Source organism: Erinaceus europaeus, chromosome 5 (genome assembly GCF_950295315.1).
Source record: "Erinaceus europaeus chromosome 5, mEriEur2.1, whole genome shotgun sequence".
Taxonomy (NCBI): Eukaryota; Metazoa; Chordata; class Mammalia; order Eulipotyphla; family Erinaceidae; genus Erinaceus; species Erinaceus europaeus.
In genome coordinates this window covers 20229840-20301928 of record NC_080166.1, presented here as the reverse complement: position 1 = coordinate 20301928, position 72089 = coordinate 20229840, and the positions used below count along the sequence as shown (strand labels likewise).

The 72089-nt window shown below is 39.0% G+C and overlaps 1 long non-coding RNA gene across 1 annotated transcript; it reads left to right on the top strand.

Moving 5' to 3' along the window:
• The first annotated feature begins 34730 nt into the window (after positions 1-34730).
• Positions 34731-64568, top strand: LOC132538683 (uncharacterized). The gene is made up of 3 exons (XR_009550040.1): positions 34731-34986; positions 61569-61750; positions 64367-64568. It is a non-coding gene; the product is annotated as an uncharacterized LOC132538683 (long non-coding RNA).
• Positions 64569-72089: the final 7521 nt, after the last annotated feature.

Below are 72089 nucleotides of genomic sequence, written 5' to 3'. Positions count from 1 at the left end.
ACAGAAGCAGAAAACAGAATTAGTCAGACAGAGGATGAGTTAGAGAAAACTAAGAAAGAGGTGAAAGAGCTTAAAAAGAGATTGAGAGACACTGAAAACAACAACAGAGACATATGGTATGATCTCAAAAGAAGTAACATTCGTGTAATTGGCCTGCCAGAGGAAGAAAGACAGGAAGGGGAAGCAAATATTTAGAGGAAATAATAGAAGAAAACTTCCCAGACCTGAATAACAGAAAGGACATCAAGATTCAAGAGGCCCAGAGAGTACCAAACAGAATCAACTCAGACCTGAAGACACCAAGACACATCATAGTCACAATGAGAAGAAGTAAGGATAAAGAAAGGATCCTAAAGGCTGCAAGAGAGAAACAAAAAGTCACATACAAGGGAAAACCCATAAGATAATCTGCAGACTTCTCCACTCAAACTCTAAAAGCCAGAAGAGAATGGCAAGATATCTATCGAGCCCTGAATGAAAAATGGTTTCAACTAAGGATAATATATCCTGCTAGACTTTCATTCAAGCTAGATGGAGGGATCAAAACCTTCTTAGACAAACAACAGTTAAAGGATGCAACCATCACCAAACTGGCCCTGAAATAGGTTCTAAAAGACCTCTTATACACAAGAACATCACTACAATACTGGCAATATATCAGAGCAAACAAACAAAAATTTTTTTTTGAACAATGTCACTACAATACATTAAATCCATAATATCAATAAATGTCAATGGCTTAAACTCACCCATCAAAAGGCACAGAGTTGGGGGATGGATCAGAAAACATAATCCGACCATATGCTGCTTGCAAGAATCCCATCTGTCACAACAAGATAAACACAGACTTAAAGTGAAAGGATGGAAAACTATCATACAGGCTAACGGACCACAAAAAAGGGCAGGAACAGCCATTCTCATCTCAGAAACGATAGATTTTAAATTAAATAAAGTAATAAAAGATAGGCAAGGACATTACATAATGATTAGAGGATCAATCAGCCAAGAAGACTTAACAATCATTAACATCTATGCACCCAATGAGGGACCATCTAAATACGTCAAGCACTAACTGAAAGAATTTCAAAAATACATCAATAGTAATACAATAATAGTGGGAGACTTCAATACCCCACTCTCACACTTAGACAGAACAACAAAGCAGAGAACCAACTAAGATACAAGAGAATTGAATGAAAAGATTGACAGACTAAACCTCTTGTACATTTTCAGAGTCCTTCACCTCAGAAAACTGGAATACACCTTCTTTACAAATCCACATGACACATACTCAAGGATAGACCACATATTAGGCCACAAAGACAGCATCAATAAATTCAAGAGCATTGAAATCATCCCTAGTATCTTCTCAGACCACAGTGGAGTAAAACTAACATTTAACAACAGACAGACAATTATTAAAAGTCACAGAATTTGGAAACTAAACAACATACTCCTTAAGAACCACTGGGTCAGAGATTCACTCAAGCAGGAAATTCAAATGTTCCTGGAAACAAATGAAAATGAAGTAATAAGAGGGAAACTTATAGCCATACAATCACATATTAAACACCAAGAAGAAACTCAAATGAACGACCTTACCGCACACCTCAAGGACTTAGAGGAAGAGGAGCAAAGAAACCCTAAAGCATCCAGAAGGACTGAAATCACTAGTTAGAGCAGAAATCAACAAAATCGAAAATAAAAGAACCATACAAAAGATCAATGAAGCCAAATGTTGGTTCTTTGAAAGATTAAACAGAATTGACAACCCACTAGCCAGACTCAACAAACAAAAAAGAGAGAAGACTCAAATTAATAGAATTGTAAATGATGGAGGAGATATCACAACTGACACCACAGAAATCCAGAGAATCCTGCGAAACTTCTATAAAGAACTATACGCCACCAAGCGAGAGAATCTGGAAGAAATGGAACAATTCCTAAAAGCATATGCCCTTCCAAAACTGAACCAAGAAGAACTACAAAATCTAAATGCACCAATCACAGACAAAGAAATTAAAACCGTTATTAAGAATCTTCCCAACAACAAAAGTCCTGGACCAGATGGCTTCACAAACTAATTCTACAAAACTTTCAGGAAACAGTTAGTATCCATACTTCTTAAGCTTTTCCATAAGATTGAAGAAACAGGAATACTCCCTTCCACCTTCTATGAAGCCAACATCACCCTGATACCAAAAGCTGATAGGGACAGAACAAAAAAGGAAAACTACAGTCCAATATCTCTGATGAACATAGATGCCAAAATATTAAACAAGATCTTGGCCAACCAATACAGCAACATATCAAAAAGATTGTTCATCATGACCAAGTGGGATTCATCCCAGGAATGCAAGGCTGGTTCAACATCCGTAAGTCAATCAATGTCATTCACCACGTCAATAAAAGCAAAGCCAAAAACCACATGATTATCTCAATAGATGCAGAGAAAGCCTTTGACAAAATCCAACACCCATTCATGCTCAAAACTCTACAAAACATGGGAATAGATGGGAAATTCCTCAAGATAGTGGAGTCTATATATAGCAAACCTACAGCCAACATCATACTCAATGGACAGAAGCTGAAAGCATTCCCCCTCAGATCGGGGACTAGACAGGGCTGTCCACTGTCACCATTACTCTTCATCATAGTATTGGAAGTTCTTGCCATAGCAATCAGGCAAGAGAAAGAAATCAAAGGAATACAGATTGGAAGGGAAGAAGTCAAGCTCTCACTATTTGCAGATGATATGATACTATACATAGAAAAACCTAAAGAATCCAGCAGAAAACTACTGGAAGTTATTAGGCAATATAGCAAGGTATCAGGCTTCAAAATCAATGTACAAAAATCAGTGGCATTTCTTTATGCAAACACTAAATCTGAAGAAGAAGACATCCAGAAATCACTCCCATTTACTGTTTCAGCAAAATCAATCAAATACCTAGGAAGAAAGTTGACCAAAGAAGTGAAAGACTTATATACTGAAAACTATGAGTCGCTACTCAAGGAAATAGAAACTGATACCAAGAAATGGAAAGATATCCCATGCTCATGGATTGGAAGAATAAATATCATCAAAATGAATATTCTCCCCAGAGCCATATACAAATTCAATGCAATACCCATCAAAGTTCCACCAAGCTTCTTTAAGAGAATAGAACAAACACTACAATCATTTACCTGGAACCTGAAAACACCCAGAATTGCCAAAACCATCTTAAGGAAAAGAAACAGAAATGGAGGCATCACACGCCCAGACCTTAAACTATATTATAAAGCCATCATCATCAAAACAGCATGGTACTGGAACAAAAATAGGCATACATACCAGTGGAACAGAATTGAAAGCCCAGAAGTAAATGCCAACACCTATGGGCATCTAATCTTTGATAAGGGGGCCCAAAGGATTAAATGCTAAAAGGAGGCTCTCTTTAATAAATGGTGCTGGGAAAACTGGGTTGTAACATGCAGAAGAATGAAATTGAACCACTTTATCTCACCAGAAACAAAAATCAACTCCAAATGGATCAAAGACCTAGATGTCAGATCAGAAACAATCAAATACTTAGAGGAAAACATTGGTAAAACACTTTCCCACCTACACCTCAAGGACATTTTTGATGAATCAAACCCAATTGCAAGGAAGACTAAAGCTGAAACAAACCAATGGGACTACATCAAATTGAAAAGCTTCTGCACATCCAAAGAGACGATTAAACAAAGAGACCCCTCACAGAATGGGAGAAGATCTTCACATGCCATACATCAGACAAGAAACTAATCACCAAAATATAGAAAGAGCTCAGCAAACTTAGCACCAAAAAAGCAAATGACCCCATCCAAAAATGGGCAGAGGATATGAACAAAACATTCACTACAGAGGAGATCCAAAAGGCTAACGGACATATGAAAAACTGCTCTAGGTCACTGATTGTCAGAGAAATGCAAATTAAGACAACACTAAGATACCACCTCACTCCTGTAAGAATGGCATACATCAAAAAGGACAGCAGCAACAAATGCTGGAGAGGTTGTGGGGACAGAGAAACCCTTTTACATTGCTGGTGGGAATGTAAATTGGTCCAGCCTCTGTGGAGAGCAGTCTGGAAAACTCTCAGAAGGCTAGACATGGACCTTCCATATGATCCAGTAATTCCTCTCCTGGGATTATACCCCAAGGACTCCATAACACCCAACCAAAAAGAGGTATGTACTCCTATGTTCATAGCAGCACAATTCATAATAGCTAAAACCTGGAAGCAACCCAGGTGCCCAACAACAGATGAGTGGCTGAGAAATCTGTGGTAAATATACACAATGGAATACTATGCAGCTATCAAGAACAATGAACCCACCTTATCTGACCCATCTTGGATGGAGCTAGCAGGTATTATGTTAAGTGAGCTAAGTCAGAAAGTTAAAGATGAGTATGGGATGATCCCACTCATCAACAGAAGTTGAGTAAGAAGATCTGAAAGGGAAACTAAAAGAAGGACCTGACCAAATTGTAAGTAGGGCACCAAAGTAAAAGCCCTGTGGTGAGGGGTGGGACATACAGCTTCCTGGGCCAGTGGGGGGTGGGAGTGTGGGGGAGGGATGGGTCATAGTCTTTTGGTGGTAGGAATGGTGTTTATACGCTCCTAGTAAAATATAGTCATATACATCACTAGTTAATTAATATGAGAGGGGGAAATCAATTGTATGTCTCGAAGTTTTTCAAAACACAAACTGAATCTTTTTAATATATAGGCTGTGTATTTGATATGCAGACTCTCAAAAGCCTAGACCAAGTAGATCAGAAGCATCCAGTAGCACAGCTATATACAAGATACTGGGTACTGTACAGCAAACCCTAACAAAGGGACTTTTCAAAGTTAACCCAATTACCAAAGAATGTGATGATAACATTAACTATCGATGGTCTTTTTGAACACTAAGAGGGCAGGAACCTCACATCTCCACTATAGAGCCTCTACTTCCCCCAGTCCTGGAACCATTGGATAGGGCCCACTTTCCCGTATGCATCTCCCAATCCATATCAAATAATATTGCATCTGCCGATCACAACCTAACCAACACAACGATTGCCACATCAACATGCTTCACTTCAGACTGTGTCCAGAGACTACATGTGTGGAATGACAACCCTTCAGCTTCATTACTCGGGTGAGACCTTTCCTTTCATAGTAGACTCTAATTCCATTTCAGGTGGTTCACTTTCTAACAAAGTCCCAAAACCTAGATATACACCAGTTTCTGTGAGAGAGAGCATATGTTCACACGTATCCGTAAACTACTGCAAAATATATACCTGAAAGCAGAAGTACACTAGGGTTTGCAGTGAGTACCTCCCTAACACTTCCTCTCCACTATTCCAAGCTTTGGGTCCATGATTGCCCAACAACTTGTTTGGATTCGTATGTTAACTCTCTTTTCAGTCACCAGGTTCCAAATGTCATCAGTATGCCGGCCAGGCTTCCTTGGATTGAAGACCCCACCAATGTGTCCTGGAGCTCCGCTTCCCCGGAGACACACCCTGCTGGGGAGAGAGGGGCACAGACTGGGAGTATGGACTGACCAGTCAACGCCCATGTTCAGCGGGGAAGCAATTACAGAAGCCAGACCTTCTACCTTCTGCAACCCCCAATGACCCTGGGTCCATGCTCCCAGAGGGATAGAGAATGGGAGGGCTATCGGGAGAGGGGGTGGGATATGGAGAGTGGGTGGTGGGAATTGTATGGAATTGTGCCCCTCCTACCCTATGGTTTTGTTGATTGATACTTTCTTAAATAAAAAAAAATATGACTATAGTTAAGTATTTATTATCAATACTCCAGCAGTAACATACATGTCTGACATCTAGCACACGAAAATATACTATAATATTATGGTAAATATCTCAAAAGAAGCAACCAGCTCAGAAGTGGGTTTTACTTTTTTGATTCAATAATGATCGATAAGACCCTAGGATAAGAGGGGTACAATTCCACATAACTTAACAGTACTCCATCCAACAACATTAGAAAATGCCTTCTTCTCAGGTTCTTATGAAATTTACTGCAACACAAACTATACATTAAACTATAATATAGTATTCAAGGAATTTGGGAATATCAAATTTATATAAAGAATGTTACTGAAACACAATGCAATTAAATTAGAATTTAAAGACAATAGACTTGGAATATTTACAAATATTTAGAAATTGAACAGGCATACTCCTAAATAGCGTATCAAACAAGAAATCTAGAAGGAAATTAGAAACACTTGCTATAAAAGAAAATGAAACACATGTTGCCAATATTTAAGGAAATCAGAGTTTAAAATGAAAATTGTTAGTAAATGTTTGTACAAAGAAATGAGTCTCTAATCAATAACCTCACTTTTTACCAAATTGTTCTTGAGAAAAGACAGAATTTAAGTGAGCAAAATGAAAGAAACTCATAGGTTATAATAGAAATAGTTGGAACAGATAATTAAAACCGACAGAGAAGATAAAAAGGATGGTTTGTGATACAAATGGTTGATCACATAGATTATAGTGTGTAAGGACCAGGGTTCAAGCTTCTAGTCCCCACCTGCAGGTGGAAACTTTGTGAGTGGTGAAGCAGTGCTTCAGCTCTTTCTCTCTCTCTCTCTCTCTCTCTCTCTGTGTGTGTCTTTTCATCTTTACCCGTTTTTCTGTATCCTATCTGTGTGTGTGTGTGTGTGTCTTTTCATCTTTACCCGTTTTTCTGTATCCTAAAAATAAATAATTATATTTTAAACAATATCAAAAAGAGAATCTTCGAAAAATTCAGCAATTTTATAACTTCTGTTCTATAGACTTTATTATTTTTTTTTTATTTAGGGGGATTAGTGGTTGACAGTAAATACAGTAGTTGGTGCTTATGTCATATTTCTCAGTTTTCTGCGTAACACTTTGAACTCTTGCTCAGGTCCTTCTCTACCACCATGCCCCAGAACTTGAATGTCCCTGCCCCCAGAGTCCTTTGCTTTGGTGCAATACACCAAACCCTATCCAAGCTCTGCTTTGTGTTTCCATTTCTGTTATTTCTCAACTGCTCTCTATGAGTGAGATTATCCCATATTCATTTAAGATGATTCCTTCAAGCTCCATCCAAGATGAGGTGAAGAAGGTAAATTCTAATAGCTGAGTAGAACATACACACACACATGCACGCACGCACACACACACACACACACACAATCTGTTATTGAACACTTAGGTTGCGTCTAGGTTTTGACTACTACAAAGTGCATTGCTATGAACATGGGTATACAAAGGTCTTTCTGGATAGTTGTATATGCTTTTTAGGATACATCCCCAAGAGAGGAACTGCTGGTTCATAGGGTCAATCCATTTCTAGAGTTCTGAGAAGTCTCTAAACTGCTCTCTACAGAAGTTGGACCACTCTGCAGTCCCACCAGCAATGCAGGTAAATTGCTTTGTCCCCACATCTCCAGTATTTCTTGTTATTGTTTCTGATGTATGACATTCTCACAGGGTGAAATAGTATCTCATTGTCGTCATTATTTGCATTTCTACAACAATGACTTGGAACATATTTTTATGTGTCTGTTGGATTTTTGCATCTCCTTTTTGATAAATTTTCTATTCATATTCTTTCCTCAATTTTGGATGGGCTCCTTTTTGTTTGTTTTTAGTTGCTGAGTTCAGTGAGCTCTTTATATATTTTGCATAGTAGCCTTTGGTAAACAGAATAAACAGAAGCAGAAGGTGTGGGTAGAGCTGAGCGGGAACTTTTAAATTTAAACTGTCACACAAACATTCTTTTGCATTATTAAAATCACTATCACTCTTGCAGGCTTAAACTAGTTACCTCTAGCTGCCCAGATGGCCCGGGCATTGCTGGGGAGAGGACAGCTTGTTTCTTAATTTTTACTGTCTTTTAACTGAAAAACAAGTCTCTAAAATGGAGGAACTCTCCAAATGGGGAGCTCTTGTTCTCAATTAGTATGGTTGAAGATTTCTGTTTCCTTTTTGGTATCCTGCCTAGTTGTTCTCTTCATTAAGAGAGTGAGGTATTATTATTTTTAAATATTATTTTGAGTTTCTTTATTCTATCCATAGGCTATGCTATAAGTCTACTAGTAATAAATAGTTATCAACATTTAAAATATGTTCATTGCATTACTTGAGTAAAAAACACAGTATAGGTAGCCAAATATTTTCATTATAATTTTTTCTGGCTTTTTTTGGCCATTTTTCCTGGGGGTTTTTTTGCCATTTTTTCCCTTTTGCTGCCCTTGTTGTTTATTGTTGTTTTATTATTGTTGTTGTTGGATAGGACAGAGAGAAATCGAGAGAAGAAAGGAAAGCAGAGTGGGGGAAAGACAGACACCTGCAGACCTGCTTCACTGCTTGTGAGGTGACCCCCCTGCAGGTGGGTAACTGGGGACTCAAACCGGGATCCTTACACTGGTCCTTGTGTTTTGCGCCACGTGCACTTAACTCACTGTGCTACCACCCAGGCCCTGGTAGTCAATTATTTTTTATCTTATATGCTCAAAAAATATAAAAGTGTCTTAGCATATGAAATTTGTCTCAGTGAATATTGCTTAAATTAATTGATGATATATAATGGCAACTCAGTCTACTTGTCATAGTGAATATGAATTCAAATATTTATCTACTAAATAAAATAATTATAACATTTCAATGAGATGCAATACCCAACACTACCCTAGCATTTTAAACATGGCATGCTTTTGTCTGAATTGTTTTGCTGTTTTTTATTTATTATCTTGTGCTACATGCAAGGATATCACCATAAGAATAGTGATCTCAAACATCACATCTATTATCTCAAAGTTTATGTGAGTTACAACTTCTGCATAGCTTACCTCTGACCTCAGGCTGAGACTTGGCAGAAAGAGGGTATATCATCTGGGATTAGCTTCTCTACCTGGATGTTCCACAGGGTTGAATATTTTTTCTTCATCACATGGTTGTCGGAAATCTTTCATTTATTGATACAGGACTGAGATCTTCTTTGCTAGTTGTTGCTGTACTCTGAGATCATAGAGAGCATCTGTCATTCTTTGATATGTGTGGCTTCCCAGTAGGATTGCTTGTTTATATAGAGATTATAGCAGCAGAGCACTGAGATCTTACAAAATACAATCACATTAGCATAAGTAACATATGCTGTCACTATATTCTACTGACTGCAAAAGTGTCATGAGTGTTATTCATGAAAAATGTGAAGGAATAATACAAAAACCATAAGAGGAGGCAAAAGCAGAGTTAGTGGCTGTATTACATCCTTTTTCAACACTTGAATGTAGGGGGAAATTTCAGAGATATTTACAAAGACAAAGCTGTTATACTTTGAGTTAGAAGAAGATGAATAGGAAATCATATCCATTTAGGCACTGTAGTTTATTCTAATACTTATATGAAAAAAAAAGAGAAAAGAATGATGTAATTGATGCACTAGATGTTAAAGAACTTAGAAGTTTTGAAAAGTCTAAAATCTTAAAATGTAATTAGCCAAGAAAGTTCACAATTGAATTGTAAATAACTTCTAACTCCAGTTGACCTATTGCCCAATGCTGATTGTTTTCTTTAAAAGTGGGATTGAGGATGAAAGAAATTATATAAAGCTACAGAGTCAAGATGCTAATCAAAGCTTAATTTAAAATGACAGAGTGATATTGCTGGGTCATAAGATACTTCCATTTGTATTTGTTTAAGTACTCTCCATACCGTTTTCCATATGGTTTGCATAGTTTGCATTCCCACTAACCACATGCATCAGGTTTCTTTTTTTTTTGTAAGGCAAGAATGCAGATTTTAATTTAAAAAATTGTATTTGATAGGACAGAAAGAAATTGAGAGGACCCTGGGCTTCAGGCACGAAATTTTTTCTGTAATAACCATTATGCATCTCCTCAGTGCTCTGTTTTTTTTTTTCCCCACTCTCTCTGCCTCTCTAGTAAAAAACCAAACTTGTATTTTATTTTTTAAAAAGATGCAGGAAAGAAAAAAAAATGTAGTTTTTCCGATGATCCTGTTGGATGTTTCCTGTGTAGCCCTTCTCCTTGCAGGCAATAAATGGCATCTGCTATGAGTAAAATGTCAGTCAAATACCACTGGATCTGATTTTATTGATTCATTGACTGTTAGCATACACTCATCTAGGTCAGCAAACAAGCACACTTCTTCCTAAGCACAAATGGCATATAAAGGGGGTCGGGCGGTGGCGCAGTGGGTTGAGCGCATGTGGCGCAAAGTGCAGGGACCAGCGTTAAGGATCCCGGTTCAAGTCCGGGCTCCCCACCTGCAGGGGAGTCGCTTCACGGACGGTGAAGCAAGTCAGCAGGTGTCTATCTTTCTCTCCCCCTCTCTGTCTTCCCCTCCTCTCTCAATTTCTCTCTGTCCTATCCAACAACGAACAACATCAACAATGGCAATAATGATAACCGCAACGAGGCTATAACAACAAGGGCAACAAAAGGGGGGGAAATGGCCTCCAGGAGCGGTGGATTCATGGTGTAGGCACCGAGCCCAGCAATAACAATGGAGGGGGGAAAAAAGGGCATATGAAGTAATAGATGCTATGGCAGAGGGGAAAGAAGAGCTTCTACCTTAGTTTGAGGAATCCCTTCTTCCAAGGGATTATGATTTCCATCTTACTGAATTTCAGCCACCGGGCGGCAGATGCTACTATGATTCCATCTTATTTCTCAGGGCAGATGACTTCACCTGTGTGTCCCAGAACCTCACCTTTCCAGAGCCCTACCTCACTAGGGAAAGCTAGAAACAAGCTGCCAACATTTATTTCCAATGGAGAAGCAATTACAGAAGCCAGAACTCTCACGTTCTGCATCCCAAGAAGAATTTCGGTCCATACTACTAGACGGATAAAGATAGGAAAGTCTCCTGTGGTAAAGATGGGGCAGAACTCTGGTTGTGGGAACCATGTGGAATTTTATTCCTGTTATCCTGTTAAATAATATTACATCAATAAAATAAATAAGGAAGTATGAGAGTGAGAACTCTTCCTAGAGTATATGAACAAAACAGTGCTCTCCTTCTGTAAGAATCTATTCAGATATGTAGGCCCTGTGTACTGTCCTTAGATCTGGGATGGGAACTCTAGCTTTGGGGTAAGCACCACTGTTGACTGGATTTTAAAGTTCAAAGAGTGCTGGCCAGGGAAGTTATGATAGGTCTGAAGGAGACTGTTTTTTCAAACTTTCTTCTGATTCATGTTCAATGAGTTAAGCCAGAAAGAATGGGTTGAATATCATAGATAGTTGAGTAATAAGAACAAAAGGGAGTCGGGCTGTAGAGCAGCGGGTTAAGTGCACATGGCGCAAAGCACAAGGACCAGCACGAGGGTCCCGGTTTGAACGCCTGGCTCCCCACCTGCGGGGGAGTCCCTTCACAGGTGGTGAAGCAGTTCTGCAGGTGTCTATCTTTCTCTCCTTCTCTCTGTCTTACTCTCCTCTCTCCATTCCCCTGTGTCCTATCCAACAACAATAATAACTACAAAAATAAAACAACAAAGACAACAAAAGAGAATAAATAATTTTTTTTTAAAAGAAAAAGAACAGAAGGGAAAACTTGAAGCAGAACTTGGACTGGGTTTGGTGTATTGCACCAAAGAGAAGGACTCTGGAGAGGAGGGAGAAAGTGTTCAGGTCCTGGTGTCTGATGGCGGAGGAGGACATAGACTAGGGGTGAGAGTGTATTGCAGGAAACTGAGAAAGTTGTACACATGTATCACCAACTGTATTTACTGTAAACCAGCAATTACCCCCATTAAAAAAAATAAGTAGAGCTTTTAATCTCTCATCAAGGCTTTAAAAAAAAGTAAAGAAAAGAAACTGAGAGGGTTAGGTGATAGAGAAAGGGAGAGATAAAGAGAGACACCTGTAGCACTGTTTCAGCAATAGTCCTGCAGGCAGGGACTGGTATGGGACTATGTGAAAACTTGATAGAGCTTAGGGGAGCTCTTCCATCCTTGGATGGAGGTCTGGAAAGACACCCCACTTGTTAGCCTCTCTCCTTATAGAGATGAACCAAGAAGGAAAAGTCTCCCAGATTCAGTTTCTCCTTGTTAGACTCTCAAGCTCACAGAAAGCCTACAAGCCTCTCACACTTGCAGATCTGCTTCACCGCCTGTGAAGCGACCTCCCTGCAGGTGGGGCCCAGGATCCGGGATCCTTATGCTGGTCCTTGTGCTTTGCACTACATGCGCTTAACCCACTGCGCTACCGCCTGGCTCAAGATACATTTCTTAGTTTGTTCTGTTATTACATAATTCATCATTTTTTGTTACTCTTGTATATTTTCTTTTTTTAATTCTTTTTTTATTTTTTATTTTTTATATTTAGTTATTTATTTTCCCTTTGGTTGCTCTTGTTGTTTAACACTGTTGTGGTTATTTATGTCGTTGTTGGATAGGGCAGAGAGAAATGGAGAGAGGAGGGAAAGAAAGAGAGGGGGAGAGAAAGACAGACACCTGCAGACCTGCTTCACTGCCTGTGAAGTGACTCCCCTGCAGGTGGAGAGCTGAGGGCTCGAACTGGGATCCTTATGCTGGTCCTTGTGCTTTGCACCACATGCGCTTAACCTGCAGCACCATGGCCCGACTCCCAACTCTTCTATATTTTCTATACTGACCTTCCAAATAGAAGATAAGTAAACTGTGCCTGAGTTTTTATTTATTTATTTTCAACACCTCAACTGCCTAGAACGCTTGCTAACATGAGTAGGTACACAATGTTTGCTAAAATACATTGCATAAGAGACTGTGACAATTTGTTTATGTCTATTACAGAAACATAAATCCAACCAACAAGACATCTTTGAAATTTATGGGCAAACAGTTCTGAAATTTGTGTGAAAAATGATGTAAAGATGGATTGGTAATGGTCCCCAATCATGGACAGAGCCAGTATCCTTTAGCAAGAGATTTTATTTTTTGTTTTTTGTTAGAGTGAATTTTCATTTATATTTCCAGAATTTCAAATATACCATTATTGAATATTTTTTAAAACATTAATTAATTTATTCATTCCCTTTTGTTGCCCTTGTTTTATTGTGGTAGTTATTGATGTCGTCGTTGTTGGATAGGACAGAGAGAAATGGAGAAAGGAGGGAAGACAGAGAGAGGGAGAGAAAGAAACACCTACAGATGTGCTTCACCACTTGTGAAATGACTCCCCTGCAGGTGGGGAGCCTGGGCTCGAACCAGAATCCTTATGCTGGTCCTTGCACTTTGCACCACCTGCACTTAACTTACTGCACTACCACCTGACTACCTAGTGAATATTTTTAATTGGGGAAGAGGGCTAATCGTTTGCAGTCTAGTTGTAGACTATGGGTACCACTGTTTATCTCCCCATGCATCACGCTTCATAGTTCCCTTGGCCCATTCTTTCCACTCTTTTCCCGGAGTCCTTAACTTCCATATGCCACACCTACTCCAAATTTTGCTTTGTGTTTTTCCTTTTCTGTCCTTATTTCTTAAGTTCCATGTATAAAGTAGATCATTATGTATTTTCCTTCTCTTTTTGGCTTATCACATAACATGATGTCTCAAGTTCCATCCAAGATGAGGCCAAAGAGATGACTATCATTTCAACAGCTGAGTATTATTTCATTGTTTTTTATTCACTCAGCTGCCCTTGGGCATCTGGGTTATTTCCAGGTTTTAGCTATTACAAATTGTGCTGTTATCAGTATAAATGTCCATAGGCCTCTTCCACTTGACATTTTTGTTTCCTTTGGGTAAATCCCCAGGAGGGTGATTTCTGTGTCATAGGGTAGTTCCATTTCTAGTGTTCTGAGAAATTTCCAGATAGTTTCCCACAAGGGCTGGACAAATATACATTGCCACCAGCAGTGTAGAAGTGTCCCATCTTCCCCATATTTGCTCAATATTTATTGTTTCTGTCCTCTCTGAAGGACATATGTCTGTCTGACATATGAGATAATATTTTTTTATTTTTTTTGTTTTTTATTGATTTTTTAAAAAAATGTTTACTGGGGAGTTGGGCTGTAGCGCAGCGGGTTAAGCGCAGGTGGCGCAAAGCACAAGGACCGGCATAAAGATCCTGCAGGGGAGTCGCTTCACAGGCGGTGAAGTAGGTCTGCAGGTGTCTATCTTTCTCTCCTCCTCTCTGTATTCCCCTCCTCTCTCCATTTCTCTCTGTCCTATCCAACAACAACAACAACAATAATAACGAAAACAATAAAACAACAAGGGCAACAAAAGGGAATAAATAAAATAGAATAAATATTTTTTAAAAATGTTTACTGATTTAATTATAATCAACAAGACTATAGGATAAGAGGGGTAATATTCCACACCATTCCCAAAACATATCCCATCATCTCCACTGGAAACTTTCCTATTCTTTATCGCTCTAGAAGCATGGACCCAGGATCATTATGGGGTGCAGAAGGTAGAAAGTCTGGCTTCTGTAATTGCTTCTCTGCTGGACATGGCAGGTCAATCCATACTCCCAGCCTGTTTCTATCCTTCCCTCTTGGGGCATGGCTCTGGAGAGGTGGAGTTTCAGGACACACTGTTAAGGTCATTTGCCCAGGGAAGTCAGGCAGGCATCATGGTAGCATCTGCAAATTGGTGGCTGAAAAAACATTAAGATATAAAGCAAAACGAATTATTTAATAATCAAGAATCTAAAGGTAAGACTATTGCAGATGAGATTGGGGGGTCTCCATTTTGGAAAAGGCTAGTAGGTCTATTTGGAGTATATATGAGATAATATCTTAAAAACATTTAATTCATGTGAAATACAGTATGCATTGAATTTCTCTGGAGGAGGTAGGTTTATATGTTTCTATGGCTAGTGAGGGTGCTCCCAGTGTCTTTAGGGATTAGAAGAATAAAGATTCACAGATTTCGAGTGAAAGTTTTATATTAATTTTTTTTATTTATGAGAGAGAGAGAGAGAGAGAGCATTACTCAGATCTTGCTTACGGTGGTGCTAGGGATGGTACCAGAAACCTCAGACCCTCAGGCATGAAAAGTCTTGCAAAACTATTAGGCACTCTTTCATCCATTTTTTTTATCGTCCTTCATTTTTACATCTGTATGGGACTTTGAGAGGAATTTCTTTCCCAGATTCCGCAACAATAAATGATCCCAATGACATCTAAAGTGGTATTGAAATATTGAGGGTTCAAGTATTGTCTGCTATGCTTTCTCACGTGGTTACTTATTTATTTTTTCCTTGCTCTTTGGTTATTAAAGCCTAAATTATTGAGGGAGCCAGAAGGTCTTGCACCAGGTTAAGCACACATAGCAGGAAATTCAGGGACCGGTTCAAGGATCTTGGTTTGAGCCTTGGGTTCCCCACTTACGGGGGGGGGGGTCACTTAACAAGTGGTGAAGCAAGTCTGCAGGTATCTGTCTTTCTCTAGCCCTCTCTATCTTTCCCTCCCCTCTTGATTTCTTTCTGTTCTATCCCCCCAAAAAAAAAAAAATCAAACAAATGGCCACAGGAGTGGTGGAATCATACTATAGGCACCAAGCACCAGCAGTAACTCTGGAGGAAAAAAAAAAAAAAAAAACCTAAATGATTGACAACTACACATTACATGCTTTAGACTTCATGTTTGTATAAGGAAAACAAAAACAAAAAAAAAATGATCACTTGCAAGTCACTATCATTTAATATGGTTTCTAACCTGAAGATTTGTGTCTCTTTTCTGCACTGTTGGTGCTCAGTCCACCTTCTTAATTGAGCTTAGTGTATCTTCTTTTTTTTTTAATATTTATTTTATTTATTTATTTATTCCCTTTAGTTGCCCTTGTTGTTTTATTGTTGTCGTTATTATTGTTGTTGTTGTTGGATAAGACAGAAAGAAATGGAGAGAGAAGGGGAAGACAGAGAGGAGGAGAGAAAGATAGACACCTGCAGACCTGCTTCACAGCCTGTGAAGCAACTCCCCTGCAGGTGGGGAGCTGGGGTTCGAACCGGGATCCTTATGCCGGTCCTTGTGCTTTGCGCCACCTGAGCTTAACCCGCAGGGCTACAGCCCGACTCCCAGTGTATCTTCTTAATTCATGCAGTGGGTTCCTGTAGCTGTAGCTCTGTGGCAATCAACAGGGCAAATCTATTGCGTTTTTCTAGGCTCTGGACCTCCAGCCACACTGAAGTAAATTTGCTCCATTTGATAAGAAATACATTGCATTCCACTAGTGGCATTTACATCTTTATTTATGGTTTATTTACATCTTTCTTTATTTACTGATTTATTATCTGCCTAGGGACCACATAGTAAATAGCTCTGCATGCTTCCTTGGCCTTTCCTTTGTGATATAAAGAGAGGTGTTGTAGATAGATCTATAGGCGAAGGAAAAGGATGGAAGAGGAACTGTATTGGGCTTGTTGGCAAAGTCAGGTTGTGTTTTTGCATAGAAAAGCATCAAAAAATACATCATGACTTTTATGACAAATATAAAAGCATAGAAAAATATGTCCTGATTTTCTTGTGTAGGAATATGACTTCTGTTGACAAAGAATAGAAAAGCTTTCCCAGAAGTCTCCTGGTGTGCTATGTGATAACTTCTTAGTTAAGCTCATGTCAACTACATTACATAATGGCAGGGGACTCTATGATAGTGCCCCGTGTTTGTGACCCAGGTTCCAGTCCATCCCCCACTGCATTGAAGGAAGTTTCCATATTATTCTCTTTCACTCTCCATCTCTGCCTTTTTGCCTTTTAGAGAGAGAGAGAGAAAAAATGTCTATAAGGTTGCTTATTGGTCAAGCTTAGTTCATTTTCCATTTCTAAGTCTATCACTGACTCAGAGGAAAGAGGTATACTGATAAAGATGTTTGTTAAGTCACCCCCTGAGGGTTTGCAAGTGGCCCATCTCATAGTACACCACATATATTCTCAGCTTTAAGGTTCCAGGTCTGAGTCCTGGTCCATCACACGGGAATGAGGAAGCTTCACAAGCAGTGAAGGAGTGCTATGGCTTCTCTCCTTTCTTTATGTCTTTCTCTTTCTCTCACCTTTTATCTAGAGGAAAGAAAAATACATACATACATAATACTGCTGGAGCAATGAAGCCATGTAAGCATGAGTCCTAGCAGTCACTTCAGTGATAAAATATATTTAAAAAAAAAATCAAATCAGTTTCTTCAGAATCATGGTTTCCATCTGGAAATATGTGATGTTATTATCTAACATGAGATCAATGCACAGAGTATTAGCTTCTGCTATTACGTAGCAAGTTGTCTAAGACTAACAGATAAACGTAATTGTTTATCAGTTTACAATACCTGGTCTGGCAGCCCAGTACAATTTAGTTCAACTCTCATTGCTGGGGCTTCTCCCCTCCAAGTCAAGTTATTCAGATAGAAAAAGAAACAGAAGCATTATTTTACATATATATATATATATATATATATATATATATATATATATAGAGAGAGAGAGAGAGAGAGAGAGAGAAATACAAAGAACTGAAACTGCTTCTAGTACAATGGAGGCCAGGCTTGCATTGAAGTCACATGCATGGCAAGGCACGCACATTATCCATGAGATAAGGTTCAGTTTAATACTCTTCAAAAGTTTTGAACGGTGGCAAGCAATGTATCTGAAGTTGTGTTCCATGCTTCTCCTATGCTCAGGGAATGATAGACTCTACTCACTCCAAGACCGTAAAATGATACTTCATGCCAGGAGAGGAAAGCAGCCTTGATCCTAGGCCCAGGATAAAGTCTCCTTGGGTTCACTTTACAACCTGCTACTTATTAACCTTTATTGCTTCTTTGAAAATATGTTCCACTTTTGTTGTGTTGTATTGTGCATATGGGAATAATTTATATTTGTCCACATTTAGATGGAGGGGAATGGCTTATGTAGAACATGCATATCTTGTGAGGGAAACCTTAGGGACCTTCTTCCAATCCCACCCATTACAGAGGATTATCCTGTGGAATTAAGGCATAACTAGAGAAATAAGTATGAAAAAAGTGATGTTGTATACTCATCAGTTCCTATAAGGTTTACAGAATACTGAGAAGTCAAGGTTGTATGACAGTCTGCTTCACCTTATCAGACTTAAATGGTATAGAAATACTGCTGTCTAAGGCCATACCACCCTGAACACGCCCAATCTCCTCTGATCTTGGAAGCTAAGCAGGGTCGGGCCTGGTTAGTACTTGGATGGGAGAAATACTGCTCATTTCTTCTCAGAACTAAGTTTTCCAGAATGATGCATTTATTTACTGTAAGCCTAAGTATAAAAGTTAGCTGATTTTTCGCTTGGTTGATTTATGCATAACTGGTATTTCTAATGTTGATGAGACAGATTTTATATCTTAATTAGTAACAGTTTATTTGTGCCTAAAGGAAAGTGAAGTTGTCATTTGTGGTATTAATTTCAATGTGAATATAAGCAATGACTAATGAAAAAATGGCTGCATTTTCTTTGATCAGGAGGGAACTGGCATTATATGGTGGAAAATATTAAAATCTACAAGGGAAGAGAGATTTAAATGTAACGCTCTGAACACAAAGTATTTGCAAATTTATTTGTAATAGATCACTGTTGAAATGAGGTAGAAATCTAAAACAGAGTTATAAATGTTTATAAATTAAAATGTTTATTCAGCACTTATTTTTATAACATTGTACTCTACCACATAATACTAAAAATTATGTATATTATAGATAGAGGCTGAATAATTTTTCCCTTATTGGGGGATTCATGTTTACAGTTGACAGTAAATACAATAGTATGTACATGGATAGCATTTCTCAGTTTTCCACCAAATAATGTAACCACCACTAGGTCCTCTGTCATGCTTTTCCAGGACCTGTACTCCCCACCGCCACCCCAGAGTCTTTTATTTTGGTGCAATACACCAACTCCAGTCCAGGTTCTGCTTAGTGTTTTCTCTTCTGATCTTGTTTTTCTTTTTTTAATTTTAGTTTATTTATAAAAAGGAAACACTGACAAAAACCATAGGATAACAGGGGTACAACTCCACACAATTACCACCATCATAACTCTGCATCCCATCCCCCACTCCTTGATAGCTTTCCTATTATTTAACCCTCTGGGAGTGTGGACCCAAGGTCATTGTGGGATGCAGAAGGTGTGTTAGAGAATGGGCTCACGGTTCCGGAAATTCCAGGCCATTGTTTCCAACTCTCCCTTCAGGTCGAAAGGAGGGCTGGTTCCCCAGGTCTCTGGAATTTATGACAGCTGGACCACCCCCACCCCACATGGGCACCTTTCTATACATGCTACCTCCCCCGCTTTCCTTATTTGATTAAAAGCCATGGATTACTGTGTTAACTTTAAAACCCCAGCAAACATTGCTCAGCTTTTCCTCTCTCCTGCTGTCCTATATTACCTCTGGAAAAATGTACAATGTAAAGCTTATGATCAATCAATCTGTTAGTAAAAATGTAACTATGCATTGTCTTGCTGTATGTTTGGGTTAATGGATACCCCAAATCTTCCCCCAAGTTATGGCCTATATCTACCTGCTTTTTCTTTCAATAAACAAATTGTCCTCCGAGGCTTTTCCCAGAGCTGACTGTCCTGTCTCTCTGCACACTTCGCCCTCGACATGCTAAGCTACACCAGGACCCCCAGAGGGCTGATTCTGACCTCTGGGCCTGGGAAACTGGCAGACCCAGAGCGAGACAGCAAAGGTAGAAGGTCTGGCTTCTGTAACTGCTTCCCCATTGAACATGGACGTTGGCAGGTCGATCCATACGCCCAGTTGCCTCTCTCTTTCCCTAGTGGGGTGGGGTTCTGGGGAATCGGAGCTCCCAGACACATTGATGGGGTTGTCTGTCCAGGAATGTCTGGTTGGCATCATGTTAGCATCTGGACCCTGGTGGCTAAAAAGAGAGTTAATATATAAAGCCAAACAAGTTGTTGACTGATCTTGTTTTTCAACATCTGCCTGTGAGTGAGATAATCCCATATTTATCCTCCTGTTTCGGACTTATTTCACTTAACATGATTTCTTTAAGCTTCATTAAAGATGGGCTGAAAATGGTGAAATCACCATTTTTAATAGCTAAGTAGTATTCCATTGTGTAAATGTACCAGAATAATTAATAGAGAATAATTAATAATAAATAGAGGCAGAATAATTTAAGTTCAGTTGTATGTTCACTGGATTTGGTGAGGGAAATCAAACCATAAATTTTCTCAGAAATCAAAGTTTGCATCCACTGAGAGTTCAAAATATTCCAGCAGAAACATGTAATTCTTTTGCAATGTAAATCAGTTTTTTAAAAGTCATGATAGTCCTCCTCCCAAAATTATGTCAGATCCTCTTTGTTCTGCATTATATCTTACTGCTTTTCAGCCACTAAGTTGCAGATGCTATCACGATACCATCCTGACTTCCTTGGACAGAGGTCCTCACCAATGAACCTGGAACCCCACCTCCCCAGAGCCCTGCCCCATTAGGAAAAGATAGAAACAGGCTGGGGGTATGGATCAACCTGCCAAAGCCTATGTTCAGCGGAGAAGCAACTACAGAAGCCAGACTTCCCTAAAGAGTCGGGTGGTAGGTAGCACAGAGGGTTAAGTGCAGGTGGCGCAAAGCACAAGGACCGGTGTAAGGATCCTGGTTCAAGTCCCCCAGCAGGGGAGTCGCTTTACAAGTGGTGAAGCAGGTGTGCAGGCATCTATCTTTCTCTCTCCCTCTCTGTCTTCCCCTTCTCTCTCCATTTCTCTCTGTGCTATCCAACAACGATGACAACAATAATAACTACAACAATAAAACAAGGGCAACAAAAAAGAATAAGTAAATATATATATATATATATATATATATATATATATATGCCAGACCTCCCACCTTCTGATTCCATAATGATTCTGGATCCACACTCCCAGAGGCATAAAGAAGAGGAAATCTTCCAGTGGAGGGGATGGGATGTGGAATTTTGGTTGTCAGTGTTGTTTGGAATTGTACCCCTCTTATCCAATGGACTTGCTGATCATAATTCAATCAATTTAAAAAAAAAAAAAACCTTAACTGAAATTCCCTGATAAAGGTTGGAAGTCATCTCTGACACTCCCATAGCAATTTACATATTATTAGAAACAACAGTTTTGTACTTAATACAAAAATGTACTTGTAATTTTTCAAACTTTGTTCTAACAGGGTGGCCCTACATACTACTGAGAGTGTAGCTCTTAGTCCATTAGCCCAGATCTGACCAGTTAACCCTAAAGCACAGGTCACAAAGGAATTCTTGAAAGCATGGGACAAATATGTAAAAGATGGAAAGTTATGTGATGGTGAGGAATGATGAATATTTAGTTAATAACATTTATGTAAACCAAAGGATTTGAAGCTACTCCTATCCATTGAAAATGGAAAAATAGATTTCTTCCCTTCTCAAGTTAGCCGACTTCATAATGAGAGCCTAATCCTTTTGGCTGTGTTAGAACACTTATTTGCTTTCATTTCAAGTCTTATTTCTTTAATGGATGCAGAATTTACATATGTCTCCTCATTCAAATGTGACATTAAGATGCAGGCTACATTACAGCATTTGGAAATGATCCTCAGACATCTGTCTCTGGAACACTTAAGTAGTTAGCTGCTCCAAAAAGACCCTGGGCACTTCTCATCAGAATATGTCCCTGAAGCTTATTATTAGCATAAGGAGTGACTTAAAAGCAGAGTGTTATGGTTATGTGGTGAAGGTTAACTCTGTCAGGTTTCATGAAGCAATAACACACATCCTGCAACTTTAAGTAGCCACGTTCTTATTTTTGTACATTGTGCAAAGGACAGAGATAAAATCTAGATCTGAAAAACTAATATCTTGTTACAAGAAACTTTCACTGGGGTTCAAATGTTATCTATCCGAACTCATTAGGAATGGGGTTCAAGGGATGGGGGAGAGGCTAGAAGCAGAATTTGATATTTAAAGGAATTTCCTATTATAATAATTAGTTGGATGAGATGGAATGGTAGGCCTCTCAGCTGAACGCATACATTACTATGTGGAAGGACCTGGGTTCCAACTCCTGCTCTGCACCTGCAGGGGGAAAGTTTCACAAGTACTGAAGCAGATATGCAGGTGACTGTCTTTCTCCCCCTTCCTCTCTATCTCTTCCCTCCCCTCTCAGTTTCTCTCTATCATATCAAACACACACACACACACACACACACACACACACACACATATATGTAGAGAGAGAGAGAGAGAGAACACAAAATGGCCACCAGGAGAGGTGAATTTAGTGCTCTTACTGAGTCCCAACAATAACCCTAGTTTCTATAACTCCTGTTAAGTTTCTGTTGAGAAATAATCTGAAATTCCTTTAAATATGGGCACCAGATCAAATCAATGGGGTTCACAGTTAACACAATTTATATAATTTTCCCATATTTAGGAGCTACATTCTTCCCTGATCCAACTTTCATGGATCGACCATCTATGACGCCACCTCCCCAGGCAATACCTTGTGTCCACCTGCAAGATAGCTTTAAGATCTAGGCAAAAACTAATAAAGTTATGGGCCCCTTAGAATATACCTAAAATAGACTCACTAGCTTTTTCCAAAATGGAGACACCAAATCTTCATCTACAATATTCTTGCCTTTAGGTTCATGATTAGTCAACAATTTGTTCTGCTCTATATGTCAACGCTTTTTCAACCACCATGTTCCTGATGCTATCATGATGCCAACCTGACTTTCCTGAGCAGAAGACCCCACCAATATGTCCTAGAGCCTCTGCCTTCCCAGAGCCATGCCCTACTAGGGAAAGAGAGAGACAGGTTGGGAGTATAGATCAACCTGTCAAGGCCCATGTTCAGTGGGGAAGCAATTATAGAAACCTGCCCTTTGACCTTCTGCACCCCATAGTGATCCTGGGTCCATACTCCCACAGGGATAAAGAATAGGAAAGCTTCCAATGGAGGGGATGGGATATGGATTTATGGTGGTGGGAATTGTGTGGAATTATACCCCTTTTATCCTTATGGTCTTATCAAAATTTCTGTTTCATCAATTAAAAATATATATGTTGTACATATTGCATGTGAGGTAGAGTGAGCTTCATATGAGAGAAAGAAGGGAAAACCAGCTTGTCAACTTAGTACATAAAACGTCGGGAATCAAACCAGAGACTTCAGGCATGCACATCCCATTCTCTACTAGTTGAACTAGTCTCATTGTCCCTCAGTTTGGTTGACAGTCTTCTAAAAACACTAAGACTGGCAGAGCATATTCAAATTCTTAAAGGTAGACTCATGCCAAGAATATATTACTCTTCTAGGTTATTAGGCTTGAAGGAGTGATGAAGAGCTTTTCAGACTAGCAACAGTTAAGCAAATTTACTAATATTAAACAAGTCTTACAAGGACTACTGAAAGAATTTATATAAAATAAAAATATTGGAAGCTTTTTTTTTTGCCTCCAGGGTTATATCTGGGGCTTGGTGCGGGCACTATGAATCCACTGCTCCTGGTGGCCATTTTTCATTTTAGTTGGATAAGACAGAGAAAAATTGAGAGGGGAGATTGAGATGGAGAAGGGAGAGAGACAGAGACACTTGAAGACCTTCATTCGCTGCAGGTGGTGAGCCAAGGGCTTGAACTTGGATACTTGTGCTGGTCCTTGTTCTATGTACTATGTACACTTAACTGGACCACCTGACCGCCTTGAATTTTTTTTATTATTATTAAGAAAGAAGTAAAGACAAAAATCAAGGGAGCTAGTAAAATCAAATGAAGACAGAACTTTGGTAAAGTTGTAAGAAGGCCCACAGACTTGCTTGAAAGAATATTTAGGCTTTTATGTTATGGCATCACACTTTAAAATAGGTGAGAAATTGCATCTCTAAAACATGGATAGTCTTATAAAGCAGGGTTTCTTCAATGAATAAATCGATTATTGAAAAAAAATCTGTGCTATTATATCAAGAAATTAAATAATGAGAAAAAGACACAAAAGCATCTGTGCATTTGTAGGAGTGAATCAGGGATTATCAAACTAATGGGGAAGAAGGATATGCCCGACTAGCATAAAGTGATGATTGAACCCCCTGCTCCTATTACATATTCTAGCTCTCAGTCATTGCTGACACAAAGCACCATGAGTTTTGCATCATAACACAATGTCCAAACTAGGAAGATAACGTAGTAGTTATGCAGAAAGTTTTTTTTGTTTTTATTTATTTATTTTTGTCTCCAGGGTTATTGCTGGGGCTCAGTGCCAGCACAACAAATCCAATGTGACTGGAGGCTATTTTTTTCCCATTTTTGTTGCCCTTGTGGTTGTTATAGCTGTTGTTGTTGGATAGGACAGAGAGAAATCGAGAGAAGAGAGGAAGACAGAGAGGAAGAGAGAAAGATAGACACTAGCAGACCTGCTTCACCACATGTGAGGCAATCCCCCCTGCAGAGGTGGGGAGCTGGGGGCTCGAATCAGGATCTTTATGCCGGTCCTTGCACTTGTCGTCCTGTGTGCTTAACCCACTGCACTACCGCCCAGCCCCCTATGCAGAAAGTTTTTAATGCCTATGGCACCAAAGGCTCCAGGTTCAAACTCCACAGTAGCACTGTACACCTGATTTCTTGATGATACTGACTGGGCTATCAATCTAGAGCCTCACAGTGCCACAAAAAAATCTCCTTGTTGAACTAGGCTCAGACTTGGATGCTAAATGAGAAAAACCTAGTCATCCAGATCAATGACAGCCAGAAATAGCTACTGTATTACATAATCCTTAAATTTTTACATTGTTGTCTCTTAGTTTTTCAGTACCAGAGATAATGCATCTCATTTTACCAGTAACTCTTCCCAACTGTCTATTGGTAAAATTTACTATGAATGGCAACACACTTATCCGAAGCCTGTCAGCCATCAGTGATGAGATCCAGGGTTGATTGGGTTGTTTCCATGATAAAATACCATTTTATGGTGGGCTTCTGAGAACCATTCTTGACATCTACGGTCTCAGAAGGAAATCAGTGAAAGCAAATACTGAGGAAATAAACAGTGAATGTAGAGGCTTTGTTTCTCTAAAGAAACAAACTTTCAGGAAGTAAGAAACATGGAGTCTAGCTGAGGGAATCTGGTTCTCAATGTAATGATACATGAGGGTTCCCTTTATCTTACAGTGATTTCTGAGGTAGGATGGCCTTGCAAGTCATGAATTTTTTGTATACCCAGATCAGCTAACCTCAGAAGGCAACTCCCTGTGTCAGAATATAATTTCCAGAGGAAGACATCAGTGGCTTATAAAACTGGATACTTCTTGGGGTGGAGAAATAGCTCAGCTGATAAGGTGTCAGCCTTGCCATACAGTGATCTACGTTTGAGTCCCAGAACCATATGGGAGTACCACACCACCACTAGGGGGAAGCTCTGGGGCTATGGTGTCTCTCCTTCTCTGTCTCTATCTAAATGAAGACGTTTACCTGAAAGTGATGAAATCATGTATATGCAAAACCATAGCTCTATGCACACAGAGACACAAGACAAAATACTGCTTTATTTACCAACAGTATACTATTTATATTGTGAAAAGAAGGAATAGTTTCCTTCACTCATTGAGAATATTCCTAAATTCTGTTCTAAACTGAGCAAATGACTCACTTTAAATTTTGTTCTTATCTTTATTTATTTGTTGGATATAGTTAGAAATTGAGAGGGAAGGGGGTGATAGAGAGGGAGAGAGACTGAGAGACACCTGCAGCACTGCTTCACCACTCACAAACGTTCCCCCTTTAGGTGGAGAGTAGGGGATCAAACTTGGATCCTTGTTCATTGTAACATGTGTGCTCAACCAGGAGAGCCACCACCCTGTCTCTAGGCATCACTTTCTAAAAGTTGTTTCCTATTCACAAGTGGATTCAGAAAGTCTCTCAGTGCTGAAAACCTAACCTCTCTAGCATGACCTGAAAGAGGTCACTTAGCCTGACCCTTCTTTCTCATTCTTAAAGGTAAAGCACTGCCACCCTTCAGCTTTTATGTCCCTTCCAAGCTGGAAACTATCCACTGGATAACTGACTTCGTTCTCCTTGTGAAAAATCCTGATCCCCTGAGCTCGCCTTCTCAATCTGTTTTCACCATTTGTCATCTTCACCACTTGAGCCGCATCAACTCAAAATATAAGGCCGCCCCCAGACAAGCTGTTCTACTCTGTCAAGCTCTCCACTCACTACCCTGCCAGTGTGTGTGTGTGTGTGTGTGTGTGTGCTTGTGTGTGTGCTTGTGTGTGTACTTGTGTGTGTGTTTGTGTGTGTGTTTGTGTGTGTGTGTGAGAGAGAGAGAGAGAGACTTACACATCCCGTCCACAGAAAAGCACAACACACTCTCATCAAAACATTCAAGTATGTGGGTGTGTATCGAAGTAGTCATGGGAGAAGTTAGGTGCTTCTGAAGCAGAAAGTGCTAGAAAATGCAAAATGAATATATTTATTAACAAAGGAATGTTTGGAGTTCTTTGTTTATTATTGAGGGGGTCAGTGGCGTATAGTGTATCCATCCACACATGGGCACAGCAGCATCACGTGTACATCTGTCCCTCCTTCCCCAGAGCCCTTTACTTTAATGCAGCACACCATGCCTGTTGGGGTTCCTCAGGGGGAACGAGGCAGGAGTGAGCTCCCTAAAGGGGTCTACCAGTGCACCGTGGCAGCAGACGATACACAAACCTCCTTAGGGCACCGTTGCGGGGAACAGAACAACTTCATTGGTGCAGTTACAAATTTATAAAGGGGTAGCTGTGCAGGGGAAGTAGCCAGGTGGCCAATGAGGTAAATATATCCTTATAAGGGAAAAGAGAGCAAGGCAATGAGAGGGTATGGGTGATGATGCAGGAACAGGGAAATAGGAATTTAAGGAAGGTGAAGCCCACCAGAAAGGAGGGAAGGGTAGGTGATGCCGCAAGACTGATAGGAAGGTTGGAATTCTCCTGCATACTCTGGCCACATCTCGCTCAACCACAATGCTGGCGTGCCAAGGGGAAACTGATAGACGAACTTGGGGGAGGTTCAGCCATCCATGTTCAAGCACACATCAGACCCATACATGCCCAATCCATGTTTCACTTAAATCCAGATTTTAAGTGAGTCCATTCAGTATTTGTCCTTTTTTCTTTTTTAAAAAATATTTATTTCCCTTTTTATTGCCCTTGTCGTTTTTAATTTTTATTGTTATTATAGTTATTATTGTTATTATTGGTGTCATCTGCAGGTGTCTATCTTTCTCTACCCCCTCTGTTTTCCCCTCCTCTCTCCATTTCTCTCTTTCCTATCCAACAATGATGACATCAATAACAACAATACTAATAACTACAACAATGAAACATCAAGGGCATCAAAAGGGAATAAATAAATAAATAAAATAAATATTTTAAAAAATAATAAAATAAAATGAAAAATGCAAACTGTTTCTTTGTCATTTATGTGTATGATAATATATTGCTAGTAATTTTAAATAATAATATACTTTTAAAACACCACCTAACATCTTACAAATTCAATTAAAATTATAATCTTAATCAACATGTGAAATGCATAATATAATAAGTATGTAACTGTGAGGAATAGAAAGATAATCTCCTTCATTTCCCAATGAACGATGGTAAAAGAAAATTTAAATGATTCTAATATCTTATTACTTTAATCTATGTGTCAATTTACTTTAATTTTAGAGAACAAAAGGAGGAACATCTTGAAATAAGAGAAAAATGCATGCAATTATGCCTATTAAACACTGCAACAATTTTTATATTAAAGTAATATTTCTAAAGAAAATCTTGCTGTGTGTGCAGATGATATGGAAATATTTGTACAAAAGTAATGGTTCTGCTTCCAAAAGAAAAATGCATAACACTCTTATTAACCCTTGCCTGACTCTTTTTCCCCCCACTTACCCTCCACTCCCATAGCTGAACTACTTAAAATATCAACAGCACCCCATTACCCCCCCCCCCAGAAGCTTCCAATCAGACTCGCCTGCCTTTGAAGAGGGAGAATGAAACAGCAGAGGTTAAACAATGTTAAGAAAACATTTACCAGGGAGTCAGGCAGTAGCACAGCGGGTTAAGTGCAGGTAGCACAAAGTGCAAGGACCAGGACAGGCTTAAGGATTCTGGTTAGAGCCCCTAGCTCCCCACCTGCAGGGGGTCGCTTCACAAGGTGAAGCAGGTCTGCAGGTGTCTATCTTTCTCTCCTCCTGTCTGTCTTCCCCTCCTCTCTCCATTTCTCTCTGTCCTATCCAACAACGACAACAGCAATAACAACAACAATAATAACTACAACAGCAAAACAACAAGGGCAACAAAAGGGCAAAAGAAAAATATTTTAAAAAGAAGAAGAAGAAAGAAAACATTCACCATTCACATTGCAGCTGCGTTGGTCTAACCTGGCATCCAGTACCAAGTATTAGTCTCTTTTTTAATTTTTCCTCCAGGATTATTGCTGGGGCTTAGTGCTGGCACTACAAATCCACTGCTCCTGGTGGCCATTTTTTTTCCGTTTTATTGGCTAAGACAGAGAGAATTTGAAAGGGGAGGGGAGGAATGACAAGGAGGAAGAGAGAGAAATAGACACCTGCAGACCTGAGTGGGTCCTTTGCCTCCTACTATTGCCCAGACTGCCCAAGTATTATTCTCTATCATGCCTTGGGAACAAACATACTCTTTGAGTTGTCTATGCTGCCAATTTCAGTCACATTCAAATTTTATCTGACTACAGGGCTTGTCTGCTCACCTGACATCTGTGTGATCTCTGAATAATCTCCCCCAGCATTTCAAAAACCTTGAAGTTTATCAGGGCACACCCACAAAGCACACAAAACCCGAACTCTTTGAACAGAAATCTCACTGGGTTATTTTTCTAGTTTGGTAAAGTGACATTTGCACTCGTGATGCCAAATGTGGGTAGGAATGACACTTTAACTACAAGTCAAAGCAAAGGAAATCATCTGAATTGATGGTCATTGGGTTCCATCCAAAAAGATCTGTGTACACATATGTTCTTGGCAGCACAATTTGTAATAGCCAAAACCTGGAAGCAACCCAGGTGTCCAACAACAGATGAGTGGCTGAGCAAGTTGTGGTCTATATACACAATGGAATACTACTCAGCTGTAAAATATGGTGACTTCACCGTTTTCAGCCGATCTTGGATGGACCTTGAAAAAATCATGTTGAGTGAAATAAGTCAGAAACAGAAGGATGAATATGGGATGATCTCACTCTCAGGCCGAAGTTGAAAAACAAGATTAGAAAAGAAAACACAAGTCGAACCTGAAATGGAATTGGAGTATTACACCAAAGTAAAAGACTCTGGGGTGGGGAGAATACAGGTCCATGAAAAATGATGAATGAAATAGTGGGGGTTGTATTGTTAAATGGGAATCTGGGGAATGTTATGCATGTAAAAAAAAAAAAAGAAGAAGTAGAAACGCAAAGCAGAAATTGACTGAGTTTGGAGTATGGCACCAAAGTAAGAAAGCAGAAGTACACTAGAGTTTGCAGTGAGTACCTCCCTAACACTTCCTCTCCACTATTCCAAGCTTTGGGTCCATGATTGCTCAACAATTTGTTTGGCTTTGTATGTTAACTCTCTTTTCAGTCACCAGGTTCCAGGTGTCATCAGGATACCGGCCAGACTTCCCTGGATTGAAGACCCCACCAATGTGTCCTGGAGCTCAGCTTCCCCAGAGACACACCCTACTAGGGAAAGAGAGAGGCAGACTGGGAGTATGGACCGACCAGTCAACGCCCATGTTCAGCGGGGAAGCAATTACAGAAGCCAGACCTTCTACCTTCTGCAACCCACAATGACCCTGGGTCCATGCTCCCAGAGGGATAGAGAATGGGAAAGCTACTGGGGAGGGGGTGGTATATGGAGATTGGGCGGGGGGAATTGTGTGGAGTTGTACCCTTCCTACCCTATGGTTTTGTTAATTAATCCTTTCTTAAATAAAAAAATAAATAAATAAAAAATAAAAATAAATAATAATAATAAAAAGAAATTAAAAAAAAAAGAGGGTTCTGCAATTCTACAGATTCACAAGAAAAGGACTCATCTGAGTATCCCCTAACAAACTAGAAATACATTAGGTGATTAAATCTCTCTGCCTCAGCATACAGAACTTGAATTCCTCCTATGAGTAAAGGAGAAGGAAATTTAAAGGTTTTCTGCTGTGTACCTACTTGTTTCAAGGTCAGACAGCTGGAGAGTTGATCAAATTGGCGTACACATGTATTTTCAGTATAAATGTTTGGAATAAAATTGACTAGGAAACGGCATGACAGCAGAATACAGAATTGAATGTCTGAGGTTCCAGGTTCAGTTTCTCAAACATATTATGCTAATAGATACTCTGATTCATACTATATTACCATTATCATTGTGACTATCATTATACTTAAGGAAGATATGAAGAAATCAAATAATTATCAAGACACAGGTATGGCTAGGATCTAGCATCAAAACACAAAATGAAACAACACAAATGTGAGGAGGGGAAATCATGAATATATATATTTTTTAATATTTAAATAAAAAGACGCTACTTTTTAAAAAAATAATTTTATAATTATTTACTTATTCCCTTTTGTTGCCCTTGTTGTTTTATTGTTGTAGTTATTATTGTTGTTATTGATGTTGTTGGATAGGACAGAGAGAACTGGAGAGAGGAGGGGAAGACAGAGTGGGAGAGAGAAAGACAGTCACCTGCAGACCTGCTTCACTGCTTGTGAAGCGACTCCCCTGCAGGTACAAAGCCAGGGGCTCGAACCGGGATCCTTAAGCCGGTCCTTGTGCTTTGCACCAATTGCGCCCAACCCGCTGTGCTACCTACCGCCTGACTCCCAAAAAGAAGCTACTCTTCATATGGCTAATTTTGTTTTTATGTATGGAAGCAATGTAACACTAAGAGAATATATACCGATCATTCTAAAATAATTTTACAATCAAAATTTAGCATTACCAGCAAGGATTATTTTTAATATATGAAATCTACAGATAACAAGAAAGCTGTTTTAGTCATTAATTTTAATATTGTTCACAGTGCTTTTGGCCATAGCTCCCTGAGCAGCAACAATGAGGAAACTGGACTTTCTTATCCTACTTGCTCTCACACAGAAAAAGATGTCGACCACCCACCCCACCCCCCACCACAGCCTCAAAGGGAACAAAAGAGGAAGAGTTGAAAAATGAATGGACTTGATAATGAAAACCATTAAAAATGTAGGGATCTTAAGAGATAATTTAGTACAAATCTTTAAAGTTAGAGATGAAGGCCTTGAGGTCCCATGTCACTTAGCTAGTGGGTTACAAAGCAGGAACTACATAACCCAGGTGTCTAAAACAGCAATACTCATTAATCTATCCCGCAGAAAATGACACTGTGCAACATTTGAGACATATAAGCTTTTCTCTCATTCTCTAATGCATGCCACAGTTCAAGGTCAGTAATTAAAGGAAAGCCTTCCCACCAATGTATTCCATCCTGAAGAAAATAACGGAAATCTATGAATGACAAAAGACCCAAGGGGATAGGAAATGGCTATGCAACATTCAAAGGACTAACAAGCATAGATTTTAAATTACGCGCAGGCAAGAGAAGTAGGATATGATTTTTAAAAAGAGAACTAATGGAAATATATATTTCAAAGAACAGATATATTTTGAGTTGGTAAATAGTACTGAAATAAGTTCACAATCTAATAATAGTGAGAAAAGCAGAATATCTAAGGTTATCTCATGAAATTTACAAGTACTAGCATAAACAAATTAACGATTTTTCTTTTTTCAAGTGGATAAATGTTACTTTTCAAAAATCATTACATTACAGACAAAAACCATTTGCTCTTGATGCTTATATCCAAAAGATTACATTCATTTAAAAATATATGACCTAATGTATTTTGTTGAAACTCATTCAAAAATACAGTTAATACAATTTTCTTAGTGGCTTTCCATTTTTATAAATTGCATAAAAACTCCTATTATTCCCCTGCTTATTATAGGTTACTGCACATATATATTTTATAGGACTGAGAACTTAGTGGATATGTACAAAATTCCAAGCATCTGATGATTCAACATCTGAAAGGATGCTGAAAAACTGTTTAGCTACTTGACTAAGAACCATTTCTGAATGTCGCTTTGTGGTAGATCTATTCCACGTGAAGTTTTACTCCATACCTAGTGAAGTGATGGCTAGTTCTTCACACTTCATTTTCAGTCCCTAGGAGATTTCTTATAATAAACCACATTAAACTTGTGCACTTCATGCTACTGTTTTATGGTAGACTTAGAATTAACCCAGCTTCTAAAGGGAACAATGAACGTTAACCCAGGACAACGAATCAAGCATAAAAAGAAATTGGAATTTAATGTAATTGTTCTTAGCTGATTGAGCACATTAACAAAACAAACAAACAAAAAACTACAAAAATTATCATCAGGCCTGCAAACTAGCTCACTGGAATAGCGCACGGCCTTGCAACGTGCACAGCCCAGGGTTAAGTCCAGCCCACGCCTCACCAGAAGAAGCATAGGTGCTGTGGTCTCTCTTTCTCTCTCTTCTCTACTTCTGAATGAAAAAAAGAAAAGCATCAAAAAGCAGTGAAGCCCTGATGATGATGACAAAATAATAAGTAAATAATCAGTATGCTCAATTAATAACTGCAGAACCAGTCCTTCTGATGAATCTACTATCAATCCTAACACTGTTCTTCAGAATGACATAGAAAGCTAGGAAAACAAACAAACAAACAAACAAAATCCATGAAACATTTGGCTTTACTGTGTATTCTAGGAAACCTTGCTTGGCCTGATATTTGTACTATTTATTTATGTATTTAGGTATTTATTTATTTATTGCTTCCAGGGTTATCACTGGGGCTTGGTGCCACCACTTACAAATCCACTGCTCCTGGTGGCCATTTTTCCCATTTAATTGGATAGGATAAAGAAAAATTGAGAGGGGGACGAAAGGTAGAGAGGGAGGAAGACAGACTTGCTTCACTGCTTGTGAAGGGACCCCCCTGCAGGTGGGGAGCCAGGGGTTCAAACTGGGATCCTTTCACTGGTCTTTGTGCTTCAGACTATGTGTGCTTAACCTGGTGAGCCTCTGTGCATCCCCGTTTTTATTATTAACACAGTGGTTTGGGGGGCTAGTATTTACCCACGAGAGAATATCAATGAGTTATCTTGCAGTTCCTTTACATCCAACAGCTTCTGCTATGGTTTTATGCTGCCACAGAACCCAACGGTGCATGTATGCACTATTGCTTCGTTGTCTGTCTACCTTCCTGTATCCCAGTAAGTGGCTAAATTTCAATTTCCAGTTCCTCAATTCTTTGGAAGACTAGTGTCCCAATGTTCACTGTTTTCTTATTTGAAGCAATAAAGAGAAGGAAAGAAAAAGTAAGTATGGACATTTCATACTGTAGTGTTTCTAATAATTGTATGTGTCTCAGATATCTTTTTCTTCCCTCCTAATCATTCTTCCCATAGTCATTCATTCTTACTTCATTCATGATTCCTATGTCCACTTTTCCACGGACTTTTCATTAAAAAAAAATAGTAGGGATTTTTAAAAAAATATTTATTTATTCCCTTTTGTTACCCTTTTTTATTGTTGTAGTTATTGATGTCGTCGTTGTTGGATACAGAGAGAAATGGAGAGAGGAAAGGAAGATAGAGAGAAGGAAAGAAAGACACCTGCAGACCTGCTTCACCGCCTGTGAAGCGTCTCCCCTGCAGATGGGTCGCCAGGGGCTCTAACAGGGATCCTTATGCCAGTCCTTGTGCTTTGCGCCACCTGAGCTTAACCCGCTGTGCTACCAGCGGACTCCCAGGGATTCTTTCTTACTGTGTCCTGGACATTGGTCTATTTTCCACATACAGTGAACAGGATGGATAATTTCTCAGTTTTGTCGTGCATTGTGTCTATGTGTATAAAAATGTGTGTGTCAGGGGTCGGGCAGTAGTGCAGCGGATTAAGCGCAGGTGGCGCAAAGCACAAGGACCAGCGTGAGGATCTTGGTTCGAGCCCCGGCAGGGAAGTTGCTTCACAAGCGGTGAAAAACGTCTACAAGTGTCTATCTTTCTCTCCCCCTGTCTGTCTTCCCCTCCTCTCTCCATTTCTCTCGGTCCTATTCATCAACGACGACATCAGTAACAACAATAATAACTACAACAACCATAAAAACAAGGGCAACAAAAAGGAAATAAATGAATAAATATTTTTAAAATGTGTGTGCAATTTTTATTGCATGTCTTCTTATGTGTTTTCACAATACGTTAAACTTTAAACTTCTTAATATGCTATTTCCCATTTTATCACCTATGTAATAAAAAGAAAGTTACTGATTGGAATGTTTTAATTCAGCCATCTGATTGTAATGTGTATTAATTAGTAACAAATGTTGAATTTATTCTCTGGAATTTTGTAGAGACACACTTACATGGTCTAGAATTCAATGATCCTCCTTTAGAGGAGGGGGGAAGAGGAGAGACCATAGCACCTTCCATATCAATGTGTTGAGGGCTGGGCTTCTAACTGGGTCATGCTAATGGCAAAATAGCACAGTGAACTAACTATTTCACTGGCCCTTGCTATTCCTTTTCCAATCCGTTAAATTATTAACTTCTGAGTTTACTGCCTAGCAATGCCTCACACACTAAGTGATAATAATAATACTGGAATCTCTGGGAGTATGTTTACCTTAACAAGGATTTTTTTCCTATTAGTTTTATCAATTACTAAATTAATTAGTTAATTTTTAATTAAGTTATTTATCCATTAGAGGCTTTCTTGGAGTCTGGTGCCTTTATGGCATTAGCATTCCTGGTGGAGGGAGGGAGAGATAGAGATAGAGAGAGAGAGAGAGAGAGAGAGAGGAGAACAAATAACTTCAACACCTGCTCCACTACATACGAGGTTTCCAGGACTTCACACACAGTACTGTGTGCACTGCACCAGGTGAGTCACGACTGAGCTCTTTTCATCAATGAATTTAATGGAGGTAATATTTGAGGATTATGACTATTGGGAATTTGTTTTCACTTATAAAATATCTGTTGAAATAAAATTGAAATATATCGGGAGTCGGGCTATAGCGCAGCGGGTTAAGCACAGGTGGTGCAAAGCACAAGGACCGGCATAAGGATCCCGGTTTGAACCCCGGCTCCCCACCTGCAGGGGAGTCGCTTCACAGGCGGTGAAGCAGGTCTGCAGGTGTCTGTCTTTCTCTCCTCCTCTCTGTCTTCCCCTCCTCACTCCATTTCTCTCTGTTTTATCCAACAATGACAACAACAATAATAACTACAACAATGAAACAACAAGGGCAACAAAAGGGAATAAATAAATAAAATAAATATTTTTTAAAAATTGAAACATCTTGAATTTATAGTAAGACGTGCACATATTTTAGTATCTCTTACAACTATCCATGATAAGTTCTAATTAATTTCTCTATATTAAATTGTATATTTCAAGAAAAAGCTTTTTTTTTATAGGACAAGGAGAAGTTGAGAGGGTAGAGAGGGAAGACCAGCTTCACTGCTTGTGAAGTGACCCCCTGTAGGTGGGGAGTGGAGGCTCTGTTAAGAAAGCAGAACTGCTCACAAGCTGTGTGTAATGAACATTACATTTAATCAGGAAATAACTCACCACGAGGCAATACGCCCTACCATGTTTAACCCCGCAGCACAGAAACACACCATGAGCAGTGCCAAGCAGCTCCGTGAGTGGTGCTGTGGTGCTGTGCTCAGTTTCCTTTTTGTCTAGCTCTCTCCCTCTTTCTATCCTTTTCTTAAAAAAGAAAAGAAAAGAAAAGAAAAGGAAAGGAAAGGAAAGGAAAGGGAAAGGGAAAGGGAAAGGGAAAGGGAAAGGGAAAGGGAAAGGGAAAGGGAAAGGGAGAGGGAAGGAAAGAAAATCTGAGCTAGAGAGACCACTCCATGGTTTTATGCACAAAGTTCTGAGTTTATCCCAAACGACAGCATTAAATATAAGACAGTTGTGTTTGCTACAAAGAAAATACATTGGGAAGTTGTAGGTTAGCATGAAAATGATTTGTCTCTGAAGCTCAATTAGAAGAAAAGCATGGTAGTGTTTTGTCTTTACACCTCAAGTAGGGAGAAAGCATTATCCAGCCAGTGTAGTCTTAATATTTTTCAATACAGACTATTACTTCAACTATATATTTTTAAAACTTTCAATGTCCTATTCATAATGGAGTTTCTATTTAAATATCTTTTGACAAAGGGTAGTAACCTACATAATATCAAAAGGAAGCCTTGTCGAAACGTTCCAGATAACTTGATGCAAACGCTAGAAGAAGCAGCACATGTGTACATCCATTGGCTAGATCGATCAAAATGCCTATGCCTAACATTGCCATTATTACAGGAATCAAAACAATTTCTCTGAGTTATGACTTACAGTGTCACATTTGTATCAACTGGTCACTTACTCTTTTCTCGCCATCCCAAAAGCATCATTTCCCAATCTCTTTGGTTTTCTCTGTCCTTTCGTCCCACAGGTATCTGGTAAATAAGGATTTTTTTTTTTTCTGGCATTAAATATCAACCCAAATACCATTTCCCCAATAGTCCTATTCTTTTTTTTAAATTTTATTATCTTTATTTATTGGATAGACAGAGATCAAGAGGGTAGGGGAGATAGAGAGGAAGAGAGAAAGAGAGATACCTGCAGTCCTGCTTCATCAGTTGCAAAGCTTTCCCCTTGCAGGTGGGAACCAGGGGCTCAAACCTGGGTCCTTGTGCATTGTAACATGTGCGCTCAACCAGGTGCACCACCACCTGACTCCCAATAGTCCTGTTCTTAAACATATATGTACATATCATTTATACTTCTTAGCCATCTTGTCTATAGATAGTTAGAAAATAGAAAATGAAGTTTGCATAGTTTTTATCGCTTCAATGTCATCCTAGCCATGCTTTCATTAAAATATTTTACCTAAGTTAACAACTTAGGTTAAATATGTGTCTCAGTGATTCAAGGTCTAAATACAGAACATTCATATAGCATGCTACTTTTACCATGTAAGATAAACTCACATGCTTAAATCTTTATTCCCTTACATTAAAGTTCTTTTAATATAAATTATGCAGTCATGGTCTGGGAGATGGCTCAGTGGATAAAGACTTAGACTCTCAAGCATGAGGTTCTAAGTTTGATTCCCAGCAGCACATGTGCCAGAGTGATGTCTGGTTCCTTCTCTCTCTCCTCCTGACCCTCTCCATAATAAGTAAGTAAAATTTTTTTAAAAATAATAAATAAATTATGCATCCCACTCAGATATATCGAGATTCTTCCTAACCAGGAGTTTTGTGTGTATTCCCTCAGTTTATAGCAGGTTCTCAGGTTAGAATTAGTGGTGGATCTTTACAAAATCATAAACAAGAAGTAATCTCCATGTATCTGTTGTTTATTTATTTACATTGCCACCACGGTTATCCTTGGGACTTTGTGCCTGAAACATATATCATATTATGATGGACTAATACTTGCGACAGTTTTTAAAGTGTACATAGAAAAAACAGGTCACTGGTTTCAGTAATCTCAGCCTGCTCAGCTGCTGGAAGCTCGTTCTACACTTCCATCATCTATTTCTTCTAAGCATTTATTAGAATTGCATTAGAAATTCACATTAAGGGATTTATGCCTTGCTTGGTAGACATTAGAAATATTTCAGGGAGTCGGGCGGTAGAGCAGCGGGTTAAGCGCAGGGTCCCGGTTCGAGCCCCTGGCTCCCCACCGGCAGGAAAGTTGTTTCACAAGCAGTGAAGCAGGTCTGCAGGCATCTATCTTTCTCTCCCCCTCTGTCTTCCCCTCCTCTCTTCATTTCTCTCTGTCCTATTCAACAACGACGACATAAATAACAACAACTATAACTACAACAATAAAACAACAAGGGCAACAAAAGGGGATAAATAAATAAATATTTTAAAAATTAAAAAAGAAATATTCCATATGTTCTTCAATCTAATAAATGTAGTTCACGAGGAAAATTAAATTGAGAGATCGAAAGACTATTTTGTGTGTGTGTTGCCAAAAGGGTTATTGCTGGAGCTCAATGATGAATCCACCACTCCTTCCTTCCCTCTTTCAATCCTTCCTTCCTTTTTCCCTTCCTTCCTTCTTTATTTCCTTCTCCTTTCTTCCTTGTTCATTTTCATTCTCACATAATGGTTAAAAAAAGGGGGGGTGAGAACTCAAGTACAGAATGCATTCCTTGCATGTGTGAGAAAGACCCATGTGGGTTCAGTTCTAAAAATCAGGTCAAAACAAATTTTAAAAAATCAAGTAAACCAAAATCAACCTAGTGGACAACATACTCTATGTTCCACCTGAAGAAGATGGGTCCTGAAGAAGGGTAGCTTGGATATTCCCACTCATGACCACAGAATGTGAGGTTGGATCTACAGGGATGCAGAGGTCACATAGGCTCCTAAGCTAAATATGGGCTCCGGGTCAGATCAAATCGATGGGGTTTAAAGTCAACAATATTTGAACACCTTTCTCATATATGGGAGTTATTCTCTTCCCTGATGCAGCTTTCTGGTCCTTTTTCCAGTCATCTCCCCAGACAATAACTTGGATCCACCTGCATATCAGATGTCAGGCTCAGAAAAAAAAAAAGGCTAGTATAGTCACGAGCCCTTTGGAATATAACCAAAATAGGCCTACAATCTACAAAACGAAGACCCCCCCCCCCAACTCTTCATCTGAACTATTCCAGCCTTTAGGTTCATAATTAGTCAACAACTTGTTTGGATTTATATGTTAACTCTCTCTTCAGTCACCAAGTTCCAGATGCTAGCATGATACCAACCAGACTTCCCTGGACAGATGACCCCACCAATGTGTCCTGGAGGCCCACCCCACTAAGGAAAGATAGAGAATGGCTGGGAGTATGGGTCAACCTGCCAACATCCATATTCAGTGGGGAAGCAATTACAGAAGCCAGACCTTCCATCTTCTGCACCCCAATGACCTTGGGTCCATACTCCCAGAGGGGTAAAGAATAGTTAAGCTATCAGGGGAGGGGAGGGGTGGGGATACAGAGTTCTGGTGGTGGGGATTGTGTGGAGTTGTACCTCTCTTATCCTATGGTTTTGTCAATATTTCCTTTCTATAGATTAAAAAAAATAAGCAAACAACTTGCATGATGCCTTGTATACTGTTGACATATTTTGAGTACTCTTAGCTGCTGTCATTATCCCTACTCTATCTTGGCTTAGTTCAGCAACTTTCAATCCATTTTTTAGACTTTTGGACTCTTTCATAAATTATATATTAAATAGACTCCTACTATGTAACAGCAGAAAGACTGTGACTAAAATAGATGAAGGCAGTGGAGGTCTCCAAGCTATCTGTTCTACATTCTCACACTTGGTCATGTCAATGTCACCACAGCAATTAAGTTCCAGGATTTCCTTACTTTCATTTTACTGAGCCTGATAAAAACCAGCCTCATACCTGTATCTAGTCAACAGTAAAAGTCATATAAGTCATATACACTAGGATGCCCTGGCCTGACTTCTCTCCCTGACCTATAATTGTGCTTTTAAAATGACAATGAATTAAAGTAGTAATTTTATTGAATGTATTCGTCACAAAAATAAATGGAGTATTACTAGAATTGGCTGGTTTCACTCCTCAGTAATAAGCAGAACTGTTAGGATTTTTTCATTACTAAAACCTTCTTTTTATTTGGGGAATATTCACACATAGCACAAAAACCACAAACCAGTGAGTAAGGATGACAGTAGTATATTACAGAAACAAGAACTAATTGTGCTTTGAGACATTTCCTAGATTTTTTTTTTGTAAAAAGAGGAGAGCTGTGTTTTGTTGTTGGAGTCCTTGTTTGTGATGTGCTAAGATCAATTACCGATGGCCTTATATAAACCAGAAGCTTGTACTGACCTGTTAAAATAGTAATGCTTGTAACCATGACAACGGAAGACAAGTAAAATAGGGTCCTTTCTTTCTTTCTTTCTTTCTTTCTTTCTTTCTTTCTTTCTTTCTTTCTTTCTTTCACTTTTTTGTTGCAGTTTAAAACAAGGTGAAGAAATCAGTTGACTTCCCTCAATTTGTAGTGAATACAATGTAGATTTTTAAAAAATCTGTCCATGGATGTTCTGGTCGTAAAATGTACGTCTTATTTTGGCATGAAAATCACAACGACAGACTTTAAGATCTTTTAAGATGGAGGAGTGAGGGAAGTTAAATCACAGAGCACCAGGATAAAATAATAAAGAAAGGCGAGAAAGAGGCACATAAAACTAAGGCAATGTCAGTGTTTTAACTGTATGTTAGGTCTGTACAATTCAGAATGTCTAAGCCTATGTGATTCAATGTGAAAGAGAAAAAAAAGTACCACGTTGTTTCCTATTATTACATTCTAATTCCCTTCAGCTTAGATTAAGAAGGCCATGATGTTGGTGTATTTATAACAGTATCTGTTCTACCTACTGAAGTCTGTGATAAAAGAAGAGTGCAACACAAAGCTTCTAAATGTGAATCTGTGCAGGTGTAACGACTACCCTGATTTTTTTTTTTTTTTTCTGAATCCAAATTTTCCTCAAAGCTTTTTCAAAAAATTGAATCTCTTTCACTCAACACTTGATGGCACTACTACTTCGTAAGGCGAGTTCCTACAAAAGATCCCTACATTTTCTATTTTGAGGTTTTCAGCACTCATGTTGTCTGTCATTCTACTGTATAACTTTTCAGTTGCAGTCCTTTAAATAAGCTACCTGGGTGTTTAGTAAATCAGAGCAATATTTCTGCTACATGGAGAAAAATAACATGGAACTGGGGTAGTGGCTCAGTCATAGCTGGCAAGGCCTGAATGTCTGAGATCCTAGATTAGATTATCCATCTGTACTACATATGCCATAGTGATACTCTAATATCTCTCTCTCCCTCCCTTCCTCCATCTTTCCCTCCTTCTCTTTGCCCCTCCCACTCCCTCTCATTTGAAATGTATAAATCTTTAAAATGTTGAAGTAAGTAAAAATTTTTAAGGCCAAGTATGTTACAAGCACTCATTTTTATCACATAAGGCACATGGGCTGAAAATGGAAGTTAACTACCAGTATAGAAGAATGTTATAAGTTTATGCTATAGACCTTATATTATCCAATGTAACTTTCTAGATTCTGGAGGTGTTCGATGAAACAGAATGATAGAAGTCTGCATGGTCTAATCTGTCACTTGTTGCTGATGAACACTTGAAAGGTAGGGAAATGAGGAATCTGAACTTAAAGAAATCAATCAAATTCAGTTTATATCCAGCAACCATAGGTAGTCAGAGGCTACTATATGGGTTTGCACAACTGAACCTTGCTCTATACAGACTGAAACTGTCAGTTTCAGAGAGCTGTTCAAAAAAGGAATAAGGAATACTAAGTGTGATTAACTTGTGACATCCCTACTCCCTCTCAGAAAGGGGAAAATTAAACAAAAATCACATGTCTGTCTCTGACATATTAAAAGTAGCATATTTCCTTTGCATGGTAACCTAGGAAGTACAGTATTTCCTATTAAATTTAGCTTCCAAAAATATCTCCCTATGAGTATTCTTCTCTTCTACTTGCACGATAATGACAGGAGGAGAAATATATTAAGAAAGAGAGCCTTTTTGGATTATTTCAGCCTCAGAGTGGTCCCAGAGAGCAACTCTTCAAGTAATCTCGTCCTCAGGGACCTAGACCTGAGCTCAGAATAAGATTTTCCAAAATTGATTTTTTTCTTACTCGATTGAATGCTATCAATAGACACTTTGGATTTTTAATTTTATTTATTTATTTATTTATTTATTTATTGGATAGCCACAGCCAGAAATCAATAGGGACAGGGTGGTAGAGAGGGAGAAAGACAGAGAGAGACCTGCAACAATGCTTCACCACTCACAAAGCTTTCCCCCACAGGTGGGGACCAAGGGCTTGTACCCGGGACCTTGTGCATTATAACATGTGCACTCAACCAGGTGTGCCACCACCCAGCCCCTTGATAGATACTCTGAAAAGACAGATGAGGCCCAATAAGGTGTGTGATGATTCCAAGAGGAAGTTTGTCCCCTGCAGTGATAGCATATTCAGAGAAATAGAGTGATGATATGGACAGTGTGACCTAGATCACCCTTAGAGGTAGTGTGAATTGTTCCCTTTACTACCAACTAGGGATTACTCAAGTTTTGGCAAATGGGATTGTCTTCTGTAGTTAGAGTTAGGTTCTTAAGGAAAGGGATTGTCCATTTTTATACTCATTCTAGGAACCAGCACCTAGCCCTCTTTGGTGACTCTTTTCCTACTGGCAGAGAAGATAAAAGGATTAGGAGGCCTGAGATGTCACAAATGGGAATTTCTATATTATAAAAACCATCCTGCCGATAGCAACCTCAGAATAGTGACAATGCAATTACACATTTGACAGTTACGGGTATGAGGGAATTACTGCCAGACTTAGAGGAAATCCATTCAAAGTTTTAAACCTGGGCCACTGTGTTGATGCGATAAGAAAAACAGAGGCATATCAAAAGTGACTTTACAGATAACTGATTATTTGAAAAGAATATTTTGCAGTTCAATTGCATGTATCTTTAAACAGACAGCTCTCTGCAAAGATATTCTGTTTGTTTTTTGTTTTTGTTTTTACTAATCTGCTTCCTATTACCTTCAGCTGGTCAAAATCTGTACTTTATTCCCACAGACAAGACTCCCTCTTCCATCACATACTTTATCCCTTGTTTCTCTTTCACTAATGTGTGTGTGTGTGTGTGTGTGTGTGTGTGTGTGTATACACACATTTCTGGTTCAAAATAGGTATATGATGAGTTTGACAATTATTTTAGATCTTTACAATTATTTCTCACATTTTCATTATTGATCATTTTTCATATTTATCATGTCCTCAGTCACCAATTAGTTTACATGTAAATGCATCTAGCAAGCCACTGATTAAGCTCACATATCTTAATATCAATCAACTTCCTGAAAACTAGAGAAACTTTTTCTTGCATATGATAGGTTTGATCAGTCAGGGCCCCACTGACTGAAATGGCATGTTATCTGAGCAGGGAGAATTGGTAACTAAATCTGAAGAACAAAACTAGATTACAAAAATGCTATCACAGACTCATACATTCTGGGAACCCACTATATTTACCAGCGGTGAGTAAACAAGAGGACACTGGCAAAAATTAGAAACTTAAAGGAGAGACTCTGAAACCTGATAACCTTGTGGGTGGGGCTGAACTGGCCTCCTGGAGGGAAGAAGACTTTGCAAATGTTGGCAAAACTGCTCAAGGGAGACAGCCACAATGACAGAAATAACAACTTCCACTAGGGCAGAGATATGTAGCAGGGATGCTCACAGGAACTACCAGCAGATGGGAAGTCTCTGTGAGACATACAGGAAGTCCTGTGAGGTATACAGGAAGTTCATTGGAGACAGACAAGAAGTGAACACGAAGGAATAATTCATTTTCTTCTTCTTCCAGCATAGCTGTCCCCTACAATACCTCATATTGAAAGAGCCAAATAGGAAGAGAGTTGGAAGAACTGGCATGAAATGATCTGAATTCTGATTCCACAACCAGCAAGTTGAATGTGTCAGCAGGGCTTAAAAGTTGGGGGACATTGGTTTAATAATCAACTCAAATGATAGTTATTTTGATGTGGAGAGATCCCATATTTGTTTTAGTTTCTCAGAAGAATGGGTGACTCCCAAGTGATTAAAAATAATTTAGCAGATAGGAAAATAAAAGAAATTTCATGATAGCAATTTCACACAGATTTTTTTTTTAATTTTTTCATTCCTCGGTTAGTTACACTCTTACTAAAAAAAAAAAAAAAAAGACATTTGAATATCAATTTCAAAACACAAGATATCAGAATTCAGTGACCAAAAACAGCCAAACAAAAAACAAAGCTTATTCACAGCCTAACTTATTTCCAAGAGTCAAACTATTATATTGCTTACATCAAAGGCCACAAGTCATATTTTATATTCAAGCATTATTATTGTAGTAACAAGCTAGAAGTATATTGAACTCATGTATCACTTAAAACAGTTTGGCCCAGTAGGATCAAGTTGAATTAATTAATTTTATGTTTTATTGAGGAAGTTAATGTATTACAGAGCAATCATTGGTACATAAGTACAATTTCATTATGCACCAAGACCCCACTGATAATGTATTTTTATTTTCTGTGAGAATACTTTCTGTTACTCAAATGCACAGCTGCTTGTATCAGAGGTTCTTCAGAGGAAAAAAAAAAAGTAAAAATAAAGAAAAAAGTCAAGGTTGGCTGGAGTATGCAGTTGCTAACACCGTATTGGCCAGCACCTTCTTGTAATGTCTAAATGGTGTGATGGCACTGTAGTCGGTGTTCAGATGGGTTCAATGAATCGCGTGTAGTTAGTTCATACCTTTTTGCCAGGGACCAACCGAATATCATGAAATATTAAACAGAGCTTTCTAAAAATAGAAATGCTCAGGGCAAGTTGGAAAATACATTTTATTTTGGAATGGTCCCATAATTTTAGGAAGATGGGAGTTGCTGGGCATTCAGGGAATAAGGTTTTCATTAAGGAGAGAAGTGGCAAGCCTTAGAAAGTCTGTCTGGGCTAAAATGGATATCCTCTAGTCGCAAGTCTCTAGTCTCAAGGTAGAAATGACAGAAGTGCTTCTTCCTGACACAAATAATTGAAAGGAAGAGGTAAAACATAAACAACTGCTTGTCTTTATACTGAGCTGCCCAAAGCAGTGGATGAGTGCTGGCCCAGCAAGATAAGTCATCGACCCCAGGTAATTCAGGGACTTTTCATCCAGTGTTAGGCTTTTGTCATAATCTGAACTTAATTTACTGGTGACAGTGAACAGGGCTAGCAAAAGAAGGGACTAATGTTCAAATCCTCACGTACTTGGAAAGATAATAGTTAGGCTGACAGATTTGAATGTAACACGTAGCATTTCATTAACTGAATTGAGAAGACAAGTACTCTGGTTACTAGGATTAGAGTATTACTTAGTTTTGATTTCTGTTGTGTTAGGTAGACATCTCTCAGAATTACTCAACTCTGGTTTTTAGTGGTTAAAGAGATTGAACCTGGGGCCTCTGATGCCTCAGGCATGAAAGCCTTTTTGCATTACAATTATGCTATCTCCTCAACCCACTCTTGTACATGGAACTTTTAAAATCTGTTATGTCTAAACCTTCAGTATTCTTCATATTAGAAATTAGTTCATCGGCAAGAAGGATGACAGAGGACCTAGTGGGGGTTGTATTGTTAGATGGAAAACTGGGGAATGTTATGCATGTACAAACTATTGTATTTACAGTTGAATGTAAAACATTAATTCCCCAATAAAGAAATTAAAAAAAAAAAAAGAAATTAGTTCATCGGGAGCTGAGCAGTAGCACAGCGGGTTAAGCACACGTGGCACAAAGCACAAGGACCAGCATAAGGATTCTGGTTAGAGCCCAAGACTCCCCACCTGCAAGGGAATAGCTTCACAAGTGGTGAAACAGGTCTGCAGGTGTCTGTCTTTCTCTCCCCCTTTCTGTCTTCCCCTCCTCTCTCCATTTCTCTCTGTCTTATCCAACAATGAAGACATCAACAACAACAATAATAACTACAACAATAAAAAAACAAGGGCAACAAAAGGGAAAATAAATAAATAAATATTAAAAAAATAAAAAGAAATTAGTTCATCTATTCCTGTACCATGCTAACCTCATCTCTAAGATTATCAAAAACTCCAGGGGAAGGTATATGCCTCCTTTATCTTGTCTTCCTCAGTACATGGCACTAATCCTGGCATTCAAGAGGATTCCTTAGAGCTGAGTGAGTTTGTTGAATTTTAATAATAGGTTTTCAAAAACAGATGTAAATGACAACAAAAAAAATGAGAATGATTAATTTATAACCAAGTTAGGAGTTTACTTAATAATCTAGTAGTTAGAATTGATCATAATGTATTTGAATTTAACAAGTTTTACACAATTTTAAAGTATCCTTCATAATGATCTCTTAGACATGGACAGAACCAAATGATTTTGATCTATTAGGCCTGAGGCTGCAGGTAACTTACATATATATGAATGCTTAAACAATTTAGGCCCAGTGTCAGAATTCAATCAGCATATAAATTTGAAAGATAGAATATTTAGACTAAGTTATACTTCAATATTAATTTTAGACATTTATAAGACTATGGTTTTAAAAGCTTACGACATTCAATCTCTTTTCCCTTCTCAGAATGATTAAATAGTTGTTTATAAGACTATTAGTTGGGAGTCGGGCGGTAGCACAGCGGGTAAAGTTCACGTGGCACAAGGCACAAGGACCAGCGTAAGCATCCCAGTTTGAGTCCCTGCTCCCCACCTAAGGGGAGTCTCGCTTCACAAACGGTGAAGCAGGTCTGCAGGTGTCTATCTTTCTCTCCCCCTCTCTGTCTTCCCCTCCTCTCTCCATTTGCCTCTCTCCTAACAACGACATCAATAACAACAACAACTACAACAACAATGAAAAACAAAGGCAACAAAAGGGAAAATAAATAAATAAATAAATATATTTTTAAAAAGACTATTAGTTAATAGGAATATATACCACCTCAATGTATTTCACTTCAGACTGTCTCCAGATGCTAGGCCTGGAAAGTCAACCCTCCAGCTCTAATACTCTGCCACCAAGTTGCAGATGCTACCAGGACACCAAACTGACTTCCCCGAGCAGATGGGACCACTCCAATGTTTCCTGTAACTCCATCTTCTCAGAGTCCTACTAGGGAAAGACAGAAAGAGGCTGGGAGTATGGACCCACCTATCAACACCCATGTCCAGTTGAGAAGGAATTACAGAAGCCAGACCTTCCACCTTTTGCACCCCATAAAGATCTCCACGCTGTACTTCTAGAGAGATAAAGAATAGGGAAGCTACCAAAGGATGGGATGGGATATGGAACTCTGGTAGTAGAAATTATATGGAATTGTAACCCTCATATCCTACAATCTAATTAACCATTATTAAATCATTAATAAAAATCTAGACATGTTTAAGAAGTTTAGTATTATCTTTTTCCTAAACTAATGATTTGATAGTGATTTACAAAATTATGAGAAAATAGGGTTATAGTTACACACCACTCTTACCATCCAAGTTGCCTGCCCCCCAACCATGCCAATGATGACCACCATAGTTCTGTGACCTGGCTGGGGAATAGGTTGGTTAGCTAAGAATCTTGTTTATATTCTGCCCATCCATCAACCCTATTACTTAAGATTCAAAATTCCAACTATATTCCCTGACGGAAACTACAAGAGAAGCTGGGTGGTGGCTCACCTGGTTACTTGCACACATTATAATGTACAAAAACCTGAGGTCAAGCCCCCTTTCCCCACCAACAAGGGGGAAGCTTCATAAGAAGTGAAGCAATGCTGCAGGTCTCTCTCTCTCTCTCTTTTAATTTCTCTCTGTCTCTATCCAAAAGAAATGAATGAATCAATAAATAGTCAAACAAAAAGAAAAAAGAGACAACATGAAGATCTCTAAGTGGGTATCTTATGATAGTACAATCATTTGGCATCTTATTTCCAAAATGAGCATTGGCAGAGCCAAGATATCAGGCAATTCTAACTGAATTAACATATTAATGATCTGAACTATCTAGGTGACTTCTTTTTTAATGTAGAACACATAGAATTTTTAGCACTCTTGTGATACATACTATTTTAAATAGTTTTCTTGGTGATACGCCACTGCAGGAAGGAAGGAAGCCTATGGAGCCAATAAGTTTCTGGCAGATACTGATTGTGGCAGATACGATCTGTACTGCATTTGGACTTGGACACAGTCAAGGAGAACAAATATGGTTTATATGCATGGAATTCTAAAACTACTGCTTGAGATATTAGTGAAGTGCTTCATTCTTTTACTAGATTCCATGTCCAAAGAGATGCTTGCAAGGTGAGAGAGCATATGTATGAGTATAAACCAGAATTTTGATACGATAGATTCAGATAAGAACTTGATATCCAGAGTTAGGAAGGATGTTTATTTCAATGAGCATTTATTCCATCTGGTCATTTCTGCTAGTTATTATCAAAAGATAGTGACAGATGACATGAGCAATGAATGTGGCAAACGCTAGAAGAAGAAAGCAATGAATGTTACAGGAGGAGAGCAATGTTTACGATTTAAGATGAGCATTTAATGTGGTGGCCAAGGAAGATGCTAAGACAAAGTCATTCAGTCATTTTGATAGAGTTTCTCAAGACATGTCAATAACAAGATCTGGCATGAGAAAAGAATGCAGGCGGGAGAGGAAGCTACTGATGTCACAGCAGCACCAGACAAATTGTCATTGTCATTTGCGCCTGAGGCACCAAAATTCACCTGTTCAGTCCCAGCACCAATATAAGTCTGAGCTGAACAGTGTTCTGGTAAATAAAATAAAATAAAATAAAATAAAATAAAATAAAATAAAATAAATTAAAATAAAAAAAGCAAGACTATATTGTAGGTCATGAACAGAGTCAACTTGGAATGCAACACATTGAGCAGCTTCCCAGGAAAACCAGGAGGATAGGAAATTTGACTGTGTTTTATTTTCTCACTTATTTCCTGAGTTGTAGAGAGATGTTAACAGGTGTTAAATGGTAAAGAATGTAATTATTAAAATGACTTCTAAGAGGAAAAAAATTTCAACATAAACCTACTAAGATCATTTTCCACCCAGTAGCCTCCAGCCTCACACTTCGATTAGCTTTCCATAGCAGGCTGGTCTGATAATCTCAACAATGAGACAGAAGTTTGATAACCACAGTGATAGCATGGCATCTAAAATGTCATGAAAACCCACTAGTTCAGACAGCAAACAGAGTTTGACAAAGGGAGCCTGAGGAAATCCAGGGAATAGCTACAAGAGAAGAAGCAGTGCCAGCTGAATATGAATGAGTTCAGCGGGTTATGCTCCGTGAAGTTTGAACACAAAAATGGCCACAAAAGTAAGGTGAGAAGCCGAATGAAGATGTTTTGCTTCTGTTTCACAATGAACAATGATAACCAGTGGCTTTTTACAACCTCCCTGATTCCATTAAAATCAGCCCTTTTCTTATTAGCTCTGAACTGAAATTTACCTTTTGCCTGTGGCAGTGTGACACTGCATGCTATGTTGAGTCTTGCTTTATTTAGTCTGTGACCTGGTATCATTAAGTATCTGAGTGATATTATTTGGTATTTTGCAATTAATTGTGAATGGATTTGCCAAGGGATACCACCTAACTACTAGAGCTTCCTAAAATAGCATCTATAAAAAAAAAATGAACATTTTTGTTCTTGGGTTGCAATTAATGACAGAAGTACTAGTGTGTAAAATGATGCTAAAATGGACAGTTTGGAGAATAAAACTTGGTAAGACTAATTCTGTGTTAAAAGTAGCTATATTGTTTCCACTGATTTTTACTGAGTAATCCACTGGATGATTATTTTATTAGTGGAGGGGGGGATTAATGACCTACAGTATAGTCTTGCTTATTTTATTTTATTTTATTTACCAGAACACTGTTCAGCTCAGACTTATATTGGTGCTGGGACTGAACAGGTGAATTTTGGTGCCTCAGGAGCAAAAGGCTCTTGCATAGCTATTATGCTGTCTAACTGCCCTACAGTACAGTCTTTAACACACAGGCACAGCCTCTCAGCTCCCACTGCTTGTTGTCTAGGGCCAATGTTCCTCCATCTTGTTCTATCCGCTCCTTCTCTGAAGCCCTTTGCTTTGGTGCAATATGCCACACTCAATCCACATTTCATCTTATGTTTCCCTTTACAGTCCTTTATTCTTAAGTCCCATCAATAAAATGTTTAATTTTATTTATTTTACTTTTTTATTAATTTAATAATGAGTGACAAGACTGTAGGTTAAGAGGGGCACAGTTTCACACTATTCCCACCACCAGAGTTCCGTATCCCATCCGCTTCATTGGAGGCTTTCCTATGCTTTATCCCTCTGGGAGCATGGGCCCAGGATCATTATGGGGTGCAGAAGGTGGAAGGTCTGGCTTCTGTAAATCCTTCTCCACTGGACATGGGCGTTGGGAGGTAGATCCATACTCCCAGCCTGTTTCTCTCTTTCCCTAGTAGAGTAGAGCCCAGGGGAGGTGGGGTTCCAGGGCATACTGACAAGGTTAAAATGGTTAATTTTTAAAAAGCAGTTGCTATCTTAAAGTGTAAACCAACCATTTCACCACTCAGAGCAATTCTCCTCTTGGTTACCAAGGAAACCATTTCATAGACATTTACATAAATAAACTACACAGTAGGAGGATACATCACAAATATAGGAACAGATTCATTTGGCCTTTACTTTCATGAGAAAAATCATCTTCCCTCCCTATACACATAAAGGCAGAAAAAAAATAACGCCAGGGGGCTGGACTGTGGTGCTTCTGTTAGAGCACACATGTTGCGAAGCAGATGACCACATATTAACCAAGGTGGATCCAGTCCAGACCCCTACGAGTAGAGGACAAGTTCCATGAGTGGCGGTGAAGCACTTAAGGTGTCTCACCTTCTCTATAACTCTCTCTCCATCACTATCTCACTCTATCTCTCATCCTGTGTCAAACAAAATGGCTTCCAGGGACGGTGGAGTTGTACGCGTGCTAAGCCTGAGTAAAAACCCTGGTGGCAAGAATGAAAAACTAGAAACACTATGAAAAATCTGACTTTGGAATTGAGGATACAGCACAATGATTATGCCCGAGGCTCCAAGGTTCCATATTCACCACAGAAGAGATACAGAAGGCAGAGAAACATGAAAAATATATGATTGTTAAAGAAATGTAAATAAAGACAACAATGAGATACTACTTCACTCCTGTGAGAATGTCATACATCAAAAAAGGTAGCAGCAACAAATGCTGGAGAGGTTGTGGAGACAAAGGAATCCTCTTGCACTGTTGGTGGGAATGTCAGTTGGTCCAGTCTTTCTTTTTTTTTAAATTTTTTTAAATATTTATTTTATTTACTTATTCCCTTTTGTTGCCCTTGTTGTTTTATTGTTGTAGTTATTATTGTTGTTGTTGTTGGATAGGACAGAGAGAAATGGAGAAAGGAGGGGAAGACAGAGAGGAGGAGAGAAAGAGTCGCTTCACCGCCTGTGAAGCGACTCCCCTGCAGGTGGGGAGCCGGGGTTGGTCCAGTCTTTCTAGGGAGCATTCTGGAGAACTCTCAGAAGGCTGGAACTGGACCTACCCTATGACTCTGCAATTCTTCTCCTGGGGCTATATCAAAAGGAACCAAACAAAACTATCTGCAGGGGTAGATAGCACGATAGTTATGCAAACAGACTCTTATGCCTGAGGCTCTGTCAGATCCCAGGTTCAATCACCCAGCACCACCATAAACCAGAGCTGAGCAGTGCTCTGGTAAAAAAAAAAAAAAAAAAAACATCCAAAAAGATTTGTGTATACCTATGATCATAGCAGCACAATTTGTAATAGCCAAAAACTGGAAGCAACCCAGGTGCCCAAGAACAGATGAGTGGCTGAACAAGTTGTGGTCTATATACACAATGAAATACTACTCAGCGATTAAAAATGGACATTTTACTATTTTCAGCCCATCTTGGATGGAGATTGAGGAAATCATGTTAAGTGAAATAAGTCAGAAACAGAAGGATGAATATGGAATGATCTCACTCATAGAAGTTGAAAAACAAGATCATAAGAATGAAGGAAGATTAGGAGAACTTGGAATGAAGTTGGGATACTGAACTTAAGTAAAAGACTCTGGAGTGTGTGGTGGGGGGTGGGGGGTTCCTGGAATTTGATGGCAGAGGACCTAGTGGGGGTTGTATCGTTATGTGGAAAACTTGGAAATATTATTTTTTTTACTGTAAAACATTAATCCCCTGATAAATAAAAATGAAAAGAGATAAAATATTAAAAAAGAAATACAAACAATTCACAGTATTGTAAGAAACAGTATGTTTGATCATGATAAGTTCTGTGGTTAATAAAACAAGAAAAGATGAATGTCACAGAAACAAAGGAAGGCTTCAGAGAAAGGAACTTGTAATTAAAGATCTGAATGAAAGGTGAGAGAGAAAGAGAGAGAGAGAACATGGGGAAATCTAGCAGAATAATAAACAGTACAGACTTTATCGTTGTTCCTTGAAATTTTTCCTAGTACTAATCAAAGTAGCTATTTTTAAATCCATCGAAATGATTCATTAAAAAAAAAAAAGAATAGAGAGTCCAAAGACTAAAGTCACGAAAAGCAAAATGTATTTGAGGACAGCAGGACCAGGAAGAACCTTACTGTGGACAGAATTGTAGTACAACGGAAGAATAAATAGGAAAATTCAACAAAGATCTCAGAGATCTAAGTGAATTACTTCACCATGTACAAACGCAAAATACAGCTAATATTTTCTAAATATTCCATTTTTTTATTGCCACCAGGATTTTCATTGATGGGACTTGGTCACTGCTTGCACAAGAAACCCACCACTCCTGATAGCAATTTTCTCTCTTTCCCTATTTTGATTAGATAGGACAAATAGAAATTGAGAGGTGAGGGGAAGAGAAAGAGAGACACCTGCAGACCTGCTTCACTGCTCCTGACATGTCGCCCCTGCAGTTAAAGATCAGTGGCTCAAACCCGGGTCTTTGCACATAGTGATGTGTGCACTTAACCAGATGCGCCACCACCCAGCCTCCCTAAATCTTCCAGTTTTTTGTAAAATAATTGGTATTCAGCTTCAAATTTTCACCCAATTTACAGGACCTCTATGAACATCTGTTACTGCCTCTGTAAAATTATTTGAATGCTAACATCTAAACCAGTGTATCATTGTCCAGGTTGTGTGAGATTGCTCATAGTCAGCTCAGAACCTAGTAACCAGTTAAGTACTATTGTTCCATGACCACTTTCATGGGGCTTGGCTGCAAGGAGTCAAGGGCTCTTTTTTTTTTTTTGTATTATTCCCTTTCGTTGCCCTTGTTGTTTTATTGTTGTAGTCATTACTATTATTGATGTCATTGTTATTGTTGGATAGAACAGAGAGAAATAGAGAGAGGCGAGGAAGACAGAGAGAAGGGGAGAGAAAGACACCTGCAGACCTATTTCACCACTTGTGAAGCCACGCCCCTGCAGGTGGGGACCAGGGGCTCAAACCCGGATCCTTACACTGATCCTTGTGCTTTGCACCACCTGCACTTAACCTGCTGCGCTATCGCAGGACTCCCTGCAAGGGCTTTTTAACATGCAGCATTTAAAGACACCACCCACCGCTGCCACCACCCAGTTCCCATTTCCCTGATAGTAGACCAGTTTCATTTACCCACAAAAACTAGTGTTTTGTTTTACTCTTTAGAATATTTCCTTTTAGAAAGCCACATAATTACACTATCTCAGTGAAGATTCTTTTCAGATTAGCTTCCTTTTCTTTGCACTTACAGTCCCTTTGTCTTTTCATGATTTGAAAACTATTTTATTTTACATTTATTTGTTGTTGCCACTCTGGTTTCACCAGTATTTTGCATCTGTATGAATGCACTGCTCCAGGAAGACTTTTTTTTTTCCTTCAGATAAAGGATGAGGAGAGACAGATGGAGGAAAAGCACAGAATTATTTCTCTGCTTGTGAAGTTTTCCTCAGGAAAGGCTTTTCTTTTTTTTTAATTTTTATTTTTTATTTTTTTAAATTTTTTATTTAAGAAAGGATTAATGAACAAAAGCATAAGGTAGGAGGGGTACAACTCCACACAATTCCCACCACCCAATCTCCATAACCCACCCCCTCCCATGATAGCTTTCCCATTCTCTAGCCCTCTGGGAGCATGGACCCAGGGTCTTTGAGGGTTGCAGAAGGTTGAAGGTCTGGCTTCTGTAATTGCTTCCCCGCTGAACATGGGCGTTGATTGGTCGGTCCATACTCCCAGTCTGCCTCTCTCTTTCCCTAGTAAGGTGTGTCTCTGGGGAAGCTGAGCTCCAGGACACATTGGTGGGGTCTTCAATCCAGGGAAGCCTGGCCAGCATATTGGTGGCATCTGGAACCTGGTGATTGAAAAGAGAGTTAACATACGAAGCCAAACAATTTGTTGAGCAATCATGGATCCCAAGCTTGGAATAGTGGAGAGGAAGTGTTAGGGAGGTACTCACTGCAAACTCTAGTGTACTTCTGCTTTCAGGTATATATTTTGCAGTAGTTTATGGGTACGTGTGAACATAAGCTCTCTCTCACAGAAACTGGTGTATATCTAGGTTATGGGACTTTGTTAGAAAGTGAACTATGTGAGATGAAATTAGAGTGTACTATAAAAGGAAAGGTCTCACCCGAGTAATGAAGCTGAAGGGTTGTCATTCCACACGTGAAGTCTCTGGACACAGTCTGAGGTGAAGCATGTTGAGGTGGCAATCATTGCGTTGGTTAGGTTGTGATCGGCGGATGCAATATTATTTGGTTTGGATTGGGAGATGCATACGGGAAAGTGGGCCCTATCCAAAGGTTCCAGGACTGGGGGAAGTAGGGGCTCTATAGTGGAGATGTGAGGTTCCTGCTGTCTTAGGGTTCAAAAAGACAATGGATAGTTACTGTTATCATCACATTATTTGGTAATTGGGTTAACTTTGAAAAGTCCTTTTGTTAGGGTTTGCTGTACAGTATCCAGTATCTTGTATATAGCTGTGCTATTGGATGCTTCTAATCTACTTGGTCTAGGCTTTTGAGAGAATCCGCATATCAAATACACAGCCTATATATTAAAAAGATTCAGTTTGTGTTTTGAGAAACTTTGAGACATACAATTGATTTTCTCCCTCTCATATTAATTAACTACTGATTTATATGTCTACATTTTGCTAGGAGTGTACATAAACACCATTCCCACCACCAAAGGACTGTGACCCATCCCTCCCGCCCACTCCCACCCCCCACTTTTCAATGTGGTAGCTAGGGGGTCAAACGTAGGTCCTCCAACATGGTCAAGAGGACTCAAAAAAAAAAAAAAGGTGTGTTGGGGGGTGTAGGCAGAGCTGCACCTAGTCAAGCACAGAAAGCCAGGTTCAAGCCCCTGGTCTCCACCTGCTGGGGGAAAGCTTCAGTGGTGAAGCAAGGCTGTAGATGTCTCTCTGTCTCTTTTTTTTAAAATGATCTTTATTTATTTATTTGATAGAGACAGTGAAATTGAGAAGGAAGGGGGGAGATAGAAAGGGAGAGTGACAGAGAGACAGACACATGCAGCACTGCTTCACCATATGTGAAGCTTTCCCTCTGCAGTTGGGAACCAGAGGTTTGAACCTGTGCATTGTAACAGGTGCGCCATCACCTGGCCCCTCTCTGTCTCTTTCTATATCCCTCTGTCTTCTCAATTTCCCTCTGTGTCTATCAATAATAAATAAATAAAGTCATAAAAAAGAGAGCTCTACCACATGACATATGTGCTGAAATTTCCTTAATTTTTTTCATTAAAAAACAAACAAACATTGCATTCTGTGGGTGCAACATGGCTTATCTCCTCATCTATTGAAAGAGAACTCTGTGAACTTCATGATTTGATAGTTGTAAAGAAGGCTAAGATAAGCTTCTAGGTACAGTTTCTGTGTGAACATGGTATTTAACACACTTGGATAAACACCAAGAGCAAAAAATAAATAAATAAAAACCTAAATAATATGGGAAAAAATGTTTAGTTTCATAAGAAACTACCATTTTTACATATGCAGGTTTCAAACAAATTGGTTTAGTAAAAATAGCAGAGCACATAAACAAAATTGCTATAGAGTAAATACAAAATGAATCATTAAATTGAGAGAACTAAATAGTGTTTGAATTCACGGATAATATACATATAAAATTTTCAATAGTATGACTAAGAATTCTGATAGAATTCTCAATTTTATTTGGTCACTTCTTTATTTATTCACTTACTGATTTTACAAGAGCACTACTCAGCTCTGGTTTATAGCAGGGATTGAGCCTCAGACATCAGAACTGCAGGTCTGAGAACCGTTTGCACATCCTTTATTTTATCTCTTAGGCACTCAGTCTTTCTTTCCCTCTCTCCTTCCTTCATTTATTTCCTTCTTCTTTTCTTTTTTTTCCATTAGGGTTTTTTCTGCTATTCATGCTTATGCAACGAAGTTACCTCTTTTGGTAGCCATTTGTTTCTCTTTTCTTTCTTTCTTTCTGCCTTTCTTTCTTTCTTTCTTTTATTTGATAGGCTAGAAATAAATTGAGAGGTAAAGAGAAGATATATATATATATATATATATAGAGAGAGAGAGAGAGAGAGAGAGAGAGACAGAGAGACAGAGAGACAGAGAGACACTTGTAGCACTCTTCAGCTGGGGACTGGGGTCTTAAACCCCGCTCCCCGTGCATGTGAACTCAATCAAGTGTACTACCACCCAACTGCAAATATTTTTTTAATGGAACTTATTTTAATAAAAGTTCCAAGAACTTTTTGCTTGTATTTTTATGTTGATATAGTGATTAGGACAAAATTGAACACAATAGCCAGGAAAGAATTCCCAGTGGATGTGGAATACCTGCTGCTGGCATCTTGATTTTCTTGAAGGAAAGTTTGCCTCATCCCTCAAATTTTTTCTTCTTCCACCATTGGAATGATTTTCTTATTAGCCTATCTCAGACTGAATACAATCTATTTTTTCCCCAAAATATCCTTTAACTGAAGTTGAAATTATTTGAATGCAATTTTTCTTCTAAAGGATTTTCTTTAATAATGTCATCGCATAAGACACTTTCCAAAGACCTTCCACTTACAGATTAATCTCTTTTCTAGAGGATGAGAAGAGAAACCCACAGTCTAGAGATAACGTTTCATTTTTATTTTAAATAAATACTGAGCAAAATCCTTTTCCTTTGCTCTCTGGTTGAATCTTTAAATAATCTGTCATTTCAGTTAACTCCTGGAGTAGTTGAAGCTTCATTACTACTTGTTAACAAATGATTATTATGATAACTTCTAGATAATTCTCATAAAATTTATGGTATACAGAGGCTCACAGAATGGAAGGTGCTATAATCAAAATTTGAGATCAGCTTTGTGAAGTACACTTATATCTTTAGGGAAAACAGTCGTAAGAGATGTAATTTACAAGGAAAAAAGAGAAAGGAAGGAAGGAAGGAGGGAAGGAAGGAAGGAAGGGTGGAAGGGAGAAAATGCACTGGAGTCTTAGCCTCAAGAAATTCTCAAATGTTCCCTCCATGTTTCGCCTATTTTGATTATCAAGGACAGAAAATCCATTTGCAGGAATCAACTATCAAAAAGTGATGTATGAGAATTAGTTGCCTTCCGGGGACCCTTTCATACATTTTCAACAAAAGGAAAATGTCACCCTGCCAAAATGCTGCCTGCAGGAGGCAGGCCTAAGAACAGCTGTTTCTTTTCTCTTGATTCGCATCTATGCCCAATAATCCATGCTTGACTTTGATGGAGTCATTGGAGAATTAACATCCCCCCTGAACCCAGGGTGGAGTCCAAGCAAAAAAGTTTTATGCTTTGTATTTTTAAGAACTTAATCTAGTTCCCCCCACTTGGGCCCTTTTATCACTCTTACAGCAGCTTCTTCTGACTAACCTGACTCAGCACCTCCCAGTATGGCTGATGTCCCTTTGTGCAATTCCATTGAGCCTGACCATTTGTAGATACTTCAATGAACTCATGTTGAGGACATTTATTTTGTCAGATCCACCCTTAAAAGTAACATTTAATTAGCAACTATCTCATCCAAACTGTGTGCAACACTTATCTAATCTCTCGACCAGATGATCTCACTTCTAGGTGGAATTAAAATAGTAATAACATCTAAATGGAAAGCACAGAGTGAAACTTGGACTGGGTGTGGTTGGTGTATTGCACCACTTCAAAGGAGCCTGGGGAGCAAGGGGTGTTTTGGAAAGGACTTGGGGCCTATGTGTAAGATGGTGGAAATGGACCTAAGTTGGGGGTGAGAGTGTTTTGCAGATGCCTGTCACAAGGAGGAAGAAATTGTACCCATATGTCAACATCTGTACTGTAGACTGTTAAGGCTCCAGTAAAAATAATTAAAGAAAAGAAAAATATATATATAAGGAACAACAAACATATGGTGCAACTTGGACTGGGTGTGGTAGAGCAAAGGACTCTGGAACAGGGGAGGTCCGGAGTGGATAGAGAAAATACCAGAGATGTGAAGCACGCTGGTAGAGAAGGGCCTAAGTTGGTGGTAGGAGTAGTGTTCGAACACCCACCTATCCCAGGGAGATAAGAAACTGTACTCACATGTCAATAACTGTACTATAAACCATTCTTCCACAAGAAAATGAGTTGAAAAATCTCTATTATTTAGTCTCTCAGAATATATATATATATATATATATATATATATATATATATATATATATATATAAATTGTAGATGTTTTCTGTTGTTGTTGGACTTCACTGCACCATGCTGCTATTTTCAGAGAGAGAGAGGGGAGGTGGGGGAGCACAGCACAGATGTGTCCTCCAGTGCTGTGGGCACAAGGCTGAGTCCTGCACAGGACAGAGCACATGAACTAGTCAGATAAGGTGTTTTGCCAGCCCTAACAAGTCTAGAATTTTACTGATAGATGACAAGCACTCACAGATGTTAGGGATGAAAGTAACTGATGCTATGCTAAGGGAAAGAAGTGAAATAATCAACATCATGAATACTAAATATAAATGCATAACATATATATATATGTATATATATATATGAACTTAAAACTGTCATTTCTGGTATCTACGATGTCTAAAATATGACAGAGTCTATAAAGTCAACCTCAATAAAGAGCGCTCTACAGTTGCTCTGAAATTTGTTCATCATTCAGTAAAGGGAAAGTGACTGTTACCAGTGTAGACACCCCAGGGGCTAGGAAATGATGGGAAGGCTGAGGCCTTTATGAGAGTGTTATGTATTTGAAGAACACACCTCAGACTTATTTTTCTTTCTAAGTGATTGCTGCCATTCATTTTAATCTGCTTCTGTATCTATGTTTTATTACACTGCACTTCTATTCCTTTCTGTGATATAAAATACAATGATAAGCATTAAAACTGGTATACACATATATGTCAGATAGAGAAATAAATTAAACAAACAGACAAATAAACAAGCCCTTAGACTAGAAAAAAGTAGAGATTACTAAAGGTGAGAAGAAAAACAGGACTGGGGAGATGAGTCAACTCTTTGATGGCATGTGGGAAGAGACTTTTGGGGATCCTAGGGCACTTTATACAGATGTTGAAACAGACTTTGAATAGCAGGGTAAAATTAGGGTCATTTGTTTGTTGGTTTTGTTTTGCTTTTTGCCTCCAGGGTTATCGCTGGGGCTCAGTGCCTTCACTGTGAAGCCACTGCTCCTGGAGACCTTTTTTTCTTTCTTTCTTTCTTTCTTTCTTTTATTGGTTGGGACAGAGAGTAAATGAGGGGGAAGGCGAAATAGAGAGGGAGAGAGAACGAAAGAAACCTGTAGACCTGTTTCACTGCAAACACTCCTCCCCACCCCGCACCCTGCAGGTGTGGAGACTGGGGCTCAAAACAAGATCACTGAGCAGTTTCTTGCACTTGGTACTATGTGCAATTAAGTGGGTTCATCACCGCCCAGTCCTGGATCTGGATCCTTTGTTTAAACCTTTGGATCTCAAACATTTCTGCCCTTCCTCCTTTATATCTACTTAATTTTCCTAGATTTTGTGTCTGAGGTACTAGGCAGGAGATCTGGTGACATAAATTCTTGACTCCTACTTAGATTTCTTGGTCCCTTTCTTGCCTGGGAAGATGGGAAGAACCAGCCCTCCTCAAGAAGTGAAGCCCTTCTGTGCCCAGCTTCAATTTCAAATGATAATAATGTACACCTGAAATCTATAATAGGTTGTAAATTAATATGACTTAAATAACAATTACATTTAAAAATAAGCCCTGGAAACTGATGTAGAAGACTGACAAAAATTGGGATCTTCAAAATCACTACAAGTCTCTCCATTGTTGCTATTCAGAAATTAATTCCTCCTATTAGATTGATGATTGCTGAATATTTTGTCAAACAAACAGCATTCTAGTTTTTATTTCTCTCATTTATATGCAAGAAAAACACATGGTGACTTGTTGAGTCATTTATTTTTTCAGCCTCAACATCCCATGGACTGGTTGGCTTCATAAAAGTGAAGTTCTAACAGGGCTGAGTGGTAGCACGCCTGGTTAAATGTGAGTGGTGACCCAGGTACAAACCTTTAGTCCTCATCAGTAGAGAGAAAGTTTTATGAGCGGTGAAACAGTGTTGCCTGTGTCTCTCTCTACCTCTCACTCCCCTCAAATTCTCCTTCTCCAATAAAATGAAGATAAATAAAAAGGAAAAAAAAAAGAAAGCTGAATTTTCAGTAATTAACATATAGTTTTGCTTTGGTGGACCCAATGTTTCTGAACTAATTTCTAGATTTGAGCCATATGAAATTTTTCATATGATTCAGTGTTGCCAAGTCATACTCAGAAGAGAACCTGGCATAAGAGAGTGGCAGCAAGATGTCACAGAAACAGCCTTATGAAAGACCAGTGGGCGGGGCTGGGTGGTGGCTCACCTGGTTGAACGCACATGTTACAATGCACAAGGACCCAGGTTTGAGCCCCCAGTGCCCACCTGCAGGGGAAAGCTTTGCAAGTGGTGAAGCATGGCTGTAGGTGTCTCTCTGTCGCTCCCCTTCACTATTTCCCCCTTCCCTCTCAATTTCTGGCTGTCTCTATCCAATAAATAAAGATAATACAAATTAAAAAAAAAAAAACCAGTAGGTATTTAGTTTGAAAAAAACAACTCAAGTTGGTAAGTCTAATAATACAATCCAAAGAGATCCAAAGAAACAGGGGATTCTGGCTTAGTACAGAGAACACATAGTATCGTGTCGTCCCATTTGTGAGTTTTGTTTTGTTTGTTTCATTGAAAGTTAGAAGAATATAACTCTACAGCTTCTTTCAAGAGGGGTTTCTGTTCTCTGAAGCACAAGCCTCAGGTCATTTTGATTGTGTTTTCCCAAGTCTTAGTTTGTATTTTGAGTTTTCCAGAGAAAAGCATTTCTATATATGAATGGGAGAGAATGTAACTCAACATGGTAGCTGAGTTACACACAATAACCATAGATCATATAAAGACAGTGACAGAAAACAATGTCATCAGTGCTGTGATTTTTACTATGATGATGAGATTAAAACTTACCAAAACTTAGTGCAGGCTGCCCTGTGCAGACTCACTGTCCAGTGTCGACCAGTCAAGGATCTGAGATCCGTATCAGCACAACACTCTCTGTAAGGTTTCATCTTGCTTCATACAAAACTGGAAGAATGTAACTCTGTGGCTTCTTCTAAAGAGGGGTTGTCTGTTCTCTAAACCATAAGCCTCCGGTCATTTTGATTTTGTTTCCCCTAGCCTTCTCAGCTTTATTGGAGAGAAAGAGGTAAAAAGTTGTAAAATGATTTGACTACTTAACATTTCCTCACAGGTGCTGTTAATTTAAATGAAGCAATGATTGTTTGCTTTAAATGGACCCCAGAGCAAAAATACCACGTGCATGGATTTTACCAGATAGCTTGCTCTTGAAGGCTCTTAGTCATGGAAGAAAAAGCATCCCCAGCTTTGAATGTGGATGGTATAAAGCAGAGTTGGAATTCCAGCCCTATTGAGGTCAGTAGACCAGTAGTTCTTATCATAGCTGTGGGATTAATCTATTTTCTTTTTTCTTTGTTGCCTCCAGGTTTATTGCTGGGGCTCAGTGCCTGCACTATGAATCCACTGCTCCTGCAGACCATTTTCTCCATTTTGTTGCCCTTTTTGTTATTGTTCTTGTTGCCATTGCTATTGTTGCTGTTGGACAGGACAGAGACAAATCGAGACAGGAGGCGAAGACAGGGGTGGGGGTGGGGAGAAAGAAGACACCTGCAGACCTGCTTCAACATTTGTGAACCACCCCCCCACACACACACACCCACACAGGTAGGGAATCTGGGGCTCCAACCTGGATCCTTAAGCTGGTCCTTGTACTTCATGCCATGTGTGCTTAACCCACAGTGCTATAACATGCCCCCCTAGGGCCTAATCTATATAGTTATTTTATAACTCATTATTTTCTGATTTATCTACACAGACATAGCAAAGTCCTACTCCTGAGTGAAACAGAGCATGACTTGGTGCAATAGTCTTAGGGAGAAATTGGAGATATCTGTCCATGACTTGGCACATCTCCCAGCCCAGAAGGAGAGAGAATCACACAGCAATGCAACCTGGATTAGCATCTGGTCTTTAAACAAACACTTCAACCCAGTAGAAACATCATCCGCCAATCACTTAGAACAGCACTTAATCTACAATACCAGTGCTTAAGGAAAGTCTGAGAATAGGAGACTGAGAATGATTTGAGAGACATGGTGGCAATAGTGTATAAAGTGCATCTGTTATCTTATGATTTATAAATCTATATTAAATCACTAGTAAAAAAAATAGAAAAAATAGAAAAGAAGTGAAGGCAAAGAGAAAATTGGCACATGTGTTTCTCTAGTGTGTGCCCTTTCGTTTTCATGATTAAAAGTTTAAAATATTGGTGGGGGGTGGGGAGCCTTAGAATTAGGGGGAAATGCCTTTAACAATGGAGTCATGTTAAAAATTAATAGCTTGAGTCTTATAAACACAAAGTCATAGAACATATACTCAATGGAATATTACTCAGCCACTCAAAAGAAGACTATAATAAAGCCTTTAGGACTAAATAGATGAGACTGGCAGTGATTATCATTAGTAATGTGAGTAAGAAAGTAAAGGACAATTACAGGATGATTTCACTCATATGTGAAATGTTGAAGATTGAAACAAATGAACTTGAGAAAAAAAATAACCAAGCCTTTTCTATAACCTTGGGAGAACTATGGTGGCTACCACTGAAGGAGAGGGGAGACGCAGAACTCCCTGTGTGTGGGGATTGTGGTGGGAATGGTGCGAATGATGATGATGATGATTTTGCCCCCAGGGTTATCGCTGGGGCTTGGTTCCTAGACTACAAATCCACAGCTCGTGGAGGCTACTTTTTCCCCATTTGTTGGCCTTGCTGTTTTTCATTGTTGTTGGATAGGACAGAGAGGAATCGAGAGAGGACAGGAAGACAGAGAGAGGGAGAGAAAGATAGACACGTGCTAGCCATGTCTCAATGAGGATAAATGAAATTACCTTTCTTATACAAAGTCCCTTAGGTACACAAAGGGACTAATCTAACAGAACCCCTTCCTTAATAAAGCTGCTGTCTAAAATAGTTAACAGGCAATTCTTGATATCCATGTCAATGGTACCTTTGGGGTTGAACCAACAACTTTCTCTAAATTGAACACCAGTGGGAAAATAGAAAGAAATATCATATGGTATTAAAATAACAGCTTTATTCAGAGTCTGGTGCTTTGGATGTGCAACTTGAATTAGTGCCCAGATGGAATTCCTATTGTTCCATTTTCAATAAGATTCATTCACAGCCTAATTTCAAGGAAAAGCAGCTTTGTTCCAATCATCTGTGTGCAACAAAATACTATGGAACAGGCACAGTCTAGAGCTACAGCTGATAGGAATACAGGAGACATGATCACTTGCATAAGAGTGACTGCTATAGTGAACACAGAACCCTGGCCAATAGGACAAGTGAGTGATTTCTCCTCCAGGGAGGAAGAATGTATAAATATGTTAAAGTATTATTCCAATGTTGTCTTCTTCTGGAAAATAATAGTTTCCCTATAAGAATAAGAATAAAGTCTTTCTTTAATAGTGATGTGTAAAGTGGAGTGTTGTTTACCACTAATACTGAGGCGTGGTGTCTCGGAGCATCCACGCGATATTATGTTAGAGAGAATTCAAAGACGATGATGGATGGAGGAAAGATAAAACTGTAATGTAGAGTAGCTAATGATCTCCTGCTACTCACATCGCTCATATTCTTTGTCATTTTTGCATAGCTTATGCTCTTGAAAACACAGGACAATAACATGTTCCTCATTTAACATTTCAGATACATATTTGAATAGTATCCTGTTGGAAAACCATAAAAAGTCTTTAATTTATATCGTGAATAACATAAATAGTAAATATATAGTCTTGACTTTCTGAAGAGCAAAAATTTCATAATGTATTGGCGAAAGATATTTGAGTAGACATGTACAAAAATAAATGAATTATGGTATAATTATGTTAAAATTTATTTATAAAAATAAAATTTCATTACATTTCTTCCTTTCTCCCTTTTTCTCTCTCCCTCTTTCTTTCTTTCAGATAAACCAACAACAACAAAAAAGAACCTTTAGATCCAGCAATACCACTCTTAGGCATTTTTCCAAAAAGACATGAGAATACTAATTTGAAGAGACACATGCACCTCTATGGTCATAGTTTTGGAATCATATTCATAATGATTCCAAATCCAAGTTCAACACATAGAAGATAAAACAACATTGGGATGCTATTGTGTCTATTATTATTGTGGAAAAAAAAAACCCTGGTAGCTGTGAAAATTTTCCATTGACAGTTTGCAACAGTGATCCCTTTTACATCTTTTAAGGATAGTCTCTTGCTCAAATTTTTGATATTTGTTAAATGTAGGTAGCTATTTTCTTGGCTTTCATATTTATTAGGAATAATAAAATCTATAGTGGGCTTGTTCAAATACAGATTTTTCTGTTTTTTTCTTCTCCAGCCTATAAACAGTGGATCTCCACAAAGGTAAAGGAGGCTTCTGGAACTGTTGTTGAATAGCTCCTCCAATAGACAGCAAAATTATATATATATGGTGTTCAGTGTGGAGAACTTCACTATGGCTACAGCATGAAGCAATGTGGAGAAGGCATGGACCAATTAACTAACACAGGGCAGTACTGGATGTGGTAGGTGCCAAGGTGTCCCAAGGTTCTTGCTCAGAGATTTGCAGTTAGGAAAACCTTATGAGAAAGAACTGTGTCAGCTCCCGTCAAGGTGTGCAAAGAGGGAGACCAAAAGATTTCTGAAAGAACACCGACTAGTGAGGATTCTAGAATGTCACACTTGGCGACACTTGGGCACGAATCTGGCATTAAGTAAGCAGTGGGGAAGGCAGACAGTGATCTGGGTAGTGATGAGCTGGATGCCAGAACAGATCTGTATAGCTGTCCTGTTGGTTCTATGGGAGATGTGAGGGAGCTAACTAATGAAGCTGTCAGACCTGGTGCTCAAGCGGATGAGGTTATTGATCTTCTTCACCTAGAAAGCACATGGGGATTGTGCTTGCTTGATGAACTGTTACGTTTGAAGAAACTAGCGGCTACACAGGGATCTGTGTTCACTCCAGGCAGAATCTCTTGCAGTCACAAGTCCACTGGGGGACAGATGTCCAACACATGTTACGTTGACCTTACAGTAAGAGGGCTTGGTGGAGCTGCTCACATTAGCTTTCAGGGGATTGCCCAATTTAGCAGAAAGCAAATTCTTTATCAGTATCTGACACTGCGACCAAAAAAAAAAAAAATGCTTGTGGAAATGTGGTAATATTTTTCTAGCTGCCATGGTATCATCCAGTGGGGCGGGGGGAAAAATTCACTTATACTTTCAAATCTGGGTCTATTGAGATCTACTACCAAGCAAGTTATATCCCTTGTCTCTGAGTACACTGCAGTCAGATGCACTGTTCTTCAGATGGTGCATCTGGTTAAGTGCAAGGACACACACAAGGTTCCAGGTTCCAGCCCCTGGCTCCCCACCTGGCAGGGGTGGGGTGGGGTGGGAAGCTTCACAAGCAATGAAGCAAATTGGCTGGTGTCTTCTCTTCCCTTCCCTTCCCTTCCCTTCCCTTCCCTTCCCTTCCCTTCCCTTCCTTATTCTATTCTATTCTATTCTATTCTATTCTATTCTATTCTATTCTATTCTATTCTATTCTATTCTATTCTATTCTATTCTATTCTATCCTATCCTATCCTATCCTATCCTATCCTATCCTATCCTATCCTATCCTATCCTATCCTATCCTATCCTATCCTATCCTATCCTATCCTATCCTATCCTATTCTATTCTATTCTCCGTTCCCTTCCGTTCCCTTCCGTTCCCTTCCGTTCCCTTCCCTTCCCTTCCCTTCCCTTCCCTTCCCTTCCTCTTCTCTTCCTCTCCTCTTCCTCTTCTCTTCTCTTCTCTTCTCTTCCTCTTCTCTTCTGTTCTCCTCTCCTCTCCTTTCCTTCTCCCCTCCCATCCTCTCCCCCCCTCCTTCTATCTCAAATTTTCTCTGTCCTATCCAAAAAAGTGGCCACTATGGGCAGTGGGTTTGTAGTGCAGACACTAAGCCCCAGAGATAACCCTGGATGTAATAATAATAATAATAATAATAATAATACAACCAATCAACCAACAAAACCTACTGATAGCTGGGTGTTGGAGAAGATGTTGGAACCTTGAATGTTAGTTAGTTGCTCAAGGTCTTGGTTTAGATTGTACCAGTTCACATCACTTCCCCCCTCCCCCAACATGGTAATGTCTGAAGTAAGTGAATGGTAACATGCCAAGGGCATATGTGTAGAGGGTACAAATTAAAAGAAAGCCCATGTGTTCCACAGCTTCTTCTTCTTTTTTTAATCTATAGTTACTAGTTATGCACAATATTGAATCTAGGTGAATGTTTTAAAAGGTCCTATTTTCACATTTCTTGTTAACTATGATTGTTTTTCCCTCAATCTATATAGAGGACAAAAACATCCTTATAAGATGTAGTAAGTCAACTGTTGTTCCAACATTTATACTAGATTACAGAAATATGTCCACAAGGAAGAACTGAGGTCAAAACGCCTGTGGAGGATTTTCGGGTGGATCGTGATATTTGGAGCAAGCTCTCTGCCCCTGAAAGCTTTCTGATTCACACACCTGTGCTCAAAAGTGCTGGGATGAAATGGAGACCATTAGACATTTCAACATTTCACTTTCACTCTAAGGAAAATGTATACACATTTATCCACAACTGTTCAGGTGAACCAAAACATGTTTAAGGCCTCAACCTCTTTCTCGTTAATACGATATTTAGAATATTTCATCTAAATAGATTAAAGATGGTGCTGCAAAGGGTAAAAGTTCAACATCTGCTAGGACCCAGTTCCATGTTGAGAGTCATTTCGCTTTTCTACTACTTGGAGCTGCTAGTGTCTGGATGAATACTTCAGATTTTCTTTTTTTCCTTTTTTCTTTCTTTCTTTCTCTTTCTTTCTTTCTTTCTTTTTTTTTTTGCCTCTAGGGTTATTGCTGGGGTTCAGTGCCTGCACTATGAATCCACTGTTCCTGGAGGCTATTTTTTTCCCTTTTGTTGCCCTTGTTGTTTATCCCCGTCTTGTTACTATTAATATTGTTGTTGCTGTCGTTGTTGGATAGGATAGAGAGAAATTGAGAGAAAAGGGGAAGATAGAGAGGGGGAGAGAAAGATAGACACCTGCAGACCTGCTTCACCACCTGTGAAGAGACGCTTTGCAGGTGGGGGCCCGGGGCCTGAACCCACATTCCTGCTCTGGTCCTTGCTTTGCACCACGTGTGCTTAACCTGCTGCGCTACCGAGCGACCCCCACTTCAGATTTTCTTATGCCTGATATCCAAATGTGTGTTTGGCAAAGTGTATAGACTTCCCCACTTCTTCACCTGGGAGCTGGAGACAGAACAAAGATGAGCTCAGCCTCTTAAGCTGGGAAGCCTTAAATATGGAAGTAATGCTCCTCGTTTCAGGTTCCTTCAAGAGAAGGATTGGATTGGATAGTGATTTATAAGATAACTCCAGTATGAGTGTTCTATGATAATTTGAATACCATCCAGGCCTTTGAATGTGCCAAGAGACTTTTTTTTTCACATTTTGGAATACATGCACATTTGTCGTTCCTCTTAACCACTGTGCTCCCAAAGCATTTTGTTTTCTTTTTCTTTGTTGGCTGAGTTCCTGAAGAGATACAGCATATGCACAATTTGACTTTGGAGACAATTATTCAGATTTTCCCATATAAATTGCATACTGCAATATCTAAAATGTATTGAGGAAGAATATTCCAGACACTAATGGAAGACTGGCGAGTACAGGAATTAAATTCACAACAACCACAAAGGAAAGATAGTATTCAGTCTATCCTTAAGAGACCAAGAATGCATGTTGAGTACATTCAGATTCAGAGATGCTGCATACTACCCTCACAATGTGAATCAATTGCTCACAATTATTCTTTAATGCATACCAATCCAGCACAATTATTTAAGTCTAGTTAGCTGATTCTGATTTCAAAGAACAGAAATGAGAAGTTACAAGAAAGATAAGTAGTTTTTTTAAAAAAAAACAAAATCTAGATCTATATCCAGCTTGTCAATTTATCATCTGCACATAAAATATGTTTGGAATTTTCGACCACAAAATACGTTCATCTAATTTTGAATAAATCACCCTTCATGGAATTAGAGTAAGATATCATTTCTTACAGAAACAGGAATTAGTGGAACTAAAACTCTCCCTAGTTGGACTCAGGCAATGAAAACATACATATAATTGTGATTCTAATCATCAATTTAAAAAAAAGAAGAAAGAAAATTCCCTGTCACATTTGCCATCATTTTTATAGAAAACTTGACACAATTTCCAAACTCTGTTCTCCTCACGGTTGCTTTCTCTAGTCAGGTACTTGAGTAGGATCAGTGACTCATGATCTAAGGTTGTATTAGTAATTAAAAGTTCTGTCCTGAAGAGGGTGGTGAGGAGGACCTTGGGGTCTCGGTGCATGATGATGGAAGAGCTAAAAGTCACAGACACCAACCACTGAGATATGAGAAACTGTACCCATGTGTCTACAATTGTACTGTGAAAACTTTTAACCCCTCTCCAATAAATTGGAAACAAAGAAATAAAAACTTAGAAAATGTAGACTATAAAAAGTTCTGTCCTGGGGGCCAGGTGGTGGCACACCTGGTTAAGTGCTCACATCACAGTGCACAAGGACCCAGGTTCAAGCCCCTGGTCCCCACCTGCAGGGGGAAAGCTTCACGAGTGGTGAAGCAGGGCCTCAGGTATCCCTCTGTCTCTCTCCCTCTTTATCTTCCCTCCCAATTTCTCTCTGTCTCTATCCAATAATAGATTTTTTTTTAAAAGCTCTGTCCTACTGCTATTTGTGAAACATAACTATATCCCTTACACTTATTAATTTATAGATCCCTGTAGTCAGGCGGATTGGGTCTCTAACCCTAATACTTTTCACCAGAATCTCAGCATGTAACTTTATTTAGAAATATCCTCTTTACAGATATAAGCTAAGATGAAGTCATTTAAGATTGTAAGAGTCCTAAATCCAACAAGACTACTGCCCTTGGAAGAAAATGAAAATTTGGACACAGACAAGAGATTCAAAGTGAGAGCAGCACTAGGAAGAGAGAGAGAGAGAGAGAGAGAGAGAGAGAGAGAGAGAGAGAATGAGACAGACTGTGGTTATGTAGCCAAAGCAATTAAATGCCAAACATGACTGGCAAAGCAAGTTTCCAGAAGCCAGCAAGAGGCAAGGAGATTCTTTCTGAAAGTCAATGGAAAAGGACTGCCTATGGATTAATTTTCTCAGCCTCTTTCTACCCATCAACCAATTAGCTAAAAGTCCAAGTTATTTGATTAGGAATGCTTTGCTCTAGTAAATGATATGTGATAGATAGATGGTAGGACAGAACAACACTCTACCATTTAGGAAGTTTTACTTGATCTTTGTTGTTGTTTATATCATCACAAGGTCTCATCAATCCAGGGTAATTTTTTTCAGACAGAAAGAGACAGAAACAGAGAAACAAAGGGAGAGAAGGAAAGACAACACTGTACTGAACATTGCTCCAGTGAGGTGGGGATCAGGCTTGAACCTGGGTTGCACACATGCCAAGACAGTCATAACCACTACACTATGGAAACTGACCTCAAGATGAACTCTTTTGCCAGCCCTCCATTTGTTTTTGTCTTTCTTGTTTTTAGACAGTGTTGGGATGACCCAGGGTCACACATATGCAAACCCAGTGCCCTACCACTGAACTTCCTTCCCCTACAATAATCATTTTGTTCACTTAAAACCTTTAAAGTCTTCACAAATACATCACACATAAAACAAAGCAAATAAAAAGTAAGAAATAAAGCATGTATGTATCAAGTGAATAAGTGAAGACTCTTTTCCATGATTTGAATGAAAAAAAAAGTAAAGTCTTAGCCAGTTTTATTTTTCTCAGTTGTACTTCTTCCTCTTTCAGATATTACTATTGCCCTAAGTTTGATTTTTGATTTCTCCAGTACTCTTTCATATGTATTTCTAAATAATGTGCTTTGGTTTTGATTCATTTTACATGGCACAGAATTGAAATAAATATTTATGCATCTATATGCATATGTTTGTGCACTTCTAATATCTTTTCATAGGAATGTGCTTGTCATTTTCTTATCTGCTGTACATAAATATGTGGTGTATTTCCTGAGTGAAGTTACTGTGACTCCTAGCACCATGAGCATTGTCAGACCTTAGCCCTTGCTTCTGCATTCCTCGATACTGCTGTGCAGTACAGCTGCTGAGAGGACATGCACGACTTACAGTGTGTTTAAAACCTTCACACCAATTCTCACTCCTACAGAAATATATGGGTTTCTGTTGATTCATACATCTGTATACTATAAGGTATTCCTTCTCTTTTTCTCTCTCTCTTTTTTCTAATCTGGTGGTTATGTAACAGTGATTTTTTTTGTGTGTGTGTGGTTTGGGCTTTAATCATTATGTATAGGTTACTGGAACTTTTGGATTCCTTCCTTTACAGTTTTCCTACTGAAGTCCTTGTTAGCACTGGGGGCTCGGTGCCTGCAATGTGGATCCACTGCTCCTCTGGCCATTTTTTCGATTTTTTTTTTTTTGGGGGGGGATAGGACAGAGGAATTGAGAAGGGAGGGAAATGGATAGGGAGAGAAAAAGGTAGACATCTGCAGACCTACTTCACCGCTTGTGAAGCAACCCCCTGCAGGTGGGGAGCCGGGGGCGGAACCCGGATCCTCATGCTGGTCCTGGCGCTTCATACTATGTGCGCTTAACCGGGTGTGCCATAGCCCAGCCCCCCCCCCTTTTCTTGTTTTCTCTCTTGCATTTTCTGCTTTATATTTAGCGATCTAGGAATTGTTTCCATATTCTAGATGCCAACTCTTTATGTTTTTTTCGAGAAACATACACATACAGATGCACATACACACTCCCACAACAGGAGGTCCACCATATGCAGTTGTGTGTATGTTGTGGGCCTGTGCATGCTAAGACCTTCAGCTGATTGGTCAGTGGGAGGATTAAAGAAATCTGTATTGCGTTAGCAGATCCATGTTCCTAGAGCCAAATCTGAAGAGCCTACGAAAGCATGCAGAGTTTGACTCCTGGATCTTCCTTCCCCTCTTAGGTCCTTTAGTGAACAAAACTCATAAATAAAAATGTGATAAATTTATTAGTATCTTTGTATGTTGAGAGTTATTTGTATATCACTTAAGATGTTCCCCAACACCTTAAGCGGTTAAAACACCTAATTTATCTAATTTGGCGGGCCGGGGTGGGTAATGGTTTACATATGTGTCTTTGACACATAGGCACAACTCCTCATCTCCCCTTGACAGGTGTCTGGGAGACACCTGCTCCCCAAACCTAGCCTCCCACTCCATCATACACCAGGACTCTGATACCTTTCCTTCCTCCTTTATTCTATTTAGAGCATTACAGGTAAGAAATTCTATTTTATTAGATATCCATTTTTTCCCAAGGATAACTTAGAGGAAAAACTTAACCCTCCATTTAAAAAAAATTTCATTACCTGTAATATTTAACATTGTATTGCTCCAATCCGTTGTGCCGTTCACGAACCAGTTCCAAATGAACTTTGCTACCATTGTCCAATAATGTGGCCTGACCTTTTACAGCCACTTGTACTTCTGCAAGAGGGTTTGCGTAATATTTGATCCTTCACATGTCTTTATACATTATA